The sequence below is a fragment of the Lolium rigidum genome, chromosome 3 (genome assembly GCF_022539505.1).
Source record: "Lolium rigidum isolate FL_2022 chromosome 3, APGP_CSIRO_Lrig_0.1, whole genome shotgun sequence".
In the NCBI taxonomy this organism is placed as follows: Eukaryota; Viridiplantae; Streptophyta; class Magnoliopsida; order Poales; family Poaceae; genus Lolium; species Lolium rigidum.
Window position 1 is genome coordinate 238,175,460 of NC_061510.1, and position 72,089 is coordinate 238,247,548.

Genomic DNA, 72,089 nt, shown 5'->3' on the forward strand with positions numbered 1-72,089 from the left:
CAACTATAGATCATTGCCTTGAGTCACTGAATTCATCTCATATGCTTTATAATAGTATGATCAAGAGTATGTAAGTAGAATGTCACTACAGAAATTACTCTTTTTATCGTTTACCTACTCGAGGGCGAGCAGGAACTAAGCTTGGGGATGCTGATACGTCTCCAACGTACCTATAATTTCTGATGTTCCATGCTTGTTTTATGACAATACTTACATGTTTTGCTTGCACTTTATAATATTTTTATGCATTTTCCGGAACTAACCTATTAACGAGATGCCGAAGGGCCAGTTGTTGTTTTTCGTTGTTTTTGGTTCCGGAAAGGCTGTTCGGGCAATATTCTCGGAATTCGACGAAACGAAGACCCAACATCTTATGTTTCCGGAACCTTCCGGAAAGTCGAGGGGGACCAGAGGGGTGCCCTGGGGGCCCCACACGTGTGGGCCGCGCAGGCTCCACCCTGGCCGCGCCGGCCTAGTGTGAGGAGCCCCCGTGGCCCCTCCGACTCCGCCTCTTCGCCTATTTAAGCCGTCCCGACCTAAAAATGCGACACCAAATTGACGAAACTTCAGAAAGACTCCAGGGGCGCTGCCACCATCGCGAAACTCCGTTTCGGGGGACAGAAGTCTCTGTTCCGGCACCCTGCCGGGACGGGGAAGTGCCCCCGGAAGCCATCTCCATCAACGCCATCGCCTCCATCATGCTCCGTGAGTAGTTCCCCCATGGACTACGGGTTCTAGCTGTAGCTAGTTGGTATTCTCTCCCCCATGTACTTCAATACAATGATCTCATGAGCTGCCTTACATGATTGAGATTCATCTGATGTAATCGGTGTTGTGTTTGTCGGGATCCGATGGATTATTACATTATGATTAGTCTATCTATAAAGTTTGTGAAGTTATTATTGCTGCAATCTTGTTGTGTTTAATGCTTGTCACTAGGGCCCGAGTGGCATGATCTTAGATTTAAGCTCTATACTTATTGCTTAGATTGTATCTACAAGTTGTTTGCACATGTCTATGTCCGGAACCAAAGGCCCCAAAGTGACAGAAATTGGGACAACTGGAGGGAAAGGTTTAGATATGAGGATCACATGTTTTCACGGCGTGTTAATGCTTTGCTCCGGTGCTCTATTAAAAGGAGTACCTTAATTTCCAGTAGATTCCCTAGAGGCCCGGCTGCCACCGACTGGTAGGACAAAAGATGTTGTACAAGTTTCTCATTGCGAGCACGTATGACTATATATGGAAAACATGCCTACATGATTAATGATCTTGATGTTCTGTCTTAATGCTATTTCAATCCTATCAATTGCCCGATCGTAATTTGTTCACCCAACACTTGTTATTGGAGAGTTACCACTAGTGTAGATAGTCTGGGAACCCCGGTCCATCTTTCATCATCATATACTCGTTCTACATGACATTGGAAGTAGTATCAACTATTTTCCGGTGTCATTGCTCTCATATTACTCGCTATCGCTGCCGTGTTATCGTTACTATTGCTCTCATATTACTCGCTACTTTCACATCACCCCTGTTGCTAGTGCTTTTCCAGGTGCAGCTGAATTGACAACTCAGTTGTTAAGGCTTATAAGTATTCTTTACCTCCCCTTGTGTCGAATCAATAAATTTGGGTTTCACTTCCCTCGAAGACTGTTGCGATCCCCTATACTTGTGGGTTATCAAGACTATTTTCTGGTGCCGTTGCCGGGGAGGCATAGCTCTACTCATAAGTTCACCTGGGGAGTACACTCTACCTTTCTCTCTGTTTTATTTTATTTTGTTTTGCTTAGTTTACTTTTTTTTAGTTTATTTGTGCTTAGTTTATTTCTGTCTAGTATTACCTTGCTTAGTTTACTTTTGCCTAGTTACTTTTTGTCTTGTTTTATTTTCCCTATATACCCGAAAATCCATAAAAATTTGAAAAACCTAAAAATTAAAAACTGTTGCTATGGGAGAACCTACAACCTATTTGGAGCTTATAGAATTATATAATAATTATAGAGAATCAAGAACGGGAAAAGTTATGAGTGCTGTGATAGAAAAATTGAATACAATTGCGAAAATCTTGCTTAAACGCCATGATATAAACCTGTTGCTCTAAACAGGATACTAAACATCTTAAATTTCAATGTGGCTTTAGTGAGGAAGTTTTAATTAAGAACTATAATTGGAATAGCTATATTCATCTTGGGTTCGAAGAGGTAGAACAATTTGTCATATTTATGGGAGCCTCTGAGAGAGAATCCTTCATTGCTAAAAATTATGAAACTTGTGTTGTTTGTAAGGACCTTAAAGATTATGTCTCTTCTATCCTTAATTTTTGCATAGAAAGCTACAGTGATAATCCTTATATCATTGATTATAAAGAGAGACTCATTAATGCACAAGAATGCACTCACAATTTGCAGGAACCAGTGGAAGAAGAAATTGATTAACATGAAAGCTCATTGGATGAAAAAGAGGAGGAAATTGATGAACCTGAAAGCTCATTGGATGAAAAAGAAGAGGAGAGTGATGAACAAAAGGAGGAAGAATGGATTAGCTACCCATGCCAACCTTCTAATGAGAGTAACTCTTTATCTCTTACACTATTTGATTGTCCTCCATGCTTACCAAAGAAGGATGAATGTTATGTTCCTGTGGATTCTCTTGAAATATTCCCTATGAGTAAAACTTGTGAGAATAATTATGCTCCTGTTATCTATGATAATCCATGCTACTTTGATAAATTTTATAATAATGCTTTGTTTGTGCCTGGATGTCGAAATGCATGGTACTAAAGAGTTTTGCTTGGCAAATGTTTATGATAAATCTCTAGATGATGGTCCTATGTTACTTGATACTATTAATTGTACTACTAATGAAAATGGGATTGGAGAGATCTTTACTTTATCTATGAGTCCCATATCTTTTGAGATTGATCAATCATCTTGTTACATTATTGATAAAAGTGGGTTTGAAAGTTTTAATCCTATTATTTCTGAGCTTGATAAAAATTATGTGTTTGTGAATCATGAAAAGCATGCTGTATGTGATAGTTATGTTGTTGAGTTTGTTCATGAAGCTACTGAAAATTATTATGAGAGAGGAAAATATGGTTGTAGAAATTTTCATTGTACTAAAACACCTCTCTATATACTTAAAATTTTGAAGTTACTCTTGTTTTATGTTCTTATGCTTGTCACTTTGTTCTTCATGAATTTATTTGTGTACAAGATTCCTATGCATAGGAAGTGGGTTAGACTTAAATGTGTTTTGAATTTGCTTCTTGATGCTCTCTTTTGCTTCAACTCTTATTTCTTGCGAGTGCATCATTAAAACTGCTGAGCCCATCTTAATGGCTATAAAGAAAGCACTTCTTGGGAGATAACCCATGTGTTTATTTTGCTACTGTTTTGTTGTGTTTTGGAAGTTGTTACTACTGTAGCAACCTCTCCTTATCTTTATTTTATTGCAATGTTGTGCCAAGTGAAGTCTCTAATAGAATGTTGATACTAGATTTGGATTTCTGCGCAGAAACAGATTTCTTGCTATCACGAATCTGGGTATGATTCTCTGTAGGTAACTCAGAAAAATCTGCCAATTTACGTGAGTGATCCTCAGATATGTACGCAACTTTCATTAGTTTTGAGTTTTCTGATTTGAGCAACAGAAGTACCTCTTAGAAATTCGTGTTTACTGGCTGTTCTGTTTTGACAGATTCTGTCTCTGTTTTTTGCATTGTCTCTTGTGGACTTTAATTGAGCCTTTCTAGACGTGGAGAGCTGTAGCTAATGTTTTATTGAGTTCTTGCAATGTTTCACTACAGGGCCAAGGTGGATTAAAAGTTTTTTGAGTACTAACCCCTCTAATGAAGTTTATGAGAAGTTTGGTGTGAAGGAAGTTTTCAAGGGTCAAGAGAGGAGGATGATATATGATCAAGAAGAGTGAAAAGTCTAAGCTTGGGGATGCCCCGTGGTTCATCCCTGCATATTTTAAGAAGACTCAAGCATCTAAGCTTGGGGATGCCCAAGGCATCCCCTTCTTCATCAACTTATCGAGTTCTTCTATTGAAACTATATTTTTATTCGGTCACATCTTATGTGCTTTACTTGGAGCGTCTGTGTGTTTTTATTTTTGTTTATGTTTGAATAAATTCGGATCCTAGCAATCCTTGTTTGGGAGAGAGACACGCTCTGCTTTTTCATATGAACACTTGTGTTCTTCGTTTTACTTTTAATGTTCAATGACAAAAGTTGGAAGCTATTGCACTTATTGATATTTGGTTGGAAACAGAAAATGCTTCATATTGTATTGAATAATTTGATACTTGGCAATTGTTTTGAGCTCTCAAGTAGATCATGTTTCTCTTGCATCATGTAGTTTAAACCTACTAGTGGAGAAATACCGTAGAGCTTGTTAAATTGGTTTGCATGATTGGTCTCTCTAAGGTCTAGATATTTTCTAGTAGAAGTGTTTGAGCAACAAGGAAGACAGTGTAGAGTTTTATAATGCTTGCAATATGTTCTTATGTAAGTTTTGCTGTACTGGTTCATACATGTGTTTGCTTCAAACAACCTTGCTAGCCAAAGCCTTGTACTGAGAGGAAATGCTTCTCGTGCATCCAAAACCTTGAGCCAAAACCTGTGCCATTTGTGTCCACCATAACTATCTACTATGTGGTATTTTCTGCCATTCCAAGTAAATACTTCATGAGCTACCTTTAAACAATATAAAACTTTATTATCTCTTATTTGTGTCAATGTTTTATAGCTCATGAGGAAGTATGTGGTGTTTTATCTTTCAATCTTGTTGGGCAGCTTTCACCAATGGACTAGTGGCTTCATCCGCTTATCCAATAATTTTGCAAAAAGAGGCGGCAGCGGGTTCCCGACCCCAATTAATTAACCTTCACTAATAATTCTCTTCACATGTTTTGCTCGATTCATCAGTAAGCAACTTAATTTTGCAAATAGACACTCCTTCATGGTATGTGAATGTTGGAAGGCACCCGAGGATTCGGTTAGCCATGGCTTGTGTAAGCAAAAGGTTGGGAGGAGTGTCAACCATAAATAATGAAACTAAAATACATGTGTAAACAAAAGAGAAGAGGGATGATCTACCCTGCTGGTAGAGATAACGTCCTTCATGGGAGCCGCTCTTTGAAAGTCTGTTTGATGAGGTAGTTAGAGTGCCCACTACCATTCGTTGACAACAACAAACACCTCTCAAAACTTTACTTTTATGCTCTCTATATGATTTCAAAACTTAAAAAGCTCTAGCACATGATTTAATCCCTGCTTCCCTCTCGCGAAGGGCCTTTCTTTTACTTTATGTTGAGTCGGTTTACCTACTTCCTTCCATCTTATAAGCAAACACTTGTGTCAAGTCGTGCATTGATTCTTACATACTTGCTTATTTGCATTCATTATATTACTCTGTATTGACCATTATTCATGAGATATACATGTTGAAAGTTGAAAGCAATTGCTGAAACTCAAATCTTCCTTTGTGTTGCTTCGATGCTTTTATTTTGAATCTATTGCTTTATGAGTTAACTCTTGTGCGAGACTTTTGATGCTTGTCTTGAAAGTACTATTCATGAAAAGTTTTGCTATATGTTATCTATTTGTTAGCAACTATAGATCATTGCCTTGAGTCACTGAATTCATCTCATATGCTTTATAATAGTATGATCAAGAGTATGTAAGTAGCATGTCACTACGAAATTACTCTTTTTATCGTTTACCTACTCGAGGGCGAGCAGGAACTAAGCTTGGGGATGCGATACGTCTCCAACGTACCTATAATTTCGATGTTCCATGCTTGTTTTATGACAATACTTACATGTTTTGCTTGCACTTTATAATGTTTTTATGCATTTTCCGGAACTAACCTACTAACGAGATGCCGAAGGGCCAGTTCGTTGTTTTTCGTTGTTTTTGGTTCCGAAAGGATGTTCGGGCAATATTCTCGGAATTCGACGAAACGAAGACCCAACATCTTATTTTTCCCGGAACCTTCCGAGAAAGTCGGAGGGGGACCGAGAGGGGTGCCCTGGGGGCCCCACACGTGTGGGCCGCGCGGGCTCCACCCTGGCCGCGCCGGCCTAGTGTGAGGAGCCCCCGTGGCCCCTCCGACTCCGCCTCTTCGCCTATTTAAGCCGTCCCGACCTAAAAACGCGACACCAAATTGACGAAACTTCAGAAAGACTCCAGGGGCGCCGCCACCATCGCGAAACTCCGTTTCGGGGACGAAGTCTCTGTTCCGGCACCCTGCCGGGACGGGGAAGTGCCCCCGGAAGCCATCTCCATCAACGCCATTGCCTCCATCATGCTCCGTGAGTAGTTCCCCCATGGACTACGGGTTCTAGCTGTAGCTAGTTGGTATTCTCTCCCCCATGTACTTCAATACAATGATCTAATGAGCTGCCTTACATGATTGAGATTCATCTGATGTAATCGGTGTTGTGTTTGTCGGGATCCGATGGATTGTTACATTATGATTAGTCAATCTATAAAGTTTGTGAAGTTATTGTTGCTGCAATCTTGTTGTGTTTAATGCTTGTCACTAGGGCCCGAGTGGCATGATCTTAGATTTAAGCTCTATACTTATTGCTTAGATTGTATCTACAAGTTGTTTGCACATGTCTATGTCCGGAACCAAAGGCCCCAAAGTGACGAAATTGGGACAAGCTGGAGGGAAAGGTTTAGATATGAGGATCACATGTTTTCACGGCGTGTTAATGCTTTGCTCCGGTGCTCTATTAAAAGGAGTACCTAAATTTCCGATAGATTCCCTAGAGGCCCGGCTGCCACCGACTGGTAGGACAAAAGATGTTGTACAAGTTTCTCATTGCGAGCACGTATGACTATATATGGAAAACATGCCTACATGATTAATGATCTTGATGTTCTGTCTTAATGCTATTTCAATCCTATCAATTGCCCGATCGTAATTTGTTCACCCAACACTTGTTATTGGAGAGTTACCACTAGTGTAGATAGTCAGGAACCCCGGTCCATCTTTCATCATCATATACTCGTTCTACATGACATTGGAAGTAGTATCAACTATTTTACGGTGCCATTGCTCTCATATTACTGCTCTACTGCTGTGCGTATTCTTGTTACTATTGCTCTCATATTACTGCTACTTTCACATCACCCCTGTTGCTAGTGCTTTTCCAGGTGCAGCTGAATTGACAACTCAGTTGTTAAGGCTTATAAGTATTCTTTACCTCCCCTTGTGTCGATTCAATAAATTTGGGTTTTACTTCCCTCGAAGACTGTTGCAATCCCCTATACTTGTGGGTTATCATGTCACCCTACGGTTCGTGAACTATGCAGACATGGTTGAGACCTGTCTCCGACCAATAACCAATAGCGGGATCTGGAGATCCATAATGGCTCCCACATATTCAATGATGACTTAGTGATCGATTGAACCATTTACATACGATACCGATTCCCTTTGTCACGCGACATTTTACTTGTCCGAGGTTTGATCATCGGTATCTCTATACCTCGTTCAACCTCGTCTCTCGACAAGTACTCTTTACTCGTACCGTGGTATGTCATCTCTTATGAACCATTCATATGCTTGCAAGCTAATTAGACGACATTCCACCGAGAGGGCCCAGAGTATATCTATCCGTCATCGGGATGGACAATATCCCACTCTTGATCCATATGCCTCAACTCATACTTTCCGAATACTTAATCCCACCTTTATAACCACCCATTTACGCAGCGGCGTTTGATGTAATCAAAGTTGTTGTGGGTATACTTTATGGGTATATCAACGGCATGGCCTAGATCCGGCAAGCCCGGGTGGCCCATAGATGGTGGTGAGGCATGTGGCCCATCGGGCGGCCCAGTTGCTGTAGATCCTGAAGGATGAAGTCCAGCCCGAGAACAGGAAGCCGGATCTCAACCGACCTACGAAGGAGGCCGGATCCGTGACGGCCCATGAAGTATCCGGATCCAGCACGTACTTAGAGGAAGGCGGATCCTTGACGTACACGGCAAGACATTGTACCGTAGTTAGGCAACTTGTATTCCGGCTAGGACTCTCCATGTAAACCCTAGATCCGTGCGCCTTTATAAGCCGGATCTCGGGAGCCCTAGAGGCACAACCACAACTCATTGTAACAACGCGAAAGCGCCCGGATAATTCCGGACAAGCGGCGGTAGGCCCTGTCATCGTGCGGGTGTTCCGAAGGCTGGGTAACTCGCGTACCACCGTCCCGTGTGCACTCCGCCCTATGGCCCCTACTTCTTCTCCCCTCGTGAGGATCCCTCCTCCGAGGTACCGTCGATTAGGCAACGACGGTTGGCGCCCACCGTGGGGCCTGCGACGTCCGGAGGCCGGAGCCGGGAGGGTTCCGCCATGGGAAGCTACGACGACACCATCGCCTGTGGGGCGTGTTCTTTACGCCGGAAATCTGCCGATCGTCCCTCCGGATGAGTGTTGGATTCCGGCTAAAACCGACCCCGTCAAGCTCTCCATCGTCCCAGTTGGCGGCATACACATCTTCATCGGGGAAACCGTCGATTCCGACGGAAACCCACTGGTAAGTAGCGCCGACGCGACCGCCGCCGAGCAGGACGCGGTCGCGAAGATCCGATCCGAGACGCGGAACTTCCTAGCGAAGATTCCGCCTTAGATCCGAAAAAATCAAAACCCACCCAATCCGCCCCTGAGCAGGAAATAACGGTGGAAGACCAATGCAGATCCGCCTGGGTCTCCCAGGTGTTAGAAAAGCAAAGGTGTCACTTCGTGCACTTCTTGGCCCATACCTCCGACATCATCCACGACTCACCGCGAGTTTCCGCCTATAATGAAGAAACAGCTGACGAGGCCAGACAGCTATCTGTGGACCTGATCGAAGAAGCTCGGAATTTAGCTGACCAGCGCTCCGCCATCTACCGGCGAAGCTCCAACGTTATCACGGTCGTCGAGTCCGGAATCGCTCGTTCATGGCCGGAGACTCGGTTCTCCGCCTTCGCCAGGTGAAAGATCACAAGTTGCAATCTCCATGGGAAGGACATTTCGTCATTAGCAAAGTGCTTCACAACGGATCGTACTACCTTGTCGATTTCCGAGAGCTAAAGGATAGACCTGCTAACTGGCACCGGAAACGAAAAAGGGAGGATCCGGGTGATATCTACGACGAAACAGAGCGTCCTTGGAACATTGCACAGCTACGTCCTTTCCACACTTAGCATAGGATTACATACTTTGTAACAATATTATGCATGATCAATGAAATAAATCTTTTGGTTCACTCTATGAGTCATTTACCTCCTTTACTTGTTCATTTTTAGATCGTGTATGTTTTCCGACTAAAACCGCAGAGCTGGATATTTCCGCCTAGGCGTGTATGAAAGTTGTGATTTTCAAAAATCGTCCCTCAGGACGTAAGCTTAAGTTTTCTGATTAAATTGTTATCTGTTGCGAACTCGTGGATTCCTAGCAGCGATTTCCGGCACCTACGCTTGGGGGCTTGTTTCCGCGGTTATTGACGGATTACCATTGGGTTTCGTCGCCGCTGGCAAGCGTTTCCGGCTAAGGTCTTCCGGCTCGCGGAAGGTCAAGCGAGCAAGCCGGAAAACAACGAAATCAGCACTTGCTTTCCGACATAAAACGAAACATGCAGAATAATATTAAAGGATAGCAGGATAAGTTGTTTCCGCCCATGCATAGTTGTTTCGTCCCTAGCTACTTAAGAATTTAAAGTCTTATTACAAACCCTCGCTGGGGTCAAAAGTGATGCATTGTTTTTTCCGCAGGAAGAAAGTTTTCACTCCCCCTTAGCAGGAGAAGCTTTGCCCTTCGGGTCATTTTTCTCGGCATCTTTTGCCGGAGACGACACGTCCTCGTCACTCTCTTCCGACGAAGCCGCAGCGCCGTCCTTGGGTTCCTCTTGGGGAGCATCCTTGGAGCTGGTCCAGGTAAACAGGGTGCCGGATTCCGCAGGACGTGCCTCCGCGTCATGCTTCTCCTGAAGTTCTGCTTCCAGGGGTTCGTCCGCGGGAAGCACGAACTTGTCGTAGAATTATTCGTGCCGGATCCTACGCGCGATGCGGGTGTCATAGCCGTTTACTGCGTCTAAGAGTGCATTGACATTCGCGTCCGGAGGAACTCCGGAGGTCACCTGGTCAAGATCAAGCTCCGGGCTATGCGCCAAGCACATGGTCAAGGCCATCGCAGCTGCACCTCGGGCTGATGATGCTTGAAGATTCGTCACCAGCTCCGGAAGAACGTCCATCTTTTGTATGAGCTTGCGAACATTGCAAGTACGACTCCTTTTGATGGATAAGTTGTAGCATATCTTCCGGGAGGCGGAGATGAGGTCTTTACAGTCATCACCTGCAAGTTGAAGGAGATCGTCCCGGGGAAACAAGTCCCGACGCTTTTCCGGATACCCAAGTGGTTCTGCACGAGATAATCGAAGATAAGCATGCAGTTTAAGCACACAAAAAGGTCGGAGCAAGCATTTACATAAGGTTCTAGCATAGTACCCAAGATGTTCTCACTGAGCACATCCCAGTGATGCTCCGCGGTTTCCATATATCTTTGGAGCCCAGTGAGTTCTTTTTGCTGCCTCTTGATGGTCTCGCTGTCAGCATTTCTTTTCAATACAAATTCGCCCTTTTCCCTGGCATGCTCGGAGTTTTTCTCCGCCAGCTGTTTCTCGGCCTGCTCTCTTTTCAGTTCCGCCTCCTTTAGTTTCATCTCCAATTCTTGGTACGAGGAGCGCAGGTTCTCAAGATCCGAAGAGGCTGTGGCAAGGGATGAGGATGCGCCTATAAAAACACGAGTTAAAATCGAAAATACGAATTAAGTGATAAGCACAAGGGCGGAAACCAACCTTGGGCTTACGCGGTTGCTTGTTCGGTTCGCATTCGCATCTTTCAAAGTCCGGATATTTTCCGCTCGGCTTAAGGTAACGCGGCGCTGAAGAGCAATGTTTTTGTGCAGCTCATAATGCGGCGCCTGCTGTTCCTGTAAAGTTAGACACAACAGGAGTAAAAATTCCGCTTCGCTTCGGTGGATTCCTTTAAAGCATTAATGCGGAACTTTTCCGCCATAATGCTTGGGGACTCTTGCATCAACTTAAAAATCTTTCCAGAAGTGATATTCGTCTAAGCATTTAAGCGCTAACGTACATCTACGTTTCCGCTTACATGCTTGGGGGCTACTGGGGAGTACCTTTTGCTTGCAAACGAGTTTATCGAGGAAATGGCCGACGTTCTTCTTGAAGTCCTGAATCTCCGTCGTGGCGACATCGGGTTTCCCCGGGCGTTGTCCAACATGGCGTTGAGCAAGTCTTGTTCAAGTTCCCATTTCTCCGCCTCAGTAAGTTTATTGAAAAACTTAGTTGTGTATGCCTTGGGGGTGGAAGTGAGGTCAGTCGGATCTCCAAAATTCTTCGGAAATACGACAACGTCGCCAGTACCGGCTCCGGTTCTTTCGGAAGAAGTAACCTCGGTTTCTCCTTGACCTTGTACTCCTGTCTCGTCTTGAGCAGGTCCTTTGTCTTTAGGATCTTCTCCGCCCACCTTTTCGCTGCTAATCGGAACAATTTCCGGTGGAGTATTGGCGGCAGGAGGGGAGAACGATCAGCTTGAGAAGGGGACGCTTGAGGAGCGGTATGAGACGTGCTTGGCGGAGGCTGGAGTGGGTGGACCTACAGCCGGAGACTTTTTCATGTATTTGGTGATGGGCTCTTGGTTGGTGGTCCGGGTGGCGGCGGTGCTTGGATTCCTACATGCAAGCGAAGGGGTTCACGTCATAAACAACTTTATCCAAGTAGAGATGTACCATACTCGGAAACTTACGGGCGCGCGGGATGATGGGGCGCGAGCGTTTGCCGACTGTTGCCGGCATTTTCAAACGTGCTTGCTCCGCTCTCTTCGAATTTAGCGGAGGGGGCTTCACGGTCTTTGGCTTCTTGGCGGAGGCCTCGCCGCCGGCTCCGGCTTCGGCCGGAAGCTTTGGCGTGGGGACGCTTCGAAGGTCGAGGGGCAGCCTTGCGGGGTGCCTGTTCCTCTTCCTCTTCTTCGTCGTCCGGAACCTCCTCCGCCCCGTCGCCGCTGACAGGAACACGAAGAATGGTGCGAAAGTTTTCCTCCGCCCGAGTATCGAGCTGGAAGAAATAAGCATATAAGCTAAGATCAATATCTAAAAATTTGTGAAGTTTGAAGTAACCAAGGAAACTGAGCTTACCGGAGGACACTGGTCGTTTGTGTAGATATCCTTGATCAGTTCCGGGACCGGTTGGCCCCGGCCTATCTTCACGAGCGTCTTGATTCTCCTTTTCAGAGAGTCAGCCGGAAGGTCGTGGCGGGTAGCCCGGAGCAGGTCGTCCGCCCCGGTGTATGCGCAGATTAACCGCGCGTTATGCCGCGATGGGCTGGATCCGCCGGGTAAACCAGCTAAGTGTGAGTTGAGCTCCGGTTAGCCCATCATGGACTAGCCAAGATATTCTCCGCGCCGCCTTCTCCAAGATCGGAGTTTGGGCGAGTGAGGAACGAAGCTCCGGCTCGCAAGTTCTTCCGGAGGCTCGTTGACGAATTTGGGCAGGCCGTCGTGGACGTTCGGAGCCGAGACGTTCTTTTCATAGAACCATCCGGCGTTCCGATGCCGGACGGATTCGTGCGAATCATGAGGTGGATACATGCGTCCAGGTCGGAGCATGAATGTCATGCTCCCACAGTTCACCATTACTTTTTCCTTCGTTTCTTTCTTTACTCGGAAGAAGAACTGCCATAACTTGACATCCGGACGGATTCCGAGATGCCCTTCGCAAAGTGTAACGAAGTTGGAGAGGAGGAGGTATGAGTTTGGGCAGATGTTGTGCGGCTGGAGCCCGTATGTGCTGAGGATGGAGAGGAAAAACTTTGAACAGGGGAGCGACAATCCGCGCTCCACCCAAGCTTTGGTCATGACCACTTCATCGGCTCCGGGCTTGGGGACGTCGGTGTCACGTATGAAACTCCAGTAGGCGGAGATCATACCCTCGTTACGAAGCTCTCTGAGCTCCACATCGGTGGTTTCACAGGGCCACCATTGACCCCGTTCTCCTTCGCGGATCCGAGCTTTAGAAGCCCTCTTGTTTTCCGCTTCCTGCACCTTGGTTGCCATCCTTGCTTGACCTTCGAGTTCTTCTTGGAGTTCTTTAAGGGAAGGGATCCGGCCTGGAGTGGTGCTGGAAGAGGCGGAAAATGGTTGAGCTAGCCGGATGTCGGAAACATATGGTGGTAGGAACGCAATGGGATCCGGGCAAATTGGTTCCACGGCACTGGGTTCCGGGTTATTCGGAGAACTACCAGTGCAGTGAGGAGAACCGTGAGGCATGCTTCCGGCTGCACCCATGCGAGCTAATTTGAGTAACCGGAAAATCTATACTACAGGTACTACTTCTTCTACAAGGCCGGCGCACGTACCGTCAATGGCGCGGTGGCTCGACGGAGCTCCGGTGGAGTCGAGGTCGCCGGACTTGCAGGGAATCGCCTCGCGTGACCACGAATCGGCTGCGGACAGGATTTCCCGTTCAACCGTGGGAATCTTGGCACGAGGGGAAGCTTGGGCCGGCGACGCGTGAAGCTCACCGTGGAAAAGCTCGCCGGAGATGAGATTTGACGGGCGGCGCGGCGCGAGGAAGAAGACGAAGTGGTGAGGTGCGGTGAAAGAATGAGGAATTACCGAGCCGCGGGGGTATTTATAGGCCACGCGCGGAGATTCGGGATTCGGATCCAACGGTGGAAACGGAACGGTCGCACCGTTGGATGGATGACACGTGTCTTAGGTCAATTGCGGTAAAACGACGTGGAGGTAACTTAACCATGCACTCCCGATATTTCCGGCTGAAGATTTGCATCTGCGAAAATTTAGCGCGGGAAAAAAGGAGGTTGTGCGCGGGAAAAAAGGAATCTCCGTTGCGATACCTAATCTGAAGACGAAGGATTTCCGAGTGAATGAACCCGGAATCAAGTAAAAGTTTTTTGAAGCTCTTCAAGATTCTCTTCGGATCCGAGTTGAATGAAGTCGGAGGAATGATGAATCTCGGAGAACTTCGGGGGCTACTGTTGTGGGTATACTTTATGGGTATATCAACGGCATGGCCTAGATCCGGCAAGCTCGGGTGGCCCATAGATGGTGGTGAGGCATGTGGCCCATCGGGCGGCCCGGTTGCTCGTAGATCCTGAAGGATGAAGTCCAGCCCAGGAACGAAGCCGGATCTCAACCGACCTACGAAGGAGGCCGGATCCGTGACGGCCCATGAAGTATCCGGATCCGGCACGTACTTAGAGGAAGGCGGATCCTTGACGTACACGGCAAGACATTGTACCGTAGTTAGGCAACTTGTATTCCGGCTAGGACTCTCCATGTAAACCCTAGATCCATGCGCCTTTATAAGCCGGATCACGGGAGCCCTAGAGGCACAACCACAACTCATTGTAACAACGCGAAAGCGCCCGGATAATTCCGGACAAGCGGCGGTAGGCCCCGTCATCGTGCGGGTGTTCCGAAGCTGGGTAACTCGCGTACCACCGTCCCGTGTGCACTCCGCCCTATGGCCCCTACTTCTTCTCCCCCTCGTGAGGATCCCTCCTCCGAGGTACCGTCGATTAGGCAACGACAAAAGTACCCTTCCGGCATAAGTGATTTACATGATCTCATGGTCGAAGGACTAGGTAACTATGTATCGAAAGCTTATAGCAAATGAACTTAATGACGTGATCTTATGCTACGCTTAATTGGGTGTGTCCATTACATCATTCATCAATGACATAACCTTGCTATTAATAACATCCAATGTTCATGATCACGAAACGATGATCATCTATTAATCAACAAGCTAGTTATACAAGAGGCTTACTAGGGACTCCTTGTTGTTCACATAACACACATGTATCAATGTTTCGGTTAATACAATTATAGCATGGTATGTAAACATTTATCATAAACATGAAGATATATAATAACCACTTTATTATTGCCTCTTGGGCATATCTCCAACAATCAACGGCCGATAAGTCGATAGTGAAATGACCGGGGAGCCCTTCTTCTTGATAAAACTCGACATTCTTTGTTGAGGGGTCTACACGGCGGTAATCGTCCTTGTTTGGCGGGGGTGGTCTATTGCGTGAAGGTATCGTCATCACTACGTTCCATCCCTGTAGACGTTTTGTCGGGTTTTTGCACGCGTACGGGAGATAGAATACTTGGAAGGCCTGGGTAGCCAAAATGTACACGTCATCTCCCTTATAAACAAAGCTTCTCTCAACTTCAACCAATACAATTTCAGGATCCCGTCTCACCCGACGTGGGTCGAACCAATGGCATTTGAATACGACGAGATTTAGCCCTTTGTCAAACCCGTAATTCAGCTCGTATATACCCTCGACTCTTCCATAGTAATGGAGTCCATCATCACCTTGACATACCACCCCGCTATTTATTGTCTTCTTGTTGGTACGGCTTGTTGTTTATTCATGGGTCTGGAAGCAATACCCGTTCACGTCATAAGAATTGAACGAGTCGACGAAATGGTTAAAACCCCTAGCAATTTTTCTTAGCAAGGGATTCATGTCTTTGTTAGTTCTTGCCTACAAGTTTAGCACGAGAAGTTTAGAACGAGAAATTATCGACAAATGTCGATAGTGCAAGCAAATTTGGATAGGATAGTACCAAACAACAGAACCAGCTACTAAAACCGTGACCATCGCCCTTATCGAAAATATCCTTGGATTCTTTCGGGGTAGGATCCCTGTGGGTATACCTCCAATATTTAGATGTGAATTGTCTATAACAATGAACGGAGGAAGAGTTAGCCCCGAACATACGAGTGAATATTTGCGAATAACTAAATGGTTAGCACTTATTTGATGTACGGCTTCACTTCCACCATGGTGTTCAAGACATACGAGTGGATCAACTCGCGCTCATGTATCTTCGTTGTGAATGGTTATGAAAATCAATTAATTTTAGTAAGAAATTAGGTTGATAAGAGAAGACACATGGTACACCGGAGAAAATAGCCTCCTCTAATTTTTATAAGGGATCATCCTTAGCTAGGAGGAGGAGACAACTTCTTTTTCCTTCATTCTCTTTGCTCTAACTAAGCAAAAACCCGATGTAGAGATTATAAGAGAAGTCCGGCGTCATCCCAACCTGATTGTAAGTATCCCATCCATTCTAAAATACTCCCTTCGCTCCATGAAACATATCTGATATTTGTTAAAATTTAGATGTGTTTATCTACTATTTAGTGTATGGATGCATCTGAATTTAGACAACCCGACATATTTCGTGGGACAGGGGGAGTAGTTTGAATTCTAGACCGTTAGTCTACATTCCACTAGCTTGTAGTTGACAATAACACTTAAACGAGATGGTTTTGCTCTCTTTACTGAACGGTTATTATTTTTAATGTTGATTGAATTGGTTGCTCATATATCTAAGCCGTACTAACAAGTGCAACATCACTTTATCTTATTTTTTATAAAATACAGATTAAATACGGAGAGAAGTACTTCCTCTGATTCTTTTTAATTGACTTAAATTTAATATAAAATTAAAACTAAATCTGAATTAATTAAAAAAGACCAGAGGGTTGTACTAGTAGTAAACAAAAGAAGACCAGGCCGACAAATTTTCTATGTGGGGACTGGGGAGGCCCAAACAGACAGCCCACGGATAGACTGGGAGCTTGGTTGGAGATGCTCTTATCAGTGGACTGATAAAAGCCGCCCCTTGTCCTCCTCTTCCGTCTCCACAACACCGCCGCTGCCTTCAGCTCGCCTAGGGTTTCTCCACTCCTCATCTAGGGTTTCCGCCTCCCCACCAGCCCCACCAAGCAATGGCGGACGCGGCGGAGAGGAAGCGCACCCTGCGGAGCTCCGACGGCGAGGAGTTCGAGGTGGAGGAGGTGCTGGTGCTGGAGTCGCAGACCATCAAGCACATGATCGAGGACGAGTGCGACGGCGTCATCCCGCTCCCCAACGTCAGCGCCAAGATCCTCTCCAAGGTCATCGAGTACTGCAGGAAGCACGTCCAGACGCGCGCCGCCCTCGCCCCCGACGGCGACATGAGCACCAACGCCGCCGGCACCGAGCTCAAGACCTTCGACGAGGACTTCGTCAAGGTCGACCAGGCCACCCTCTTCGACCTCATCCTGGTGAGCCTCTCCTCCAACCACTCCCTCCCAGTACGCGATTGCCCAGATCCGGTTGTGCTCTGTGGTTTTGAACGGCGATTGCCCAGATTCGTTGCCCGTTTTCTGAAAACTAGGGTTTCATTTTGGGATCTAGGGTCTTGTGGCGTTGTTTGGGGGAAGTAACCATTTTTATTCAGAAAGTGACCATTTTTATGTTCGTTCTGGGTTATTTGTGTCATGTACACATTATTACATGACCCAAACTGCTTAATTGAACTCTGTTATCATTATGATGGATCACCTGTCATCTGATGAGCGACTTGATGATATTACTGAAAGTGTCTACTGTGTTGCATAAGATTTAGTAGATGTCTGATGTTTTATTTAGTGACAGGTTTCTTTGTAATGAAAAGGGATCTGCTTGGCATGTGGTTGTGAAATTCTATGTAGTTGCAGGCCGTGACATTTGATTCTCACCAAGCTTCTTACAGAGCTGATTGCTGTTTCATGTTTTGTTTACAGATCATGATATGTGTTCGTATCCAAGCTTCTTACATAGCTGATTCTTTTTCCTGTTTTAGTTCTGAGCACTCACTTTATTTCTTCTGTGGAGTTCTTTGCAGAGGCTTCTTGCATCGCTTGTGTTTCCTGTTTTAGTTTGAAGCACATTTGTTTCCCTTGGGAACATTAATTAATCCAATAAAATTTGACTTGCTTTGCTTTTGTTAGATGTGTAGAAGCCTGTTGAAACTGCCAGCAAGCCAGTAAGATATGGTATGGTTTAGTAGCCACTAGGCTTGTGGGGGTTTAGTGCTGCATGCCCAGACAAGAAGGCTGTTGTAGATTATCTGTTTGTGTTCAACTTTTAATTATGCCTCCCATAAGGGAACAAGGTATGCCTCCCATAAGGGAGCAAGAGACCTGAGATTTATTTGTTGCTCTGTGGTAGTCTTTGATGGGGATATTATTATTCATTGCTTTGCTTGACTGCTTGTATCTATTGCTTCGCTTTGTCTTGGTCTTTGCTTTGCTTTCTTTTTGCACATAATATAGTATGTCATGCTTCTGCTCCTAGCTGGTAGGCTATATTGTTTTATCCCAAATTCTTGCGAGCGGGCGCGTGCCAGATGGAAGTCCTGGGCGCACACGCTATATGACAAAACGAGCTGTGCAGCGAGCGAAGTATGACCAGTCGAGCACATGCGCATAGAGACAAATTTATTTCTCTCTGTATCCCTTCGAGCTTCGGCTAGCTTCTGCCACGGATGCTCGCCGCCCATCTCCCCTCACCGGCGCATGTCTTCCGCCACCGTGAAACCCTCCACCGTTCTCCTCTGGCGCTGCTTCTCCTCCTGGTCTCCTTCATTTTTGGTGCTCCCGCGCCGCCATGGTGCTCCGGCGAGCGGCGACATCGCACTCCGCCACCGTTTATCGCCAGTTTCAGGCTCGCCTGACCGCCCACGACTCCCTTCGCCGGCGGACCACCCAAGCGCGCTGCACCGGCTCCAAGCGCCGGCGGGGAACACCACGAGCACGCCCGCGCCGGCTCCCCAACGGACCAGCCGGTTCCCTTCACCGGCGGACCAGCCCCGCGTGGCGCCTTTCCGCTGCGCCGGGCCGACAAACCCAACCGCGCCGCCTGTACCTACCCCGACCTCTTGCTACACCAGAATCCCCTCCATGTACCTCGTCTAATCGCGCCGCTGGCCTCTCGCTCCACCGGATACGGGCTGGTTGACTGAATTTTGCCGATGAGTTTCACTCCCGAAGCTACACAATCCCTGTTCGGTTTATGCATCGCTTCGGTTTGTTGTGTAATCTGTCTTTGTTGGTTCCCGGCTTAGATGCGAGGCCGGATCACGTCGCAGCTTCTTGCACCATCGTGGGCAAGCTCCAAAGCGAGAAAGGGATTTTTATGCCTAGCGCTAATGCAGAAAGGGAAGTTCGGTGCACGACAACGCCGCCCGACAAATCAACTTTCTGCGGCTACATATTTTTGATGTCGGATGACGCAACTTTGGTACTCAAAAGCGCAATTTTGGTGTCTAAAAGAGCAAATTTGGTGTTAGACGGTGTAACTTTGATATCTAACGGTGCAATTTATGTGTCTAAAAGAGCAAATTTAGTGTTAGACGATGGAACTTTGATATCTGACGGTGCAACTTTGGTGCCCGAAGGTGCAACTTTGGTGCCTAAAAGAGCAAGTTTGGTGTCCGACGACCCAAATTGGTGCTCGGTGCTACAAAGTTGTCTATTGATGTTATAGAGTTACTCCTCGAGTCGTCCCCGCGGCGACCTAGGGGGAAACCCTAGCCCCCAACCTCCTCTCCCCTCCCTCCCCTGCCGCCGCTAGTGGGCGCTGCCGGGCAAAGCCCGTGCGGTGCTGGCGGCGGCAGGCCTTCCCTTACCCAGCGCGAGGCGGGCTGTGCGGGCGGCGGTCTCCCTTGGCGGCGGTGCATCTCGGCGGAGGTCGGCAGGGCCTGGCGTGGCGACGGCCGACGTGCTGCGCCAGGGGCGTCCTCTCGCGTGTGGAGGCGGCCGGAAGTGGGCGGTGGTAGGTGGTTCGTGCCCTCGCGCGTTAGCCGCTGGCCTAGGCGACGGCGGCGGTTCTCGACAGCGCAGCAGCGTGCGGTGGCAGGGCAGAGAGGGCGTGTGGTGGTGGTGCGGATGGCATGTGCTCGAGGCAGCGGCGCGTGGTGATGCTCCGGTCGCGCATGGTGGCGGGGGCTCGATCTGGGCTCTGGCGGGCATGCGCGGGTTGTGGCTTCGGGGCATGGTCGCAGCACGTGGATCTCTGTCTTCGGGGCATGGTCGCAGCACGTGGATCTCTCACCAAGTTCAAAACATCCGTGAGCAACTTCGTAAGAGCATCTCCAGTCGCGTCCCTCAAAAACCGTCTGGCACAAATGATTTGGGGCACGCTTGGGACCGCGCCGGACAAAAAAAAACCAAAAATCTGTACAAAAAAGAGGCCCTTTCCAGCCGCGTCCCTCAAACAGCGTCCGGATGCATGCATTTTAATAGAGGAGACCACCCCATATGGGAAAAGTAGGTGAGAGAAAGTGTGGGGAAAGAGACTAGCATGTGGGGACTAGGGGCTGCATGCATGCATCCGGACGCTGTTTTTGTGTCCGGCGTCCCCGGTAGAGACTCTATGCATAGAGTCTCTACCGGGGACGCCGGACACAAAATGAGGCGCTAATTAGCTTTGGGGGACGCGACTGGATAATTTTTTCCCCCATTTCTTGTCCCCCAAACCTCATTTGGGGGACGCGACTGAAGATGCTCTAACATATGTACACAACTTCAGATTTTGGTGCCCGGCAACACAATATAGGTGCCCGACTGAGCAATTTTTGTGCCCGATGGAGCAATTTTTGTGCCCGACGGAGCAATTTCTATGTCTCATAGAGCAACTTTGGTGCCCGACAGAGCAATTTTGATGCCAATAGAGTAACTCAGGTGTGCGGCAGAGTAACTTTGACGTACGCGAGCCACGCAAGGGTGGGGGTGGAGGGATTGGTTGGCTTTGTTTCTGTCTTTTTTCGATGGATTGCTCGCTGGGAAGAAATGAACGGGAGAAACAACAAGTACGAGAGGAAAATAGAAAACATTGTCGGGTCGAGCACGAGAATTGCTCCGTTGGCACAAAAATTGCTCTATCGGACACAAAACTTGTTTAGTCGGCACTAAAGTTGTGCTGCCGGACACCAAAATTACTCTACCAGCACAAAAAAAAATTGTGTTGGGCATCAAAGTTGCGCCTTCGGGGCACCAAATTTGTGTCGTTGGACACCAAAGTTGCGTCTTCAGGCACCAAAATTGTGACGTCGGATATCAAAGTTGCCCTATTAGGCATTATAGCACACTAGAATTGCATCGTCGCACACCAAAATTTCTCTTTTGGACACCAAAGTTGCGCTTATACGCACGAAAGATGCCATGTAGGGCATTAAACGTTGATTTGTTGAGCAATAGAATAGCACTTTTTGGCACCGAAATTGCCTTGTCATGTACAAAACTTGCTTTGTCGGACACCAAGGGTGCACCGTTAGGCACCAAAGTTCCTCTAATGGACACTAAAATTGCTCTTTTCAAAGTTGCTTTGTCGGACATCAAAGTTCCGCCGTTAAGCACTAAAGTTGCTTTAGGGGCATTAAAGTTGCTTAGATGGGCACCAAAGTTGCTTTGATGCCAACGTAGCAATTGTGTTGCCTGATAAAACAACTTTGATGCCCGATGGTGCAATTGTAGTGCACAACTTTATAGCGGATGGATGAAGGGCACAACCCGACATTTATTTTACTCTTTTCCTATGTTCTTGTTTTCTCTCCTGTCCTTTTTCTTCTACAACGAGGAATCCTCCGTCTAAAAAAAATGAGGAACAAAGCCGACCAATCCTTTCAGTCCTGTCAGTTAGGTGTCTCGCGCCGGAGGAACTTTAGCCCGACGACGCAACATTTGTACCTGAGCAAATTTTTAGCAACTATTATGTGATTTTAGGCAATAAAATAGCACCTACATGTTATTTTAGGCAACAAACTACGGGTAGGCAAGAAACTAGCATTTTTAGCAACTATTATATGATTTTAGGCAATAAAATACTCCTTTATTTTTCACATGGTAAGTTTTCCGTACCAAACTTCTCTTTCACATGGGACCGACCACTCAATGTATGTGCACATCTCTCTCCATTATCTTCTTCCGAGTATCGCTCGATCCCTCCCGATTTCATCCAGTAAACGATGCCCTACTGCTAACTCCGGCTGCCGTGGGTTCCATTGAGAGCTTGAGGTCGGAAGATGGGTGTGCCACAGCGGGAGGTCGCTTGGGACCAAAGGCCATGTGCTGAAGTGGGAGTTGCGCCGAGTGGAGCGACATGGCCCCCTGCCCCCTGGGTTCTGCGAGCTGCAGGACTGAGACAGGCGCACGGTCTCGCGGGGAAGTTGGCGGCGGACGGGAGGAGGCAGGCAGCGGGGATCCAGGTCGGAGCTCGTGCAGTGGGAGCCCGGCGTCCTGCCCACGTTGGAGCGAAGCCGACGGCGGGAGCGCGTCTAGAGGGGAGGTCGGCGGCGGGGCCTCTAGATGGTTGGACGGCGGCGAGCACGGTTGGCCGGGGCGGTGCGCGTGGCCGGCGGGGGTGATGCTCCTGGCTGGAGCGGGGAATGGGGCGGGGACGATTCGGCATTGGAAAGTGGAGCCTGGTGGGCACTGATCGAGCGGAGACAGATGACAGATTATTTTATTTCCTTTTCTATCGAGGCGACAGAAACTTTCCTAAATCGGCGGGGCGCCAGGAACAACCATCGGGCACGCGGCCGCCCGCTAGACACGTCCTTGTTTTATATAGCTGCTGTGGGCATCTTGGTGGTGTATAATTCTCTGCACTGAAACATTATCCTCGGTCTAAGCTATAATATAATATTGGCAGTTGTTCAGTACCGAAAAGGTCAACTCAACCTGAAGATAGTACTCCAGGTTGGAGTACTATTTTTGTTGATAATAATGTCTTGCTCTTGTTCAAGTATGAACTTGTGCCCGAACAAGTGGATGATGCTCCAGTTTATTATATGTTTAATCTGTTTCGTGTCTCGTGTATGTACCTTATCAGTATGCTTGTATATCCCTGGACAGGCTGCAAACTACCTGAACATCAAGGGGCTGCTTGACCTGACCTGCCAGACGGTGGCTGACATGATCAAGGGCAAGACCCCAGAGGAGATCCGCGCGACCTTCAACATCAAGAACGACTTCACCCCAGAGGAAGAGGAGGAAGTGCGCAAGGAGAACGCGTGGGCGTTCGAGTGAAGGTCGCCGCCCTGACAAGTAACGCGAATAACCAGCAAGAAGAGGTAACGGTGGCGCTGGTAGTGCCTGGGAGCAGCTGTTAACCGTCTGTGGTTCGAAAAACTATGCTAGGGTGAAGTTGTAAGTAGGTTCTGGATCCGGTGGATCGGGAGGTCTTACCATTTGCTGAGCTGACTCCGTTCTTTTTTGGTGGTGATATTTGGTGCACTCTTGAACCTGGTTATGAGGAGATGCTGGTTGCTGGTTATTCTGCACTAATGCTAGTTGGATCTTATGCATGACTTTCTTGTGGTGAGCTTCATATGTTTTCCTGCTGTGTTTGTGCTGAATCGTTGGATTCTCTGCTTGTTTTCTTGTGGATGCACCCATCTGTTCCAGATGGTCCAGGGTGCAGGATGGCCCCTCGCTCTTCTGCTTCGTGCTGTGCTGCTGGTGATTAGCACTGTTCGGAAGCAGATCAAACCTGGTCCCTTAGCCTGCTTATTGCTCCTTGAATGTGGGATGATACTGACAACGTCTGTGCTGAACTTGTTTCTGTGTCCACCCATCCGTTCCAGATAGGTGCACTGCCCTCGACGCTAGAGGTTTGCCGATCAGTCAGTAACATTTATTTAGTTTTTCAAGGTTAGGCTTTGCCATTTGGTTAGTTAGCTCCTCTAATGACAAAGTAGAGTCTGTACTAGAGTGACCAAACGCAACTTATACTTGGCCAACTTGTTCAATAAAGTACCATATGGTGTTTTCGAGGCCAAGCTACATGTAGCTCTTTGTTTTTTAACACTTAAAATTCGTATTTTAAAGTTTCAAAAAATCTGAAACAAAATTCTACAGATAACCAACGATGAATGCTCCAGTGGTGTAAAATCTCAATATAAACTGATTTATATTTTAGGTTACATAGAGATAACAAATTCTAACAATTCTGAGTGTTTGAAAATAAAGAGCTACGTGTAGCTCAGCCTAAGTTTTCACGGCACATTCTGCCTATAAAGAGTACGAATCCTCGTTGATACCTCGTACACCTGCTGGCAAGAAATGTACAATTGTTGGAACATTTACTCAAGTTCAATGCAACCAATAACATCCATTCTATTAAGAGATGCCGGGGACGTTGAACATATCAACTTACGTAATATTTTAACAGAAGAAGCTCCAGACCTGGCACGTGTTGTGTCCTTTTGGATGCTCATGGATCAAGATCAAAATTCAGGCGAACAGAAAACAATAGCCCCCGGTATTTCAGATCATCACCTCTTAAACAAGGAATCAAATATACATAGGCGCCTCAACTACATCATGTGTTGTCTGTGAAACGGCACTTGCAACTCTGTAGAATATCCCTGTTCACTCTTGGTTGTACATTTACAGCCACTCAAGAAAATGTGTCCCTAAACCATGAACCTGGCTAGGCTGCGCCACTTGTACATCGACATCCACTGGAAAAGTGGGCTAGGCCAATCAGCGTCGGAGCACTATGTCGATCTCCTCGTCATCTGAGCTGCCTAGGTCCAGCTCGATTGTGTTCCCCGGAGGTTCATTCGCCTTTCTTCTCTTGGCGTCTTGTTCTTGCTTCTGCAGGCTCGGTTTGGGTGCTAACTTGGTGCCAGAAGATGTCGCTCTGCATGTAAATAAAGGTCACTTAGTTGAAATGAATTGCTCGATAGAGCGGTGAAGACTACGGGTAGGTGAACTGGGAATGTTGCGCCTCACCTTCTGCTTGCGCTCAGCTTTGCTGAAAGGCTGCTCCAGGTTGACATCGGCTTCTCCAGAACTGTAGCACCATTCCTCACGAGTTTCGGTTCAGTGCCGCCTGCTCAATGCAGAAAGAAAATCAATTGCGACTGCAAGATGACCGCAGAATTTTTTGCATCAAACAGGTGCAACTCCCATTGAAGTATGAGATGAAACAGATGAAGAGTGAGGTTTTTACCTGTGACATGGGAGAGGAACCTGATGCCCTGAGAGTTGTTCTTACTGGTCACTTTATCTGCATGACTGCAAGACAATATGAGAATTAAGAAATATCATGTTTAACATGGCAAGGAATTCAGTTCATGCTATTAAAAGGGCTGATGCATTTTCAATCATTAGTCTGTCGTCATATACTAGAGGATCCTTCAGAATTCACATTTGGACAATACAACGGTATACAGATTATCTGAAACACATATTTGTGTATTTCACAATTCACACCATCGTTTTGTTCGCTACAGAAGTTCATGTTTATCGTCGAATATAAGGAGAAACAATGAACACAGAAGTACTTAGAATACCTTAAAGCCCTTTTCAGTCCATCGACTGACATTACTTTCACTGGTCTTGATGGATTTCTTGGACCAGATTGCTCTGAGGGAGGCTTGACCATGTAAATCCCTCTGGAGCGTAAATTGGCAGCAAACTGAAAGTTTCTGAAGAAGAAGAAAGTGTACAGAATTATGTGGATATGACGAGGAACTATTGGGGAATACAAGGAAAGCTAGGACCATTCTCTTTGGGATTCACTTACCCACCCTTAAGCTCCGCTCTGCCAGTAAAGTGCTTCTGTGATGATGTGTTCTGTCCGTGGGAAGCAAGCATAATTAATCCACAATAAAAAACTGCATGCCTGTCTTGCCTCAGTTGCAAAATAGTGACAGCTATTATAACCTTACCGAGGAATGAAATTTGCAGTATGATCCCTTACGCCTGAAAAGGAACATTAGAAGTTCGGAATGAGAATATCATTTATCTAAACCAATGTACATTTGTTCTTGCAATTTAGCCATAATGTAAATGAAAAGATGTGAAATCAGCTCTACAACTAAACATAACAACTTTTGAAGGCAAAACCAGGATAAAGAAAAGATGTTCAATTACAATTTGCTTCCACCATTGAAAATTTCAGACTTAAAAGCAACACTCACCATGTAGGGACAACAACAATGCTATCTGAAATACCCATAAAATAACCCTCCCATAATTTCTTTAGGGGATTGTCTAATTTGGTGATTTCAAGGTCAACTAGCTACCCAAGCCACAGCTCAAATGCCAGACAATTATATTGTAAATCTAAATTCATACAAACAATCCGGCAAGACATGATTGGTGTGAATCGAACATGTTCATCAGCCAGGAAGACAATTTGCACACCGCTAAACTATACTATGGTTGTTTCTATGGTCTTCACACAGTGACCAGGGTCTGGTCATATCCAGAGGAAGGAGACCGTATGTCTAAATGGGCTTCATGTCATTTCAGTGCCAGCAGATAATGCTCTCCTGGTAAATGCTAATATCTCCGAGGCATGAGCACAAATTTTTCTCACTATTCTAGTAACATGTACTCTTTTGTCTCTACAACAACAATCTATGATTCAAATACTAGAAACTATAATCATTCCACCATTTGTTTTGGGGGTTGTCTAATCTAGTCATTTCAAGAAAGCAAACCATGTAATCACGAAGCCATGATTCAAATAGCAGAAACTATATAGGAAAATCCATACAAATAACCCACTAAACCCTTGATTAGTGTGATTTGATCATGGTCATCAACCAAAAATACAATGTGCTTATGAGCATACTGTTAAAGTATGCGATGGAGGGGCGGATCTAGCATCCCTCCTGCCCGGGCAACCGCCCAGGCTTCCGTCAGTCTACCTGCTTGCGTTTGTGATTTTCTATGGCGATTTTGTTCGAAAATAGACTTCGTAAGCATGTTTGCCCGAGCTTCGTAAATGTTCTGGGTCCGCCACTTGCCGATGGGTTGCCATGATCGTCATACCTTGACAAGGGTCTGATCATAGGAAGGCCAACATACGCCTAAATGGGCTTAATGTCATTTCGGTGCTACCACATATTGCATTCCTGGTAAGTGTTACTATCTCTAAGGCGATGAGCACAAAAATTCCTCGGTGTTCCTGAATCTTATTGACAATGTGCAACTACATTTTTTCAGAGATAAATCTCATCGTGCAGGAAGAAGTACTGCATACTTGTTTGTGGCCATGGTGCAAGCCATCCCATCTTTTCTCTTCCCTTTGCAGAGACTGAAATCCGCCGAGACGCCCATCTTCATCATCTGCCCCACTGAGCCAACACTCACCGAGAACCCTTTCCCCTGCACAAACATCACCACCAACAAAAATCAACTCACCATCACCCATCATGGCATTCAGCCCCAGGGCATGAATTTATCGAGACCAAGCATAGTACCGCCTTGTCCACTCGGACGTTGCCGTTGAAGAGCGCGAAGACGTCGCCGACGGCGCCGCCAGAGTAGTGGGTGTGGGCGTCCCCGAAGAGGAACACGGACACCTCGGAGTCGTCCAGCGCGCCCATCTTCCAGATGCTGTAGTCCTGCCCCTGGGCGCTCACTCGCGTCGTGCCCTTGTCCAGCACCACGCCGGCGGTCGCCCAGCAGCCCGAGAAGGTGTCGCCGCCGGCCAGGTTCCTGTTCCCCAAATACTACAGATGAGTACGCGACTCGGAATGTACAGTTATAGCAAGAGAAAAAAAGGTGATTCGGGGGGAAATCAGAAAAAGAACGTACTGGAAGGCGGAAATGCGGACGAATCGGACGTCGGCGAAGCGGTCGGCGATCTCGAGCGGCGAGATGGCCATGTTCTTGATGCGGAGGCCGGAGTAGTTGTCGACGAGGGTTTGGGTCGATTTGGGGAGCTTGGGGCGCTTGGGGCCGGATCCGGAGGTGGAGGCCGGGACGGCCTCGATGTAGTCCTTGACGGCGTCGCGGAAGACGGACATGTCGGTGCCGCCGGGGCGGGGCGCCGCCCTCGGAGGGGTGTAGGCGCCGTGGCCGCCGGCGGGGGGCGGGGAGGACGGAGGGGTCTCGAGGACGACCTGGGCGCCATCCTCGTCCAGGGACATGAGGAGGTCCAGATCGTCGCCGGCGTCCTCCATGACTGCGGCGGCCGGCGAGGTGTGGGAATCTGCGTGCGCGGCGGAGAGAGATGTAGTGGCGGCGAGGAGGGAAATGAAGAATTCGGAGGGGGGAGGGAAAATATGAGAGGGAAATGTGGCCACCAAGACAATTAAGGATAATCATCATATGATATCTCTTGATTAGCAGAAACTTCCATCAAAGGGCGTTTGGTCTAGTGGTATGATTCTCGCTTTGGGTGCGAGAGGTCGCGAGTTCGATTCTCGCAACGCCCCAATTTTTTTTCAAATGTCCAAATTTTCAAACATTTCTGGACATTTTCTTTTCAACATATTGTTTTCTGTATTAAAATAAAACTTAATGATCGTTGTCCCGTCTAGGAGATTTTGACTGAATTTGTATAAATTTTATGTATTTCTAAGCATCTACTTTTCAACATATTGTTTTCTAAGAAAAATATCGGTGTCCCATCCTAGGAGATTATGGTCAAGTTTGCCTAAATTTTACACATTTCTAGACATCTGTCCCACTGAGTTATTTCAAGAATATTTCAAGCAGAGGAGGAATATTTCAAGCACAGGAGAAATGCAACTAGAGAACTACTTGGCCATTGTACTTTGCATAAGATAACTTACGTATGAGAGCGAGTATGATTTTCCAACTGACCTCGCCAATGAATACAAAATACTTCCGCATTGGGGAGGATGTAACCATCAAGAATGTGAAGAATTGCATAGAGTCTATAACTGTATTTTTTGGAGGCGAGTATTTGAGAGCACCCAATGCAAAGGACACTTCAAGATGGATGTCTAGATTGCATGCATTGGCGAAGGAATAATTTTCGACCACATGTCATGAGCATGTCACTGGTCTTGTCATGATCCAACAATCATACTTGAAGTTGGGGATCTATGGTTTTGGCATTGTTACTCTGGGATGACCATGTCGAGCACATTTGACAATGTCATGGGCAAATAGTTCATTCATGTATAATCATGTTTTATTTGAATTACTTCCTTCATTAGGACCCTAATTTATGATTGAATTTTAATTTATAAATTACAAAACTTATGGATATGCAACTTTTGTACGGTTGAAACAACAAAATTTGAATTAACATGATGTCAAAACTTGATTTGGATGGTATTTATGTGCACAATAGGTGAGAAATAGCAAAAGAAATATTACTGAGAGTTAAGTTATTGGGGATCTGCCAAATGAGAACCTCCCAGTACCCATTCTTTTAGCCTCCCTAAAACTAGCTTTATGGAGTTAAATTTTGGGGGAATATGCGAGAGACGCTCTTACAACTTTTTAGAAAATTTGAAAACAACCCTGTAGACACAATTGTAAGTCCATTTAAACGATTAGTGGCTCTTCTAAATGGGAGCTGAAACTTCCAGCTCATTTTGAAGCACTAGCATATCACCTTTGATTATTTCTCAAAATAAAAGTTAACATGCCCCCTTGATTCTTCGGACTGAAAATGTAATGTGCAATTCAATTGTTTAAAAAGTACAACACTTTCCCAGTACAAAATAATATGTGTACTCCCATCTTGCAACAGAGATCTACTAGAAATTTGGCGATATAAACATCTTTCATTTACCTAGTTTCTTCTCAAGATGAGGCGTACAAATCAATTAGTAGCAGAAGGCTCGAGGATGCCCCACAAACATGATAAGGCAGTACATGACATATGCATTTAACTAGTCTATCCACTCCGCAAGCTCCCATGCTAAAGCGTACCCGAACTTTGAATCACGAAAATTGGCACAATGAACTTATAAATTTCGGTCTATTTCAAACCATGGATATGTTTTTTGCGCAAAAAAGAATCCAAACGGTGTCACTCTGTAGGGTGTCTAAGAACAACGCGGGTAGGCATGGAGGCGGCGGAACACCGAACATCATTTGGCTTGGTTATTTGCTAATTACACAATTAACACTAGATTAGATCCACTATAGCAGTTACATTTCATTCTTTTATGTTCTTTGAGGTTTACTCCCTCCTTTCTAAGAACTTGTGTGGTTCCCAGCCAAACTTTGCCAAGCCTAATTTTGGCAAGTGTGGCAGCCACAAAAGTGTGGCTTGGATTTTGAAAGCCACAAAGTGTTTTAGATATTGTAATGTGGATTGCATCTGAACTGAACATACATACTGAAGTGCGTCCAGATATGTACAATTCAAAAAAAAAAAAAACAAGAAGCTACTTGTACATCTTAGACTTCGAAATATGTAAGAAAGAAGATATGTTTGGTCGACAGTAGTAGAGTAGAGATAGGAACCTAGCAAAGAGCCACAGAAACAGTGGACATGTGTAATCCCAGATCCTCGAACGAAACATTCTCGTGGCTAATCTGTTGCATGGAGCCACCTGTGAAACGCATGAGCCGAAACGGCTTCTCTTCCCCGTTGTTGGCGACTGATGACCGGCAAAACGCGAAGAGTGCAGCGACGCTGCATTTGGCCCCGAACTCCTTGGTAAGCACCTGGCCATCGGGGAACCGAACCCTCAGTTTGCAGGCTTTCTCCCCGCCGGCCGCAGCCGCCGCCGCGACGGCCTCGCCTTGCTTCCTCGCCGTGATTGCCGGTTCTTTCTTCTCACCTGATGAACTTCCAGATGGGCTACTGCTCGGCGCGGCTGATGATACAGCAAGTAGATTGTTCTTTGCGGATCTGAGAGGCATGATGGGCGGCTTCCTGTCGGCGAAGCTCTCGGCCATGACGAGGATCTCGTTTGGGTCGGTGGCGGCGCGCAGCTTCCGCATCATCTGCCCGGTGACAGGGTCGACGACGAGCACGACGGGCATCTTGTCGTGGGCGAGCCTGTAGTAGCAGGAGACCTTGCCGCCCTCGCCCTCGTCGTCGCCGACGTCGACCTGCCAGAGCACGAAGTGGTCCCTGACGGCCTGCGCGACGAGGTCGTTGGCCCAGACGTCGCGGTTCTGCTGGTGCGACGCGAACTCGGCGGTGGCCTGCACGCTGACGAGCAGCCAGCGGGACGTCTCCGCCGCGTGCGACTTGGCGTCGTGGAAGCCGCCCTTGTAGGTGAGGTCGAGCGGCGGGCTGAAGAGCTCGGCCAGGGTCTTCTTCTTGGCCGCCGGTTCCGCGTTGTCGGCCGAGGCGCCTTCGTCATCACGGCGGCGGCGGCGGCGACGACGACGGCGGCGGTGGTCCGCTGGAGCTGCTACGAGGTTGCCGTGCTCGCTGTCGCTCTCCCATCCGGTAGGTCTGGCTGCAGGTGGTTGGCGGGAGGAGGTGGCGCCGTAGAGAGTGTCGGAGCGGGCAGGGATCGGAGCGCGCACTGCCTCCGACGATCCGGCGACGGTGGCGAAGTAGAGGTCTACGGCTTCGTCGAGGCGCCACCCGCAGGAGGCGAGGTGCTGGGCGGCGTCCGCGAGGGAGGAGCAGGCCGTGACGTGCATGAACTCGGCGACGAGGTCATCGTGATCGTCCTCCTGATGATCCATTGATCGATCTCAACAATTATTCCGTGCGCGCGGGTGCGGCGGCCGAGGGATCCGCGCGCGCCGCGATTTTGTAGGTTTGGTAATGTGCTCGATCGGTTCGTTGCGTAAACGGAGGCGCCTCTACCTTCTCTTTATATATAGACCTGTTGTGCGTTGTAAAGTTGATCAGAATCTGAGTCGTGCGCAAATTAATCATCTCCTCTATTATTCTTTTTTTTCTCTCTCGAGAACACACCTTGAATATGTATCGATTATATAGAGAAATGGCAAAGTTTGTGCTGCCACAGTAAATCTATAGGTTCACACCTTAAGAACATCTCCAACAGGCGCGCTATATAGGCCGCGCTGCAAAAAAACGGCCGGTATGCAACGCGCGGGAGGAATTCGGGCGCTCCAGCAGGCGCGGTAAACGGCGCGGCGCTGCAAAAAATTTGGGCGCGCGGTGTTTTGCACAATCCGGAGCGCCATATGTGACGCGTCGGCTACAGCGCGCGTCATCGCTCGTCCACGCGCGAAAAGCCAACGGCAGGAAATCCCCCCCCCCCGCGCCCGCGCCCTCATTTCCCCACCGACCGCCGCCGCGAAATCCAGCCGCCGCCGTGGCGTAGATCCGCTTCGCCCGCGCCCCCTCCCGGCAGCGGCGGGTGCTCCGCCGCTCTGTGACGCCCGCGCCGCCGCCAGCGACGGGCAGTAGTCGGCGCTCCTCCTCCGCCTCCTCCTTCCCGGCGCCGTCGCGTCGTCGTCGTTGTCCTCCGCACCACCGTCGCCATGTCGTCGTCGTCGTCTTCGAGCTTGCTAACAACATGGCGTGAGCATGGTGCTCGCCGATTTGCTCGCAAGGCATGCACCTCCGCCGGCCGGCCTCTATCCGCCAATTATCTATAATAGTTAGTTGTAGTTAAGTAATTTTATATGTATGTTTGTAGAGTTCATCATACGATTCATCGGATGACGAGTATGACCAAGAGGAAGAGGAGAACATATCGCTACTATTAGCATACCACGCCGTTAAGAAGCCAAAATTTGGTGGATCGGTGTTCGGTAGACGAAGTTGTGGAGAGAAAGGATTGAAGGGCATGAGAAGTTGATGCGGTCGTATTTCAATGAGAATCCGATATTTCCCGAAAGCTATTTTCGGCGGCGTTTCCGGATGAGTCTCAACTTGTTCAAGCACATCGCAACGGAGGTGACCAAATATGATCGCTTCTTTGAGCAAAGGAGGAATGCCGCCGGAGAACTTGGTCATAGCACATATCAAAAGGTGACCGCCGCCTTGCGTATGTTGGCATATGGTATACCGGCGGATCTTTTTGATGATCATTTGGCCATGGGAGAGAGCACTTCTATCTTGTGTGTGAAGCGCTTTGTCGTTGCAATTGTCAATGTCTTTGGCTCCACATACTTGAGAGCCCCCAATGCTCAAGACACGGCAAGGCTTTTGGAGATCAATGTAGGATAACGTTGCATAGAAAACAAAAATTTCCTACCGCGAACAAGCAATCCAAGCCAAGATGCAATCTAGAAGATGGTAGCAACGAGGGGGTATCGAGTCTCACCCTTGAAGAGATTCCAAAGCCTACAAGATGAGGCTCTTGTTGCTGCGGTAGACGTTCACTTGCCGCTTGCAAAAGCGCGTAGAAGATCTTGATCACGATCGCTTCCGGCGCCACGAACGGGCAGCACCTCCGTACTCGGTCACACGTTCGGTTGTTGATGAAGACGACGTCCACCTCCCCGTTCCAGCGGGCAGCGGAAGTAGTAGCTCCTCTTGAATCCGACAGCACGACGGCGTGGTGTCGGTGGTGGTGGAGAAATCCGGCGGAGCTTCGCTTAAGCGTGCGGGATATGGTGGAGGAGAGAGACCGCTAGGGTTTTGGGGAGAGGGGCGCCGGCTAGGGCACCCTTGAGGGGTGCGGCCATGGTGGTGGCTTGAGTTGCCGGCCAGCCCCTCTCTCCCCCTCTTTATATAGGTGGCCCCAAGGTTTAGGTCAAAGAGTCCGAATAAGACCCCAACAAAACCTTCCAAGTGTCCAAACCTAGGGGGAGTGGGACTCCCCCCTTTCCTTGGTGGGGTGGCCGGCCACCATGGTGGGGAGTCCACTTGGGACTCCTCCTCCCTTAGGTTGGCCGGCCAAGGTGGGTGGAGTCCCTCTGGGACTCCACCTTCCATCCTTCTTTCTTCCGGACTTTTCTAGAACCTTCTAGAACCTTCCGTATAACCTTCCGGATCATTTTAATCCACATAAAATGACATCCTATATATGAATCTTATTCTCCGGACCATTCCGGAACTCCTCGTGATGTCCGGGATCTCATCCGGGACTCCGAACAAATATTCGAACTCCATTCCATATTCAAGTACTACCATTTCAACATCCAACTTTAAGTGTGTCACCCTACGGTTCGTGAACTATGCGGACATGGTTGAGTACTCACTTCGACCAATAACCAATAGCGGGATCCGGAGATCCATAATGGCTCCCACATATTCAACGATGACTTTAGTGATCGAATGAACCATTCACATACGATACCAATTCCCTTTGTCACGCGATATTTTACTTGTCCGAGGTTTGATCTTCGGTATCACTCTATACCTTGTTCAACCTCGTCTCCGACAAGTACTCTTTACTCGTACCGTGGTATGTGGTCTCTTATGAACTTATTCATATGCTTGCAAGACATTAGACGACATTCCACCGAGAGGGCCCGGAGTATATCTATCCGTCATCGGGATGGACAAATCCCATCGTTGATCCATATGCCTCAACTCATACTTTCCGGATACTTAATCCCACCTTTATAACCACCCATTTACGCAGATGGCGTTTGATGTAATCAAAGTACCTTTCCGGTATAAGTGATTTACATGATCTCATGGTCATAAGGACTAGGTAACTATGTATCGAAAGCTTATAGCAAATAACTTAATGACGAGATCTTATGCTACGCTTAATTGGGTGTGTCCATTACATCATTCATATAATGATATAACCTTGTTATTAATAACATCCAATGTTCATGATTATGAAACTAATCATCCATTAATCAACAAGCTAGTTAAGAGGCATACTAGGGACTCTTTGTTTGTCTACATATCACACATGTACTAATGTTTCGGTTAATACAATTATAGCATGATATATAAACATTTATCATAAACATAAAGATATAAATAATAACCACTTTATTATTGCCTCTAGGGCATATCTCCTTCAGTCTCCCACTTGCACTAGAGTCAATAATCTAGTTTATATTTGTAAAGATATAACACCTTGGCCTTCTGGTGCTTTATCATGTTTTGCTCACAGGAGAGGTTTTTAGTCAACGGATCTGACATGCTCAGAACCGTATGTATTTTGTAATTCATTTGCGTCTCAACGCATCACTCGTTTCCAAATGAGTCGGCCTTTAAATATGTTTGGTCTTCTGGTGGAATCTTAATTCCGCGGTCTGAAATATGTTACTAATATTGTCACACAATATAGCTTCAAAGTTCTGACTCTGTCAGAAATACACCAAGTTCTCAAAGAACCTCTTGACTTAACATCCTTTGTCATTGTCAAAACAATGACATACTCTGCCTTCTTTTGTAGATTCCGTCACAATATTTAGAACTCTTTTAAATCTAGCATAGACAACTTCTAGCTCATTGTGCTACCTTTTAAACAACACTTAGTCTAATTTGAGATTGAAATTATATTTTATATGTGACAAAACCAATATCGGTGTAACACCTTACAGCGATTTGTTTGTCATTTCTTCATACAAAAATATATATATATATATATCCTTAGTTCTTCTAAAGTACTCAAGGATATTCTTACTGTTGTCCAATGATCATCATATGAATCATTCTGGTATATGCTCATAACACTTTATAGCACATGATATCTGATTGTGTACATATTATTCGTGATCTATAATCACTCATGTGTTTTTACTCATTGAGTGTCAGATACACTCAAGTCTTGTTAAAACTTAACATGACAAGAATATTTTCTTAATGTTTCTATATTGAACTATTTCAATATCCATTCTATGTACTTTGACTTAAACTTATTTTGTGTTTCAATCTATCTTCATAGATCTTGACACTAAATATGTTTCAGTACAAATCTTTTCATTGAAGTTAATTTTCAATGAAACCTTTTAATCAAGTATATAATTACATCATTTATAACTAACTATATGTCATCTACATAAGTATTATAAATATGTCTCATCGCTCCCACTTAATCTCTTGCAAATGCAAGCCTCTTCATCGTCTCTGATGAAATCAAAAACTCTTTGACTATTTCATCTGGTGAAGATTCCAACTCCGTGATACTTACTTCATCCAATTGAAGCTTGTATACCTATCTAGTATTCCACGGACCAGCAAAACTCTTGGTAGTATCTTGTATACATACTTCTGTTAAGTAGTGTATTTTGCCATCCTACTAGCATATCTCATAAAAGAAATATGTAGTGATTACTAGAATAATCCACATAGACTATAAGCATTGCTACGGAAGATCTAATCTTATCGTATTCAACTCCTTGAACTTTGTCGTAAACAATTTTTCGACAAGTCGAGCTTCTTTAAGGATATTTCATCCAAGTCTATAGATCCATTTACTTTCAAAAAGTATTCATCTATTATGGATTTCATGGCGCATGGCCATTTTAACGGAGTCAGGGCCCATCATAATTTCTTTGTTTTGTAGTTGGTTTATCATTATTCAAAAACAATCCTTTGTCCACAAATCATTTATTTGATCACAAAGTAAACCATACCTACAAGGTTCAATATGTACTTCGATCTCCATGGCTAAAACACTTTGTAGTCATGAGAGCCATGATCGTCGTGGTCGCTTCGAAACCAATTCCGATGCTGCGCTACTCGATCATTATGCTCAGGTTCATAAACCTTATCAAATTATATTGTCCTCCCACTCAAATACTTCACTCGAAACAATTTCTCGGAAATAAGAAACATTGACAAACACTTTTGTCTTTGTCTCGTGGGAAGAATTCCCAATTAAATCTCTGGGATAACCAACAAAGACATTCATCCGATTTTGGTTGACCATTAGGGTTTATACCCATGCCATAACTTGTATGGTGTCATTTCAACGGATCATGATGATGCTCTATTCAGTGTAAAAGCGGTAGTCACTAAAGCATAATCCACAAAAATATAATGGCATTAATATTTTATCTCATCATTGACCCAACTAGGTTTGGATACATCTCTCGGATACTTCATCATCACTATGATACTCCAAGAAATGTGAGTTGTAGAACAATTTCATAACTCTCTTAGATGTTCGCTAAAACTAGTAATTCAAATATTTCCACTATGATCCAATCATAGATATTTGACTTTTCTATTACGATGATTTCTACTTCATGCTGAAATTTATTTGAATCCATTCAAATGTTTCAAACTTCTTCCTTATAGAATATATCCACATATATATACTCAATTCATTGTTTGAAGTTTTCATGAAGTATAAGAATCTCCCGCACACAACTATGCCAAGTGATCCATATACATCATCATGTATGTTTCCACTAAGTTAGTTGCCCGTTCAAAACTTGGCCTATGAACGGTATTTTAGTCATTCTCTTTTAGAAAAGATTTGCAAGCGCCAAACGATTCAAAAAATCAAATGACTCCAAAAATCCATTTGCATGGAGTTTCTTCATGCATTCCTTTCCAACATGACCTAAATGGCGGTTCCACAAATAAGTGGAATTCAAATCATTTGCCTTATGGCATTTTAGCGTCAGTGTTATGTATGTGTGTTTCACCATTAAGATTTATAATAACTTATCCATCGTAAATGGAGTAATGTCATAATTTAAACAACTCATTGTTTTCATTTGACCGGAGCAAAATAACAATTATTAAATTCTTTATTATAAATTCTAAGGGCTAGATAGAATGCCAACGATGAACATAATAACACTTTATTTTTGTTCCAGGCGTGCATTCCTATCATATTCCTTGTCGATCACTTAGGCCATTGAATTCTTGTATTGCGTTGTTTTTGTATGACACTTCATACCAACCAATATAGTACTAATACCCAAGAATTTCATAGTGTGACCTAACTAGGAATACAATCATAACATGTATATCATTTATATACACCCGAGCTAGACTTTCTAGTCTTTTCTTTCTTTCCGCCAAAATATCTTTTGCAGCTTCTCTTTTAGCTTTCCTCATTATTCGGAAAAACACTTCAACATTAATAACTTCTAGGTTTGTTGGTCCGATACCAATAACCTTGAGGTTCTTATTTTGAAGTTGATCATCTTATGACAAGTGTTCCGGATTTCACTATTAGTAACCTTGTAATATGATGAACAATTTCACTCATAATTTTATCCATCATATCATGACGACTTTCCGAGACCATGTCTGTACATGCTAGGCTCGTAAAGTTTTAACCTTGGTATTTGCATGTGCAAATCTAGCTTGCATCCGTTGTATGCACACGTAGAATCTATCACACCCGATCATCACGTGATGCTTCGAAACGACGAGTCTTAGCAACGGTGCATATTAAGGATGGTCACTTCATGGATATGCGAATATCGTTAGTGCCCCAATAGTTGGAGGATTGTGACGCCTTGCGTCTTCAACCTTCGTACATTCTCATAAAACTTATGAGTTTATGTAGTCTCACCAAATTTATATTCTATCATCTTGCAATAAGGTCTTAGATATCACATATATCTCGTACCTTGATTATTTCTGAAAACTAAATTTTCAGCTCCTTACTTTTCAAACAAATTTGAACTTCAAGTTTCACGGAGACAAGATAACTTTAGGTACTAATTGAAACCATAGCTCTCTGAATCAACAAAGTGAGTTTCACTAAATGTTTGCAATAGGAATCAATCATTTCTTGATTCATTAACAATACGGTACCAATCCGTAAAGTTTCTAGTCAGATTTTAACAATATTTCTATCTCAATTATAAGACTAGCGCATAGTAGTAAACGGATGCCAATACTACAAAATTAATTCAAAATACTACTCAGACTATGTTTATGATAATTAGTTCATGTTCTAATCTTATTACTAATGAACTCCCACTTAATACAACATCCCTCATAGTTGTTAAGTGGTACACGATCCAAATCCACTACACCAAAACCGATCATCACGAGAGATGATGTAGCTTCAATAGTGAACATCAAAATGTTGATCATATCATCCATATGACTCGTGTTCAACCTTTCGGTTTCCGTTGTCCCGAGGCCATGTCTGTACATGCTAGGCTCGTCAAGCAAACCCAAGTATTCCGCGTGTGCAACATGGCTTACACCCGTTGTATGTGAACGTTGAATCTATCACATCCGATCATCACGAGATGCTTCGAAACGACGAACCGTACAACGGTGCATACGAGGGGAGAACACTTTATTATCTTGATATTAATGTGAGGGATCATCTTATAATGCTACCGTCGCGATCTAAGCAAAATAAGATGCATAAAAGGATTAACATCACATGCAGTTCATATGTGATATGATATGGCCCTTTTGTCTTTGCGCCTTCGATCTTCATCTCTAAAGCACGGACATGATCTCCATCATCAACGGGCATGATCTCCATCATCGTCGGCGTAGCGTCAAGGTTCATGGCGCCGTCTTCATGGTTGTTCACCTCATGTAGCAACTATTACAACTACTTTGAAATACTACACAACATGAAATTTAAAGACAACCATAAGGCTCCTGCCGGTTGCCACAATACAATAATGATCATCTCATACATATTCATCATCACATTATGGCCATATCACATCACCAAACCCTGCAAAACAAGTTAGACGTCTCTAATTTGGTTTGCATATTTTACGTGGTTTAGGGTTTTCGAGTAAGATCTAATCTACCTACGAACATGAACCACAACGGTGATACTAGTGTTGTCAATAGAAGAGTAAGTTGAATCTTCACTATAGTAGGAGAGACAGACACCCGCAAAGCCTCTTATGCAATACAAGTTGCATGTCGAACGAGGAACAAGTCTCATGAACGCGGTCATGTAAAGTTAGTCCGGGCCGCTTCATCCCACTATGCCACAAAGATACAAAGTACTCAAACTAAAGATAACAAGAGCATCAACGCCCACAAAACCATTGTGTTCTACTCGTGCAACCATCTATGCATAGACACGGCTCTGATACCACTGTAGGATAACGTTGCATAGAAAACAAAAATTTCCTACCGCGAACAAGCAATCCAAGCCAAGATGCAATCTAGAAGATGGTAGCAACGAGGGGGTATCGAGTCTCACCCTTGAAGAGATTCCAAAGCCTACAAGATGAGGCTCTTGTTGCTGCGGTAGACGTTCACTTGCCGCTTGCAAAAGCGCGTAGAAGATCTTGATCACGATCGCTTCCGGCGCCACGAACGGGCAGCACCTCCGTACTCGGTCACACGTTCGGTTGTTGATGAAGACGACGTCCACCTCCCCGTTCCAGCGGGCAGCGGAAGTAGTAGCTCCTTCTTGAATCCGACAAAGACGACGGCGTGGTGTCGGTGGTGGTGGAGAAATCCGGCGGAGCTTCGCTTAAGCGTGCGGGATATGGTGGAGGAGAGAGACCGCTAGGGTTTTGGGGAGAGGGGCGCCGGCTAGGGCACCCTTGAGGGGTTGATACGTCTCCGACGTATCGATAATTTCTTATGTTCTATGCCATATTATTGATGATACCTACATGTTTTATGCACACTTTATGTCATATTCGTGCATTTTCTGGAACTAACCTATTAACAAGATGCCGAAGTGCCGCTGTCGTTTTCTCGCTGTTTTTGGTTTCGTAAATCCTAGTAACGAAATATTCTCGGAATTGGACGAAATCAAAGCCCAGGGGCCTATTTTCTCACGAAGCTTCCGGAAGTCCGAAGGAGAGACGAAGAGGGGCCACGGAGGGGCCACACTATAGGGCGGCGCGGCCCCCTTGGCCGCGCGGCCCCGTGGTGTGGGGCCCCCGTGCCGCCTCTTGACCTGCCCTTCCGCCTATAAAAAGTCTCCGTGACGAAACCCCCGCACCGAGAGCCACGATACGGAAAACCTTACCGAGACGCCGCCGCCGCCGATCCCATCTCGGGGATCCAGAGATCGCCTCCGCACCCCGCCGGAGAGGGGAATCATCTCCCGGAGGACTCTACACCGCCATGGTCGCCTCCGGAGTGATGAGTGAGTAGTCTACCCCCGGACTATGGGTCCATAGCAGTAGCTAGATGGTTGTCTTCTCCTCATTGTGCTTCATTGTCGGATCTTGTGAGCTGCCTATCATGATCAAGATCATCTATCTGTAATTCTATATGTTGCGTTTGTCGGGATCCGATGGATAGAGAATATTATGTCATGTTAATTATCAAGTTATTATACATGTGTTGTTTATGATCTTGCATGCTCTCCGTTTCTAGTAGAGGCTCTGGCCAAGTTTTTACTTTTAACTCCAAGAGGGAGTACTTATGCTCGATAGTGGGTTCATGCCTGCATTGACACCTGGGACAAGTGATGTAAAGTTCTAAGGTTGTGTTGTGCCGTTGCCACTAGGGATAAAACATTGGCGCTATGTCCGAGGATGTAGTTGTTGATTACATTACGCACCATACTTAATGCAATTGTCTCGTTGCTTTGCAACTTAATACCGGAGGGGGTTCGGACGATAACCTCGAAGGTGGACTTTTTAGGCATAGATGCAGCTTGGATGGCGGTCTATGTACTTTGTCGTAATGCCCAATTAAATCTCACTATACTTATCATGTCATGTATGTGCATTGTTATGCTCTCTCTATTTGTCAATTGCCCGACCGTAATTTGTTCACCCAACATGCTTTTATCTTATGGGAGAGACACCTCTAGTGAACTCGTGGACCCCGGTCCATTCTTTAATACCGAAATACAAATCTGCTCGCAATACTTGTTTTACTATTTTCTCTCGCAAACAATCATCTTCCACACAATACGGTTAATCCTTTGTTACAAGCAAGCTCGGTGAGATTGACAACCTCACTCGTTTCGTTGGGGCAAAGTACTTTGGTTGTGTTGTGCAGGTTCCACGTTGGCGCCGAATCTCCGGTGTTGCGCCGCACTACATCCCGCCGCCATCAACCTTCAACGTGCTTCTTGGCTCCTCCCTGGTTCGATAAACCTTGGTTTCTTTCTCGAGGGAAAACTTGCTGCCGTGCGCATCATACCTTCCTCTTGGGGTTGCCCAACGAACGTGTGAAATACACGCCATCAAGCTCTTTTTCCGGCGCCGTTGTCGGGGAGATCAAGACACGCCGCAAGGGGAGTCTCCACTTCTCAATCTCTTTACTTTGTTTTTATCTTGCTTTATTTTATTTACTACTTTGTTTGCTGCATTATATCAAAACACAAAAAAATTAGTTGCTAGTTTTACTTTATTTACTCGTCTTGTTTGCTATATCAAAAACACAAAAAAAATTAGTTTACTTGCATTTACTTTATCTAGTTTGCTTTATTTACTATTGCTAAAATGGCCAACCCTGAAAATACTAAGTTGTGTGACTTCACTAGCACAAATAATAATGATTTCTTATGCACACCTATTGCTCCACCTCGCTACTACAGCAGAATTCTTTGAAATTAAACCTGCTTTACTTAATCTTGTTATGCGAGAGCAATTTTCTCGGTGTTAGTTCGATGATGTCGCTGCCCATCTCAATAATTTTGTTGAACTATGTGAAATGCAAAAGTATAAAGATGTAGATGGTGACATTATAAAATTAAAATTGTTCCCTTTCTCATTAAGAGGAAGAGCTAAAGATTGGTTGCTATCTCTCGCCTAAGAATAGTATTGATTCATGGACTAAATGCAAGGATGCTTTTATTGGTAGATATTATCCCCCTGCTAAAATTATATCTTTGAGGAGTAGCATAATGAATTTTAAACAATTAGATAATGAACATGTTGCTCAAGCTTGGGAAAGAATGAAATCTCTGGTTAAGAATTGCCCAACCCATGGATCGACTACTTGGATGATCATCCAAACCTTCTATGCAGGACTAAATTTTTCTTCACGGAATTTATTGGATTCAAATTTCATTGGAGGTACCTTTATGTCCATCACTCTTGGTGAAGCAACAAGGCTTCTTGATAATATGATGATCAACTACTCTGAATGGCACGCGGAAAGAGCTCCACAAGGTAAGAAGGTAAATTCTATTGAAGAATCCTCCTCCTTGAATGATAAGGTTGACGCACCACCCTTCGATAATACTTGAGTTACACTTTCTGCGCCTAGCTGAAAGGCGTTAAAGAAAAGCGCTTATGGGAGACAACCCATGTTTTTTACTACAGTATTTTTGTTTTATATTTGTGTCTTGGAAGTTGTTTACTACTGTAGCAACCTCTCCTTATCTTAGTTTTATGTTTTGTTGTGCCAAGTAAAGTCTTTGATAGAAAAGTAAGTACTAGATTTGGATTACTGCGCAGAAACAGATTTCTTTGCTGTCACGAATCTGGGTCTAATTCTCTGTAGGTAACTCAGAAAATTATGCCAATTTACGTGAGTGATCCTCAGATATGTGCGCAACTTTCATTCAATTTGAGCATTTTCGTTTGAGCAAGTCTGGTGGCCTAATAAAATCCATCTTTACGGATCTGTTCTGTTTTGACAGATTCTGTCTTTTATTTCGCATTGCCTCTTTTGCTATGTTGGATGAATTTCTTTGGTCCATTAATGTCCAAGTAGCTTTATGCAATGTCCGAAGTGTTAAGAATGATTGTGTCACCTCTGAACATGTGAATTTTTATTATGCACTAACCCTCTAATGAGTTGTTTCGAGTTTGGTGTGGAGGAAGTTTTCAAGGATCAAGAGAGGAGTATGATGCAATATGATCAAGGAGAGTGAAAGCTCTAAGCTTGGGGATGCCCCGGTGGTTCACCCCTGCATATATTAAGAAGACTCAAGCGTCTAAGCTTGGGGATGCCCAAGGCATCCCCTTCTTCATCGACAACATTATCAGAGTTCCTCCCCCGAAACTATATTTTTATTCGGCCACATCTTATGTACTTTGCTTGGAGCGTCGGTTTGTTTTTGTTTTTTGTTTTGTTTGAATAAAATGGATCCTAGCATTCACTTTATGGGAGAGAGACACGCTCCGCTGTTGCATATGGACAAATATGTCCTTAGGTTCTACTCATAGTATTCATGGCGAAGTTTCTTCTTCGTTAAATTGTTATATGGTTGGAATTGGAAAATGCTACATGTAGTAACTCTAAAATGTCTTGGATAATTTGATACTTGGGCAATTGTTGTGCTCATGTTTAAGCTCTTGCATCATATACTTTGCACCCATTAATGAAGAAATACTTAGAGCTTGCTAATTTGGTTTGCATATTTGGTTTCTCTAGAGTCTAGATAACATCTAGTATTGAGTTTTGAACAACAAGGAAGACGGTATGGAGTCTTATAATGTTTACCATATGTCTTTTATGTGAGTTTTGCTGTACCGTTCATCCTTGTGCTTGTTTCAAATAACCTTGCTAGCCTAAACCTTGTATCGAGAGGGAATACTTCTCATGCATCCAAAATCCTTGAGCCAACCACTATGCCATTTGTGTCCACCATACCTACCTACTACATGGTATTTATCCGCCATTCCAAAGTAAATTTCTTGAGTGCTACCTTTAAAATTCCATCATTCACCTTTGCAATATATAGCTCATGGGACAAATAGCTTAAAAACTATTGTAGTATTGAATATGTACTTATGCACTTTATCTCTTATTAAGTTGCTTGTTGAGCGATAATCATGTTTCTGGGGACGCCATCAACTATTCTTTGTTGGATATCATGTGAGTTGCTATGCATGTCCGTCTTGTCTGAAGCAAGAGAGATCTACCACCTTCATGGTTGGAGCATGCATGTTGTTAGAGAAGAACTTTGGGCCGCTAACTAAAGCCATGATTCATGGTGGAAGTTTCGGCCTTGGACATATATCCTCAATCTCATATGAGAATAATAATTGTTGCCACATGCTTATGCATTAAAGAGGAGTCCATTATCTCGTTGTCCATGTTGTCCCGGTATGGATGTCTAAGTTGAGAATAATCAAAAGCGAGAAATCCAAAATGCGAGCTTTCTCCTTAGACCTTTGTACGAGCGGCATGGAGGTACCCCATTGTGACACTTGGTCAAAACATGTGCATTGCAAAGATCCGGTAGTCCAAGTTAATTAGGACAAGGTGCGGGCACTATTAGCATACTATGCATGAGACTTGCAACTTGTAAGATATAACTTTCATAACTCATATGCTTTATTACTACCGTTGACAAAATTGTTTCATGTTTTCAAAATAAAAGCTCTAGCACAAATATAGCAATCGATGCTTTCCTCTTTGAAGGACCATTCTCTTTACTTTTATGTTGAGTCAGCTTCACCTATTTCTCTCCACCTCAAGAAGCAAACACTTGTGTGAACCGTGCATTGATTCTTACATATTTGCATATTGTACTTGTTATATTACTCTATGTTGACTATTATCCATGAGATATACATGTTACAAGTTGAAAGCAACCGCTGAAACTTAATCTTCCTTTGTGTTGCTTCAATACCTTTACTTTGATTTATTGCTTTATGAGTTAACTCTTATGCAAGACTTATTAATACTTGTCTTGAAGTACTATTCATGAAAAGTCTTTGCTATATGATTCACCTGTTTACTCATGTCATCACCATTGTTATGATCGCTGCATCCACTACATATGTTTACAAATAGTATGATCAAGGTTATGATGGCATATCACTTCAGAAATTATCTTTGTTATCGTTTTACCCGCTCGGGACGAGCGTAACTAAGCTTGGGGATGCTTGATACGTCTCCGACGTATCGATAATTTCTTATGTTCTATGCCATATTATTGATGATACCTACATGTTTTATGCACACTTTATGTCATATTCGTGCATTTTCCGGAACTAACCTATTAACAAGATGCCGAAGTGCCGCTTGCTGTTTTCTGCTGTTTTTGGTTTCAGTAAATCCTAGTAACGAAATATTCTCGGAATTGGACGAAATCAAAGCCCGGGGGCCTATTTTCTCACGAAGCTTCCGTAAGTCCGAAGGAGAGACGAAGAGGGGCCACGGAGGGGCCACACTATAGGGCGGCGCGGCCCCCCTTGGCCGCGCGGCCCCGTGGTGTGGGGCCCCCGTGCCGCCTCTTGACCTGCCCTTCCGCCTATAAAAAGTCTCCGTGACGAAACCCCCGCACCGAGAGCCACGATACGGAAAACCCACCGAGACGCCGCCGCCGCCGATCCCATCTCGGGGATCCAGGAGATCGCTCTCCGCACCCTGCCGGAGAGGGGAATCATCTCCCGGAGGACTCTACACCGCCATGGTCGCCTTCGGAGTGATGAGTGAGTAGTCTACCCCTGGACTATGGGTCCATAGCAGTAGCTAGATGGTTGTCTTCTCCTCATTGTGCTTCATTGTCGGATCTTGTGAGCTGCCTATCATGATCAAGATCATCTATCTGTAATTCTATATGTTGCGTTTGTCGGGATCCGATGGATAGAGAATACTATGTCATGTTAATTATCAAGTTATTATACATGTGTTGTTTATGATCTTGCATGCTCTCCGTTTCTAGTAGAGGCTCGGCCAAGTTTTTACTTTTAACTCCAAGAGGGAGTACTTATGCTCGATAGTGGGTTCATGCCCGCATTGACACCCGGGACGAGTGACGTAAAGTTCTAAGGTTGTGTTGTGCTGTTGCCACTAGGGATAAAACATTGGCGCTATGTCCGAGGATGTAGTTGTTGATTACATTACGCACCATACTTAATGCAATTGTCCGTTGCTTTGCAACTTAATACCGGAGGGGGTTCGGACGATAACCTCGAAGGTGGACTTTTTAGGCATAGATGCAGTTGGATGGCGGTCTATGTACTTTGTCGTAATGCCCAATTAAATCTCACTATACTTATCATGTCATGTATGTGCATTGTTATGCTCTCTCTATTTGTCAATTGCCCGACCGTAATTTGTTCACCCAACATGCTTTTATCTTATGGGAGAGACACCTCTAGTGAACCGTGGACCCCGGTCCATTCTTTAATACTGAAATACAAATCTGCCGCAATACTTGTTTTACTATTTTCTCTCGCAAACAATCATCTTCCACACAATACGGTTAATCCTTTGTTACAGCAAGCTCGGTGAGATTGACAACCTCACTCGTTTCGTTGGGGCAAAGTACTTTGGTTGTGTTGTGCGGGTTCCACGTTGGCGCCGGAATCTCTCGGTGTTGCGCCGCACTACATCCCGCCGCCATCAACCTTCAACGTGCTTCTTGGCTCCTCCTGGTTCGATAAACCTTGGTTTCTTTCTGAGGGAAAACTTGCTGCTGTGCGCATCATACCTTCCTCTTGGGGTTGCCCAACGAACGTGTGAAATACACGCCATCAGGGGTGCGGCCATGGTGGTGGCTTGAGTTGCCGGCCAGCCCCTCTCTCCCCCTCTTTATATAGGTGGAGGCCCCAAGGTTTAGGTCAAAGAGTCCGAATAAGACTCCAACAAAACCTTCCAAGTGTCCAAACCTAGGGGGAGTGGGCTCCCCCCTTCCTTGGTGGGGTGGCCGGCCACCATGGTGGGGAGTCCAGTTGGGACTCCTCCTCCCTTAGGTTGGCCGGCCAAGGTGGGTGGAGTCCCTCGGGGACTCCACCTTCCATCCTTCTTTCTTCCGGACTTTTCTAGAACCTTCTAGAACCTTCCGTAGAACCTTCCGGATCATTTTAATCCACATAAAATGACATCCTATATATGAATCTTATTCTCCGGACCATTACGGAACTCCTCGTGATGTCCGGGATCTCATCCGGGACTCCGAACAAATATTCGAACTCCATTCCATATTCAAGTACTACCATTTCAACATCCAACTTTAAGTGTGTCACCCTACGGTTCGTGAACTATGCGGACATGGTTGAGTACTCACTTCGACCAATAACCAATAGCGGGATCCGGAGATCCATAATGGCTCCCACATATTCAACGATGACTTTAGTGATCGAATGAACCATTCACATACGATACCAATTCCCTTTGTCACGCGATATTTTACTTGTCCGAGGTTTGATCTTCGGTATCACTCTATACCTTGTTCAACCTCGTCTCCAGACAAGTACTCTTTACTCGTACCGTGGTATGTGGTCTCTTATGAACTTATTCATATGCTTGCAAGACATTAGACGACATTCCACCGAGAGGGCCCGTAGTATATCTATCCGTCATCGGGATGGACAAATCCCACCGTTGATCCATATGCCTCAACTCATACTTTCTGGATACTTAATCCCACCTTTATAACCACCCATTTACGCGAGTGGCGTTTGATGTAATCAAAGTACCTTTCCGGTATAAGTGATTTACATGATCTCATGGTCATAAGGACTAGGTAACTATGTATCGAAAGCTTATAGCAAATAACTTAATGACGAGATCTTATGCTACGCTTAATTGGGTGTGTCCATTACATCATTCATATAATGATATAACCTTGTTATTAATAACATCCAATGTTCATGATTATGAAACTAATCATCCATTAATCAACAAGCTAGTTAAGAGGCATACTAGGGACTCTTTGTTTGTCTACATATCACACATGTACTAATGTTTCGGTTAATACAATTATAGCATGATATATAAACATTTATCATAAACATAAAGATATAAATAATAACCACTTTATTATTGCCTCTAGGGCATATCTCCTTCAATCAACGCCAACCGGGGGGTTTCCCGGCATGCTTGGTTCCATTGATTGTATGCATTGGAGTTGAAGAATTGTCCGGCGGCATGGCATGGACAATTCAAAGGGTACAAGAAGGATGCCACCATAGTCCTTGAAGCGGTGGCCAACCAAGAGACTTGGATATGGCATGCTTTTTTTTTGAATGCTCGGGTCTTGCAATGACATCAATGTTCTTCAACGGTCACCACTAATGACAAGACTTGCAATGCGGGAAGGTCTATTGGTGGAGTTTGAAGCAAATGGCCACAAGTACAACTATGGCTACTTCCTCGCCGACGGCATATATCCAAGGTGGCAAACATTTGTGAAGCCGATTATTCAACCAAGAGGTAAGAAGCAAACCCAATTCCATAATGCACAAGCGGCGGCTAGGAAAGATGTAGAGAGAGCTGATACGTCCCAAACGTATCTATAATTTCTTATGTTCCATGTTACTTTTATGATGATACTCACATGTTTTATACACACTTTATGTCATTATTATGCGTTTTCCGGAACTAACCTATTGACGAGATGCCGAAGTGCCAGTTCTCGTTTTCTGCCGTTTTTGGTTTCAGTAAATCCTAGTAAGGAAATATTCTCGGAATTGGACGAAATCAAGGCCCACGATCATATTTCCACGAAGCTTCCAGAACACCGAAGATGGACCAGAGAGGAGGCCCAGGGCCCCCACACATGGTGGCGGCGCGACCAGAGGGGGGCGGCGCCCCCTGGTGTGTGGGACCCTTCCGACTCCGTCTCTTCGCCTATTTAAGCCCTGGTGACCTAAAACCTCGACACCGATAAGCCACGATACGAGAAAAGTTCCAGAGCCGCCGCCATCGCGAAGCCAAGATTTGGGGGACAAAAGTCTCTGTTCCGGCACGCCGCCGGGACGGGGAAGTGCCCCCGGAAGGCATCTCCATCGACACCACCGCCATCTTCATCGCCGCCGCTCGTCTCCTACGATGAGGAGGGAGTAGTTCTCCCTCGAGGCTAAGGGCTGTACCGGTAGCTATGTGGTTCATCTCTCTCTCCCATGTGATCTTTATGTGATCATGAGCTTTGTGATCTAGTTGAATATCATCTATGTGCTACTCTAGTGATGTTATTAAAGTAGTCTATTCCTCCTCCATGATGTAATGTTGACGGTGTGTGCATCATGTAGTACTTGGTATAAGCTATGATTGTGATCTCTTGTAGATTATGAAGTTAACTATTACTATGATAGTATTGATGCGATCTATTCCCCCTTTCATAGTCTGAAGGTGACAGTGTGCATGCTATGTTAGTACTCGGTATAATTGCAATGGTCTATCATGCACTCTAAGGTTACTTAAATATGAACTCCGAATGTTGTGGAGCTTGTTAACTCCGGCTTGAGGGAGCTCTTGTAGCCCTACACAATGAATGGTGTTTGTCTTCCAACAAGAGAGTGTAGAGAAAGTAGTATTTGTTTATTCAAGCTATGTGATCATTGTTGAGAGTGTCCACTAGTGAAAGTAGGATCCCTAGGCCTTGTTTCCGAATATCGAAACTCCATTTATTTACTGTTCTATTGCATGTTTACTTGCTGCCATATTTATTTCAGATTGCTATTACCACTCATATTCATCCATATCACTTGCATCATACTATCTCTTCGCCGAACTAGTGCACCTATACATCTGACAAGTGTATTAGGTGTGTTGGGGACACAAGAGACTTCTTGTATCGTAATTGCAGGGTTGCTTGAGAGGGATATCTTTGTCCTCTACCTCCCTGAGTTCGATAAACCTTGGGTGATTCACTTAAGGGAAACTTGCCGCCGTTCTACAAACCTCTCGCTCTTGGAGGCCCAACACTGCCTACAGTGAATAGAAGCGTGCGTAGACATCAAGCTATTTTCCGGCACCGTTGCCGGGGAGGTAAGGTAAAAGGTATTCACATCCTCCGACTACTAAGCTATTTCCTAGCACTGTTGCCGGTGTGTGAGTGCTCGAAGCTATTTCCTTTAGATTCTGCAATTGCATCTTTTTGTTTCTTGTTTACACTAGTTAGGCATAATGGAAAACAACAGTGAGCTTTTTAACCTATTTCCTGAGTTAAGACATGGATGGTTTGATGCGAAAATTAAAAAACCTATGAAACCTTATTTGCATGCTAGTAGCAATGATATTAGTATGAACGCTTCGAACATCATTGTTGCTAATGCTATGGAAAATTCTAAGCTTGGGGAAGCTGGTTTTGATGAGCATGATATTTTTAGTCCCCCAAGTATTGAGGAGAAAATTTTCTTTGATGATACATTATCTCCTATTTATGATGATTATAATGATAGTGGTATTTTGGTGCCACCTACTATGGAGGATAAAGGTTATTATGATTATACTATGCCTCCTATATTTGATGATGAGAATAATAATGATAGCTACTTTGTTGAATTTGCTCTCACTACAATTAATAAGAATGACTATGCTTATGTTGGGAGTAGTAATTATTTTATGCATGAGACTCATGATAAGAATGCTTTATGTGACAGTTATATTGTTGAGTTTGCTCATGATGCTACTGAAATTTATTATGAGAGAGGGAAACATGGTTATATGCATCTTAATAATATTAAGTTTCCCCTCTTTGTGTTGAGAATCTTGAAGTTAATCGTGTTTTATCTTCCTATGCTTGTCACTTTGTTCTTCATGAATTTATTTGTGTACAAGATTCCTTTTCATAGGAAGTGGGTTAGGCTTAAATGTGTTTTGAATTTGCTTTTTGATGCTCTCTTTGCTTCAACTCTCATCCTTATGTTAGCATCATTGAAATTACCGAGCCCATCTTAATGGCTATAAAGAAAGCACTTCTTGGGAGATAACCCATGTTTTATTTTGCTACCGTTTTGTTGTGTCTTGGAAGTTGTTACTACTGTAGCAACCTCTCCTTATCTTTATTTTATTGCATTGTTGTGCCAAGTAAAGTCTTTGATAGTAAAGTTGATACTAGATTTGGATTACCGCACGTAAACAGATTTCTTGCTCGTCACGAATTTGGGTAGGATTCTCTCGTAGGTAACTCGGAAAAATCTGCCAATTTACCCGCATGATCCTCGGATATGTACGCAACTTTCATTCAATTTGAGCTTTTTCATCCGAGCAAGTTAAGTGCCCCATAAAAATTCGTCTTTACGGATCGTTCCGTTTTGACAGATTCTGCCTTTTATTTTGCATTGCCTCTTTTGCTATGTTGAATGGATTTCTTTGTTCCATTAACTTTCAGTAGCTTTGGGTAATGTCCGAAGTGTTAAGAATGATTGTGTCACCTCTGAATATGTGAATTTTTGATTATGCACTAACCCTCTAATGAGTTTGTTTTGAGTTTGGTGTGGAGGAAGTTTTCAAGGTCAAGAGAGGAGGATGATACAATATGATCAAGAAGAGTGAAAAGTCTAAGCTTGGGGATGCCCCCGTGGATCATCCCTGCATATTTCAAGAAGACTCAAGCATCTAAGCTTGGGGATGCCCAAGGCATCCCCTTCTTCATCGACAACTTATCAGGTCACCTCTAGTGAAACTATATTTTTATTCCATCACATCTTATGTACTTTACTTGGAGCGTCTGTGTGCTTTTATTTTATTTTCGTTTTGTTATTTTCATTCTCTGAATAAATTCATGCTCATGTGGGAGAGAGTGATGCGCGTAGTTGACACGTCCGTTGGGAACCCCAAGAGGAAGGTGTGATGCGAACAGCAGTGAAGTTTTCCCTCGCAAGAAACCAAGGTTTATCGAACCGAGTAGGAGCCAAGAAGCACGTTGAAGGTTGATGGCGGCGGAGTGTAGTGCGGCGCAACACCAGGGATTCCGGCGCCAACGTGGAACCCGCACAACACAATCACGTAACTTTGCCCCAACGTAACGAGTGAGGTTGTCAATCTCACCGGCTTGTCGTAAACAAAGGATTAGATGTATAGTGTGGATGATGATGGTTGTTTGCGAAGAACAAGTAAAGAACAATTGCAGCAGTTTGTATTTCAGATGTAAAGAATAGGACCGGGGTCCACAGATCACTAGTGGTGTCTCTCCCATAAGATAGCAGTATGTTGGGCGAACAAATTACAGCTTGGGCAATTGACAAATAAAGAAGGCATAACAATGCACATACATATATCATGATGAGTACTATGAGATTTAATCGAGGCATTACGACAAAGTACATAGACCGCTATCCAAAGATGCATCTATGCCTAAAAAGTCCACCTTCAGAGTTATCATCCGAACCCCTCCGACATTAAGTTGTAAACAACGTGACAATTGCATTAAGTATGGTGCGTAATGTAATCAACACAAATATCCTTAGAAAAAGCATCGATGTTTTATCCCTAGTGGCAACAAGACATCCACAACCTTAGAATTTTCTCGTCACTCGTCCCGCATTTAATGGAGGCATGAACCCACTATCGAGCATAAATACTCCCTCGTGGAGTCACAAGTATCAACTTGGCCAGAGCCTCTACTAGCAACGGAGAGCATGCAAGAACATAAATAACATATATGATAGATTGATAATCAACTTGACATAGTATTCAATATTCATCGGATCCCAACAAACACAACATGTAGGATTACAAATAGATGATCTTGATCATGATAGGCAGCTCACAAGATCTAACATGATAGCACAATGAGGAGAAGACAACCATCTAGCTACTGCTATGGACCCATAGTCCAGGGGTAGACTACTCACAGATCGATCCGGAGGCGATCATGGCGATGAAGAGACCTCCGGGAGATGATTCCCCTCTCCGGCAGGGTGCCGGAGGCGATCTCCTGAATCTCGAGAGACAAAATTTGCTAAGTGAGAGATTGTTGTATTTGATAAAAGGTTCCAACTTTGGATGAGCATAGAATTTAATCCAAGATGAATTTGACATGGTGGTCTTTACCAAAGTTGTTCTCCTTCATGTGCTCTTGGATGAGGTGCAAAGAATTGGGAGAGTTTAGTTTGAAAAACTTGAAATGCAAAGGCTCAAAGTAGGGACCAGATTATAAATGGCAGATTTGACCATTATCATATGTGATCCCAATTTGAGTTTGAATTTGATTTGATTTGTGTTTCTTTGATTCCAAAAGTTGTAATAAGTGTTCAGTAACATATTACACTAATGGTGAAGGCCAAATTGGTCTAGGTCAAAGATTTGATATTTTGGCTAAGTGCCACATATGCCTCTATGCATATGTTTTACTTAGTTTTGTTTCTCACTTGAATTGGTTGGTAAGCACTTGGTTGAGTGTGTTGAGGTATTTCCAAACCATCTACCAAGGTAGACAATCAAGGTTTTAGCATTTGCAAAAAGTAGCCATAGGCTTGCATATGCCTTTTTCTTAATTAAGATCATTTCTTTTTTATTTTGTTTTTTTCAAAGGTTGGTGACAAGAGGGATGAGGTTTAGGGTTTGGTAAGTTTTGCAATGGTTCACCACCATTTAGCAAAGTAAGAAAGGTAGGGTTCAAAATTTACATATTAGGGCTACATGCCCACATATGTCTTTTTCTTTATTTTGGGTTTCTCAAAATAGATCCACTTGGATTTGAGGAGGTTAGGGTTTAGGGTTTTGGAAATGTGTTCAAAGTAATAAACAAACAAACAGGGCAAAACACAAGGGTTATGGAGGAGTACTATGCATAGCACCCTATGTAAGAAAAGTTTTTGTTGGTTCTCATTTTTGGAAAAAGGAAATTCATTTTCTCTTTGTTTTGAAATTTGGGGTGTTACAAACCCTTCCCCCTTAAACAAATCTCGTCCCGAGATTTTAAGAAAAGTTAGGTTCCTAAGAGAGATTGGGCGATATGATTTAACAGGAACACATACTTGGCATGGCCTGAGGTGCTTCTTGGGCTTCTGTTGCAGTCATGTTGTAGAGGCGGCCGTTGTTGTTGTTGTTCTGGTTCCTTCTTGCGGCAAAGCGGCGCTGGTTCTGAGCAGGTGCAGCGGTGTTGGCGGCAATCTTGGCTAACCTTTTGGGGCACTCATTGGAGTAATGCCCAACCACTCCACACTCATAACAAGTGATGGTGGCCTTGTCCTTGGGGGCGATGGGGATGGCGTTGCTTCCAGTCCTAGGGCCAGTGTTGTTGTTGTTGTTGTTGTTCCCGTTGTTGTTGTTGCTGTTGGGGTTGTTGTTGCTGGTGTGATTGTTGTTGTTGTTGCCTCCGGGCTTCGGGGGTCCTCCTTGGTTGTTGGTGTAGTTTGGGCGGTAATTCTGAGCAGTGGGCTTGTTGTATTTTGGAGTAAATCCTCCAGATGAGTTGTTGCGGTACTTCTGGGTATTGCTGGACCCATGCTGGTTCATCATCCGGCGCTTGCGATTCTCGTTGGCTTGGTGAAGCTTCCCTTCCATCTGGATGGCGGAGTCCACCAGGGCTTCTAGGTCGAGCAAAGGGAATGTTGACCGATACGATACCGCATCTCGTCGTGGAGTCCGTTCAGAAATCTTTCCTTCCGCTTCTCATTGGTGTCGGTTTCGTCCGGGGCGTACCTTGACAGAGTAAGAAACCTGTCGCGGTATTCTACCACGGACATCCTGCCTTGTTTGAGTTCGCGGAACTCGTCTCTCATCTTCTTGATCAGTCCTTGGGGCACATGGTACTTGCTAAACTTCAGCTTGAAGTCTTCCCAGGTCATCATCTGTCCCGCATTCATTGCGCGGGCACTGGTCCACCGAGGCTCGTGCGAGTCCCGACGAGTAGTGGGTGGCAAATAGTACTTTCTCTGCGGCTTCCACTCCCGCAACTTCGAGGTTGTTCTCCATTGTCCGGAGCCGCTCATCGGCATCGAGGGGGTCTTCGGTCTTGCTGAAAATAGGTGGGTTGGTGTTTTGAAAGTTCTTCGGCTTTGACCCGGGGTGGTCGTGGTTTCCATGGCCGTTGTTGTTCCGAGCAATCCGCTGCAGTGCAGCAATGTTGGCTTGGCGTTCAGCTCTCTCGGCTTCTCGGTCGGCCGTCATCATCTCTAGCATCTGCATCATGGCGTCTTGGTTGGCGCTGCGGGTTGGTGGGGCCATCTGAACATCGGAGTGGATGATAAGATAAGAGGGAAATTTCTACGGTTTGTTTGAATTAAAGTTCACAAGTTCAAAACTTGAAAATTTGAGTAGTGTTGAGGGGTTAAAAACCAGCAACACTTTTTCATTCATACCAAACATCACACATTACAATCTAACACACCGTTGGTTTGAAGAACCATTCATTCGCTCTACGATACAAGGGGATCATGATACAACTCACACCTACTTAAGTGCTGGGGTGATACTACTCTTTAGGGTGGATACTTCGTCTTCACGGGTATTGTGCTTGGGAGAGGCGAGGGCGTTGTCCAACTCCTTGTGGGTCTTGTACAGCAGGAAGTCGAGGTGTGCTACATAGTGGTTCATCTCCGTGTGCGGGGGCATGGTCATTGGTCTTCCCATGGGGTCATGTCTTGGGTAGCAGATGAAGCGAGTGTTCTTGATCTTGTTCTCATTTTGTCCACACAGACGGGAAATTGCTTCTTGCATGGCTCTGACTAGTCCTTCCTTCCAGGTGTTTCCCGTTGTAGAAAACCATATGGTTTCCCATACCGGGGCTCCAAGCTTTCTTCGTAGATCTGCAGAAACTTCCCACCGAGGTGGTCCTCCGGAGTGATTGTTGAGGGGTGTTCCGAAGAACTCGGGATACGGGCATCCTAGATAATCCACTAGTTGCCTCAAATCCTTCTCGAACATTAGGTTTCCTCCGTGGCCAAGCTGATAGGTCTTGCAGGTGTACTCCATCTATGAGCAATTAGGATGAGTAAGTTAAAGAGTGGTCACGTGTGTAAAGTTTTATGTAGTTCTCAAAGGAAAAAAGTATGAACTTCCCATTTTGAAAAAGATCTCAAGGATAAGAGTGAGAATAAGTTTTTCACAAATATTTACTTATTTGTTTTTGAAAGTAAATTTTCCAGACGTCCATTCTAACTAGGGTCTCCTAAGGTCAAACAATGGCTCTGATACCAACTTGTCAACACCTGGATTTTTAAGTCCAGATGCCTGTCATGTCATACATCGCAATCCCAGGAATATTGTTGTTGCGAGACATAACAGTTGAATATCATAAGTCATCATTCATTACATACCATAGTCGTCTTACAAATAGAGATCACATGATCCAATATTACACAAATAGTTGATCTAAGGACCAACGGACACAAAGTTCATAGCGGAAGCGTAAATAGAAGGGACTCTCTAGTCCACAGGCCAACGTCTGACGTCAGAAGATTCCCTAGTTGTCGTAGACATCTTGGTTGCCGTCATCTTGATAGTTCTGCTCCTCTTCATAGTATGGCCATTTGAATAGCCAGGGACACAGCCGTGAGTACTTTAAAGTACTCGCAAACTAATAGTAATGTAAGTACTATCAATTCTAGTAAGGGGGTGCTAAGCTCTAGTTTATTTGCATAAAGCCAATTTTAATTCGCAAGTATTTGAGAAAAGACTTATTCAGGTGCTAACTAACTCAAGTGGGAACATTAGTGTCATTCCCACCACTCAAGTGGTGATTCACAACAAGTCACCATTCACCAATCATTTCACCAACATTTTCAAGAATCTAACACCGGAAACTGTATGGCCTTTCCAACCGTCCGTAACCGTGGACACGGCTATTCGAATAGGTTTACACTCTGCAGAGGTTGCACACTTGTGCCACAACATTTGATTTCATCCGTCGGGATTACCCCGAATCATCGTAACACAAGTACGCGGATCATCAACCATAACCTTTCACTTATAAATCCTAGTATGAGCACCTCTCCCCATGAGCTTGGCCTCCCAGTGAAGACCAACTCGTCAATCTGGGAACCGCACGAGGCTTGGCCGTACAATTCACCTCAATTCACATCATTTCTCAACAACGGAGGCAGCCTCAAGCATAACCCCTATGATGTGTGTTCAGAGGGAACCCATACTAAGATGCATAAATTTCCAGTTAAGCCCTACCCATAATCAGGTATTGTGGGGGTACTCAATATTGGAAAGGTATCGCATTCAAACCAATATCACTTTTATATCAAAAATCACCATCTTCTCTTGGTCATATTCACCTTCAAAAAGCATTCAATGGAATGACTCATCATTCCAAGGTTTCAAATTCAATTCAAGTCACATGTTCCCATCTAGAGTAGTCAAGTTTTAATATTTAGCACTAGCACTAATCATGAGGGGTGCTAATCTTGCTTGGCTAGCTTGAGACTAACTTTACTACTCTAGTAACCTTCTTTCACTTTGACCAAAGTTAACTATAAAAGTAACTCTTTGAATAAACAAGTAAAAACTTGTAAGGTAGAAACTTGGGATAGGCTTATAGTAAGAAAGGTAAGACCAAAGGTGCCTTGCCCCAAGGGGGCTTTGCACTTTGCAAGAATATTAGCTTGCAACAATGGAACTTGCAATGGTGTTAGCTTGCCTTGATGGTTGAGGTGATCAAAGTGCTCTTCTTCTTCTGGGTAGAATCCTTCCTCTTCCTGGTATTCTCCGGTACTAGCGTCTATACACGAATACGAGGATACAATCACCCAACAATTCATTGGCTATTCTAAACATCACATGTATTCACAAAAACTATTCTATTCACCCAATTAATACAAATTGGTGCATTGGTGGTCTTGCTTGAGGAAAAATAATTTCCTCCCATTACATATGTAAATGATAGTTTCCATATTGTTCTTGAGGAATAATTTCCTCTCATTGAATCTTCTTTAAGATTTAATTTCTCAACAATCACACATGAATTCATGTTGACCTAAGTCAACCATTCATCATCATCATTTGAGAAAATGATTTAAATGAGGTAGAGATACCTCATACTATTTAACAATTCTACAAATGATTTAAAATCTCCAAGTATTTCATATGAGAGCATTTGACCAGGGGTTCAAACTTCATATGAAATTACTTGGGACAAGATTTAAATGAAGTAAAATACTTCATAAGATTTCCATAATAGTTTTGGACAATATCACTTAAGTAAACTAGCCATATTGTCCATTATTTAAACTAGGGCATGATCATTCAAAGTGACCCTGCCATTTTGTTGCAGAAACAATTAGTGTAAGTTAAAAGTGAGCTATTGGAGTTGGAATTAACTAAATAGCTATTTTGGTTGATTTTTAAGATTTATTTGAAGTCACAAAAGTCCCTGCCTTGTTATTTTTGTCACATTAATTCTACACAAGAATTCAAGGTGGGACCAGTGGGGTTGGATAGATCTTTTCTCTAGCTTTCCAACAACATAAAATTCATCAAATTTGGTTGGGTAGAATTGAAACCATTCAATTTCTAAGACAGGATCAGTATTTGAATTTCTCTGAATCAATTTAAATAGAAAAGGGAATAATGGGCTTGGCGGGAAATAAACGGGCCGAAAGTTTAAAAAAATGCCAGACAGGCCAGCCCAGTAACTCTTCACACGCCACGGGCCGCCTGACAGAGGGGCCCGCACGTCAGCGACTGAACTTCGCCGAAGCGGTACCGTTTGATGATGGCCGTGCGATTAGATGCAGATCCGACGGCTGGCAGTCGTCATCGTCGTCGACGAGAGGGAGGCTCTGGCGCGGCGGAGGTAGGAGGTCGGCGGCGCTTCTGGACTCCGGCGAGGGGTGGCGACGGTGCTAGGCGACGTTGTCGTCGACGGCGAGTCGAATGGTACTGGTGGCGTTGCCGATGGTGCCCGAATTCGTCGGCGGCGATCTCAGCACCTCTGCGGGCTCCGGTGAAGAAATTGCACAGCTCCGGCGCCTAATCGTGGGAGAGGCGTGGACGAGGAGCTTGAGAGGAGAGAGGGGAGTAAGTTTGCTGTGGAGGTGAAGGCGCGGGGACGGCTCCTTTTATAGGGTTCAAGTTGGCCGTGAGGTGGGCGGCAGGGTTGACAGCAGAGCGGCGGCTCCGGCGAGGGAAGGGGGTCGGCGAGGTAGGCGCGAGGTAGACGGCGTCTAGGCGATGCTAGGAATCTAGAGGGCGAGGTGGGGGACGGCCTGGCGTGCGCGCGAGATGGCGATGTTCTGGCAGCAAGTTCACGGAAATCCGGCGAGGTGGTCGTCGGCGACAAGGCTCGCGCGAGCAGGGGAGCGTGTCCGGAGGGATCCTGGCATGGTGGAGAAGCTCAACGCGCAGCATGGTGGTCCAGGGGAGGCGTGGTTCGTCGGCGCGGCACGTGCTCTGGGCTGCCCGTGTGCGTGCTGGTGCGACGTCCACGGCATGCTTTGGGCAGCTCTGGACGCGCGTTCTCCGGCAAGGCTACGGCGTCTACCTTGATGCTGTCGGTGCTAGGTGAGGTAGAGGAGTGCGGTAGCGAGCTAGGGCACCAGGGCCAGAGGTGGAGAGCAAGGGGAGAGGAAGGATAAGAACATGGCCGGCATGGTGTGTGCATGGCCATGTCTTGGTCTCCCTAGGGTTCTCCTTAGGGGTGTTGTGCTGCATTGAGTGAGAGAGGGAGCCAGGGGACCAAGTTGAGTGAAATGGGGCAGGTTAGGGTTGAGTAGAACACTATTTGAAATAGTGTTGGAATTAATGCATATTTGCAATTTGCCAAATTTCACCAAATTTGGTTGAGCTCAAAAGGATTCAAAATTTGAAAATGTTTGGTTTGGTTGAGTTGCAAAATACCAGAGACAACCATGTGTGGTGGTGGAAATTTAAAAATCAAAGAGAGGCAAAATTTGCTAAGTGAGAGATTGTTGTATTTGATAAAAAGTTCCAACTTTGGATGAGCATAGAATTTAATCCAAGATGAATTTGACATGGTGGTCTTTACCAAAGTTGTTCTCCTTCATGTGCTCTTGGATGAGGTGCAAAGAATTGGGAGAGTTTAGTTTGAAAAACTTGAAATGCAAAGGCTAAAAGTAGGGACCAGATTATAAATGGCAGATTTGACCATTATCATATGTGATCCAAATTTGAGTTTGAATTTGATTTGATTTGTGTTTCTTTGATTCCAAAAGTTGTAATAAGTGTTTAGTAACATATTACACTAATGGTGAAGGCCAAATTGGTCTAGGTCAAAGATTTGATATTTTGGCTAAGTGCCACATATGCCTCTATGCATATGTTTTACTTAGTTTTGTTTCTCACTTGAATTGGTTGGTAAGCACTTGGTTGAGTGTGTTGAGGTATTTCCAAACCATCTACCAAGGTAGAAAATCAAGGTTTTAGCATTTGCAAAAAGTAGCCATAGTCTTGCATATGCCTTTTTCTTAATTAAGATCATTTCTTTTTATTTTGTTTTTTTCAAAGGTTGGTGACAAGAGGGATGAGGTTTAGGGTTTGGTAAGTTTTGCAATGGTTCACCACCATTTAGCAAAGTAAGAGTGGTAGGGTTCAAAATTTACACATTAGGGCTACATGCCCACATATGTCTTTTTCTTTATTTTGGGTTTCTCAAAATAGATCCACTTGGATTTGAGGAGGTTAGGGTTTAGGGTTTTGGAAATGTGTTCAAAGTAATAAACAAACAAACAGGGCAAAACACAAGGGTTATGGAGGAGTACTATGCATAGCACCCTATGTAAGAAAAGTTTTTGTTGGTTCTCATTTTTGGAAAAAGGAAATTCATTTTCTCTTTGTTTTGAAATTTGGGGTGTTACACACACCTTCCTCTTGGGGTTCCCAACGGACGTGTGTTAACTACTACCACGCCAACAGCATAGCTCATGGGAAAATAGCCTTAAAAACTATTGTGGTATTTAATATGTTGCTATGTATCTTATTTCTTATAAGTTGCTTGTTGAGCGGTAACCATGTTTCTGGGGATGCCATCAACTTTTACACCTTTGTTGAATATCATGTGAGTTGCTATGCATGTTCGTCTTGTCTGAAGTAAGGGCGATTTTCATGATCAAATGGTTTGAGTATGCATATTGTTAGAGAAGAACATTGGGCCACTAACTAAAGCCATGAATCATGGTGGAAGTTTCAGTTTGGACATCAATCCTCAATCTCTTATGAGAATTTTATCTGTTGTTGAATGCTTATGCATTAAAGAGGAGTCCATTATATGTTGTCTATGTTGTCCCGGTATGGATGTCTAAGTTGAGAATAATCAAAAGCGAGAAATCCAATGCGAACTTTCTCCTTAGACCTCTGTACAGGCGGCATAGAGGTACCCCTTTGTGACACTTGGTTGAAACATATGTTATGCAATGATAATCCATGTTAATCCAAACTAATTAGGACAAGGTGCGAGCACTATTGGTAATCTATGCATGAGGCTTGAAACTTATAGGATATCTTATACATAACACATATGATTTATTACTACCGTTGACAAAATTGTTTCTATGTTTTCAAAATAAAAGCTCTAGCACAAAAATAGTAATCCATGCTTCCCTCTGCGAAGGACCTTTCTTTTACTTTATGTTGAGTCAGTTCACCTACTTCTTTCTATCTTAGAAGCAAACACTTGTGTCAACTGTGTGCATTGATTCTTACATGTTTACCTATTGCACTTGTTATATTACTTTGTGTTGACAATTATCCATGAGATAAATATGTTGAAGTTGGAAGCAATTGCTGAGACTTATATCTTCCTTTGTGTTGCTTCAAAGCTTTCTACTTTGAATTTATTGCTTTATGAGTTAACTCCGATGCAAGACTTATTGATGCTTGTCTTGAAAGTACTATTCATGAAAAGTCTTTGCTATATGATTCAGTTGTTTAGTCATTGTCTTTACCATTGCTTTGAATCACTTCATTCATCTCATATGCTTTACAATAGTATTGATCAAGATCATGTTGGTAGCATGTCACTTAAGAAATTATTCTTGTTATCGTTTACCTACTCGAGGGCGAGCAGGAACTAAGCTTGGGGATGCTTGATACGTCCCAAACGTATCTATAATTTCTTATGTTCCATGCTACTTTTATGATGATACTCACATGTTTTATACACACTTTATGTCATTATTATGCGTTTTCCGGAACTAACCTATTGACGAGATGCCGAAGTGCCAGTTCCTGTTTTCTGCTGTTTTTGGTTTCAAAAATCCTAGTAAGCAAATATTCTCGGAATTGGACAAAATCAAGGCCCACGATCTTATATTTCCACGAAGCTTCCAGAACACCGAAGATCGACCAGAGAGGAGGCCCAGGGCCCCCACACATGGTGGCGGCGCGGCCAGAGGGGGGGGGCGCCCTGATGGCGTGTAATGCACACGTCCGTTGGGAACCCCAAGAGGAAGGTGTGATGCGCACAGCTGCAAGTTTTCCCTCAGTAAGAAACCAAGGTTATCGAACAAGTAGGAGCCAAGAAGCACGTTGAAGGTTGATGGTGGCGGAGTGTAGTGCGGCGCAACACTAGGGATTCCGGCGCCAACGTGGAACCTGCACAACACAATCACAGTACTTTGCCCCAACGTAACGAAGTGAGGTTGTCAATCTCACCGGCTTGCCGTAAACAAAGGATTAGATGTATAGTGTGGATGATGATGTTTGTTTGCAAAGAACAAGTAAAGAACAATTGCGATAAATTGTATTTCGGATGTAAAGAATAGGACCGGGGTCCATAGTTCACTAGTGGTGTCTCTCCCATAAGATAAACAGATGTTGGGTGAACAAATTACAGTTGGGCAATTGACAAATAAAGAAGGCATAACAATGCACATACATATATCATGATGAGTACTATGAGATTTAATCGGGGCATTACGACAAAGTACATAGACCGCTATCCAGACATGCATCTATGCCTAAAAAGTCCACCTTCAGAGTTATCATCCGAACCCCCTCCAGTATTAAGTTGTAAACAACAGTACAATTGCATTAAGTATGGTGCGTAATGTAATCAACACAAATATCCTTAGAAAAAGCATCGATGTTTTATCCCTAGTGGCAACAAGACATCCACAACCTTAGAATTTTCTCGTCATCGTCCCAGATTTAATGGAGGCATGAACCCACTATCGAGCATAAATACTCCCTCGTGGAGTCACAAGTATCAACTTGGCCGCAGCCTCTACTAGCAACGGAGAGCATGCAAGAACATAAATAACATATATGATAGATTGATAATCAACTTGACATAGTATTCAATATTCATCGGATCCCAACAAACACAACATGTAGGATTACAAATAGATGATCTTGATCATGATAGGCAGCTCACAAGATCTAACATGATAGCACAATGAGGAGAAGACAACCATCTAGCTACTGCTATGGACCCATAGTCCAGGGGTAGACTACTCACAGATCGATCCGGAGGCGATCATGGCGATGAAGAGACCTCCGGGAGATGATTCCCCTCTCCGGCAGGGTGCCGGAGGCGATCTCCTGAATCCCCCGAGATGGGATTGGCGGCGGCGGCGTCTCTGGAAGGTTTTCCGTATCGTGGCTCTCGGTACTGGGGTTTTCGCGACGAAGACTTTAAGTAGGCAGAAGGGCAGGTCAGGGGGCGTCACGAGGGGCCCACACAACAGGCCGGCGCGGCCAGCACCTGGGCCGCGCCGCCCTAGTGTGGCGCCGCCTCGTGGCCCCACTTCGTTACTTCTCCGGTCTTCTGGAAGCTTCGTGGAAAAATAGGACCCTGGGCGTTGATTTCGTCCAATTCCGAGAATATTTCCTTACTAGGATTTCTGAAACCAAAAACAGCGAGAAAACAGACAATCGACTCTTCGGCATCTCGTCAATAGGTTAGTGCCGGAAAATGCATAATAATGACATATAATGTGTATAAAACATGTGCGTATCATCAATAAAGTAGCATGGAACATAAGAAATTATAGATACGTTTGAGACGTATCAAGCATCCCCAAGCTTAGTTCCTACTCGCCCTCGAGTAGGTAAACGATAACAAAGATAATTTCTGAAGTGACATGCTATCATAATCTTGATCATACTATTGTAAGCATATGAGATGAATGCAGCGATTCGAAGCAATGATGGAGATAATGAGTAAACAAATGAATCATATAGCAAAGACTTTTCATGAATAATACTTTCAAGACAAGCATCAATAAGACTTGCATAAGAGTTACTCATAAAGCAATAAATTCAAAGTAAAGGCATTGAAGCAACACAAAGGAAGATATAAGTTTCAGCGGTTGCTTTCAACTTCAACATGTATTATCTCATGGATAATTGTCAACATAAAGCAATATAACAGGTGCAATAAGTAAACATGTAAGAATTAATGCACACAGTTGACACAAGTGTTTGCTTCTGGGATAGAAAGAATAGGCAAACTGACTCAACAATAAAGTAGAAGATAGGCCCTTCGCAGAGGGAAGCATTGATTACTATTTTTGTGCTAGAGCTTTTCATTTTGAAAACAAGAAACAATTTTGTCAACGGTAGTAATATAAAGCATATGTGTTATGTATAAGACATCTTATAAGTTGCAAGCCTCATGCATAGTATACTAATAGTGCTCGCACCTTGTCCTAATTAGCTTGGATTAACACTGATTATCATTGCATAGCATATGTTTCAACCAAATGTCACAAAGGGGTACCTCTATGCCGCCTGTACAAAGGTCTAAGGAGAAAGCTCGCATTGGATTTCTCGCTTTTGATTATTCTCAACTTAGACATCCATACCGGGACAACATTGACAACAGATAATGGACTCCTCTTTAATGCATAAGCATTCAACAACAGTTAATATTCTCATAACAGATTGAGGATTAATTGTCCACACTGAAACTTCCACCATGAATCATGGCTTTAGTTAGCGGCCCAATGTTCCTCTCTAACAGTACGCATACTCAAACCATTTGATTGTGAGAACCGCCCTTACTTCAGACAAGACGAACATGCATAGCAACTCACATGGTATTCAACAAAGGTAAAAGAGTTGATGGCGTCCCCGTAAACATGGTTACCGCTCAACAAGCAACTTATTAAGAAATAAGACACATAAGTACATATTCTTCACCACAATAGTTTTTAAGGCTATTTGTCCCATGAGCTATATATTGCAAAGGCAAAGAATAGAAGTTTTAAAGGTAGCACTCAAGTAATGTACTTTGGAATGGCGGAGAAATACCATGTGGTAGGTAGGTATGGTGGACACAAATGGCATGGTTATTGGCTCAAGGATTTGGATGCACGAGAAGAATTCCTCTCAATACAAGGCTAGGCTAGCAAGGTTGTTTGAAGCAAACTCAAGTATAAAAGGTGCAGCAAAGCTCACATATGAACATATTGTAGCTGTTATAAGACTTTACATTGTCTCCTTGTTGTTCAAACACCTCAACCAGAAAATATCTAGACTCTAGAGATCAATCATGCAAACCAAATTTTAACAAGCTCTATGTAGTTATTCATTAATGAGTACAAGGTACATGATGCAAGAGCTTAAACAAGATCTATATGAGCACAACAATTGCCAAGTATCACATTATTCAAGACATTAAACCATTTACCACATGCGGCATTTTCCGTTTCCAACCATATAACAATGAATGAAATAGTCCAACTTTCGCAATGAACATTAAAGATAAAGCTTAAGAACATATTTGTTTATACGAAACAGCGGAGCGTGTCTCTCTCCCAAACAAAGAATGGTAGGATCCGATTTTATTCAAACAAAACAAAATAAAAACAAATAGACGCTCCAAATAAAGCACATAAGATGTGACGGAATAAAAATATAGTTTCACTAGAGGAACCTGATAAGTTGTCGATGAAGAAGGGATCCCTGTTCTTATGGCCTATATATATTTCAAATTCTTTTTGTTTTGTTTATGATATGCGTTTTGATCTGAACAGGGGTTAGCACCAGCATGGCCATCGACTCCTGTCATCCTTTGTCTCACTGGCATCTCTGCCCGTTGGCCTCCTGGTACTGGTGAGGACACTCAGGAGATGGCAGAACGTGATTCAGCAAATGGTCTTTGTGTTCTTAATGTGCAGAAGCGCTCTCATATAGTCAGTGTCAAATGATCAAAACCTCGCTTCAGCCACCGGATCTATTTGTATTTGGTAGTTGTAACTTGCTTTTTTTGTGATTTCCCATTCCTTACTAATTATGCCAACTCACTAAGTGTGTACAATCTTTGCCATGTAATATCGACCTTAATTTTATACTGAGACGAGTGTTCGTAATAGGTTTCCTTCCGTTTTGATGCCTTGAGTTTATTCATATTTCTGAAAACCTGGAGTTACGGTAGTGGAGTGCCTCAACTGGCAGTGTTGTTGAGTGTACTTAAACAGTCATCCAGGCCTTGTGAGCATTCAGGAGGTACTACTACCTTGGATAATAAAGGGAAGAAACAGTCAAATGTATCCATAAAGTCAGCTTGTGGTTTATGATTTATTTTAGAGTTTGCAAGAGGTGATTTCTCTGTTCCGCTTCTTGGCAAACATTCTTTGGTCTACTTAATACGTGGTTCGCTTGCACAAAATAGATGATTATTGCATTTATACCTATTACAATACCATTTGTGTTTTCCTGGACCAAGCTCAAAGACAAAGATAGAGCTGAAGTATGGTTTTCTTCACATATTACCTGGGCTTCTGCTTTCTACTGTATCACAACATTGTTCTCTAATTTAGATCTCTCACAGAGTGTCTTCATACCTGCTTGCTCGCCGTTAGGCGGCAAGCGCGGCAAGCCGCGCTCTCCTATCTAGTTCTTATTGATTGTGTTCTACTTTTGGCATTGATTGTCAAATTGAATGCATGCTTTGGACACAAGAGGAGAACCAAATGATTTTAAATAGATTAATTTATATTAATGTTTTTTACTTTCTCAGTTGATACATCCTTAGGTAATCAATATACTACAGCTTCATATCGGTTATAACTAGCACGATACATTGAAAAAAAATGTGAAAAATATTTTTTCATATAATTATAGTGCTAAACTGCAGTTGTATTTTCTACGAATTATTTTTATTTACTTTGTTTTTTCAAGAAATCTGTTTACAATGGAATTCAACATAAACATGGTAAGACACCATTTTCATATTATTTAACCAGTTAACTTATGCCCTAAGTGTATTATAATGTGTTTTAGGTATCCCTTTCTATACTGCTAGTAAATATGTACGTAACTTGGTCTATTATTTTTTGAGTATGCAAGCAGATATACTGAGTAGAAGACGTAAGCCCATGGTATACTATATTTTGAGAAGTAACCTTTGGTGAGATATATTGATAGAATAATTAAGAGTTAAGTTTAGTAAACTACGAATAGATAATTCTAGAGCCTATAAAGTGCCAACTAATACAATATTTGTACAAACGATTGAAGTGAATCCATTTTCAGTAGTCCAATCATTCCCATCTTTGGAGTTCGTCAAATTTCAGCATGCAAAGTGTCAACTAGAGTTATGTATTGCGGCTCCCCATTTTTCTCAATGCCGAACTTTTTGTATAATAAGAAGCACATGATTTTAATGTTTATTATGGTTGTACTATTTAATAGGCTGTCAATGTTGTTTCACATTAACTAATAAATTTGGAGGGCATAAAAAACATAAATAAAAATATGAAACTTGCCCCTATCAGAAACTCGAGACATATTTTACTCCTCCTATGAAATTTAACTAAGAGCATCTCCAAAGGGATTTGGGGCGCGCCGGATAGAAAAACGTTTCCAGTCGCGTGCCCCAAAGCCTCTTTTTGTTCGGCGCGGCAAAATACGGTGTCCGGCGCCCCGAGCCCATCCCCGCTACATAGGGGACACTCCAGGCACGCCGGACACAACGAAAAGCGAGGCGAGGCGGGCGGGACCGATGCGTCAGCGGGTCATTCAAGTTTAAACCTAACTGTTGTCTACCTCGCGACGGAAGTTATTGGCGCGCAGTGACACACGGACGAAGCGTCGCAGCTATACCTTAATGGCGACGGAGGGCCAGGCGAGATGTCTCGTCGGTGCTGCACAGCCTCCATGCATTGCCGGCGTTCGCATGCCACCGCGCGTTCCCGCGCTTTCTTCCCGCCGTCTGGCCTCTTCTCGTTCTATCTTCCCGCCTCTTCTCGTTCTATCTTCCCGCCTCTTCTGGCGACACCGGCGTCTATAAAAGATCCCCCCGCTCAATGGAAGTCACCACAGCCGCCGACACCCCTTTCTCCACCGCAAGCACAACCCTCGTCGCATAAACACCACTGCGTAATGATGAACCGCCCTGGCGCCGGTGAAAGTGCATGGAGCCCCCTTGTGTGGTTTTGGTAATTAATGACAATCCCTATGGACTAATGTTTGCATTGAGTTATATTTGTAGGAGTTGTCCATAGGCAATGTTTGAACCATATGTTGGCTTCAAGGTTGCAATAAGAAGAAATTGATGAAGGATATCAAGTATCAAGTATGTCTTTAAGATGAATATGAAGTGAGTCCTCAAGTTACTTCAAGACATCAACATGATGAAGAATGAAGAAATGAAGTGCAAGTTCAAGATGAGCCAACTCGAAGAGATCATATGCTTGAAGCTTGCCATCCATATGGTGATCATGGATATGTGAAGATGCGCCGAAGAAGTAGCTCTCCCATAGTGGAGTATGGGGGAGCATTTCGCATGACTTCATCAAGCAAGCACAATCAAGAAAGGCGTTCCATCTTGTTGCGGTCAAGACCGTCATCATCAAGCTCAATTGAAATGCGCAAGGTTAAGGTTTTCTCTTGATAGGATTTCTTTCTCACCGGTCTCATGGTGTAGTTGGAGACCGATTTATAGTTTAGTTGCCGTACTATCAAGAGGGCTCTCGAGTGAGTAACTCGATCGTATCCTTCGGAGAGCTCAAACATTTGCATCCTTGCATCATCTTTCTTGGTTGTTATTTGGATCTTATCCATATGGTGTTTTAGATCTTGTGCTTATTCTCATGACAAGCTCTAGTTCATCGAAAACGGATTCCGCATGAATCACTTGTTGCATTTTTTATATTGGAGTTTTTCTCGGTTTCTCATATTGAGAGGTTTCACTCTAAAATACATAGAAAACCTACCCCACTTGTTCTTAAGATTTTCACTCTTTGTGGGGTAGCTCTTGTCATCTTATTTACAACAAAATTGGTTTCACCTAAATCCGAGTTTCCTAACTCAAGTTGTTGCATTTTCCATATTGGAGGTTTTACCGGTTTGCCTTTTATAGATAGGTATAACCTTTATTCATTTGTTTCTATCTTACTTTGCTGGACTATGATGTTTCTTTGCATATTGTTGTAGAGCTCGTTGTTGTGATTTCAACGAGCCCAAGATCATTGAAATCAGAGTCCGGATGCAAAAGTTCTTAAGGTTTTCGTATCGAGTGTTTAGGTAAAAACAGGGGGGCGGAACTGCCGCCGGGAGCACCCCGGCACTGCCGGTGGCCAAGGCCGGCACTGCCGGTGGCACTAGGCTGGCACTGCCGGCCTGTCGCGATTTTGGCCCCAACGGGCAGAAATATAAGACCCCTATTTAAGGCCTTCTTCCTCCTCTTTCTCCTCACTTCTTCTTCTTCCTCCTTTGGCTCTCCGCCATTGTTTACCTTGAGAGCTTGCCACATCCCTCTACTCCTCCAATGGTTCTTGAATCCATTTGAGGGAAAAGGAAGAGGATATCTAGATCTACATTTCTACCAATCAAATCCATCTCTTTGTGAGTGGAACTCTCTAGATCTTGATCTTGGTGTTCTTTGTGAATTCCTTTGTTCTTCCTCTCTTATTCCCCCAATAGCTTTTGTAGCTTTGTTGGAATTTGAGAGAGAAAGACTTGAGCATCTTTGTGGTGTTCTTGCCATTGCATTTGGTGCATCGGTTTGAGTTCTCCACGGTGATTCATGGAGGTGAAAGCAAGATAGTTGTTTCTCTTGGGTTCTTGGAACCCTAGAAGGATTCTAGACCTTTGTGGTGATTTGTTGGGAGCCTCCAATTAAGTTGTGGATGTGTGCCCCAACCTTTATGTAAGGCCCGGTTTCCGCTTCGAAGGAAATCCCTTAGTGGAACCGTGACCTAGGCCTTTGTGGCGAGGGTCACCGGAGAATAAGGTGAAGCGCCTTCGTGGCGTTCGGTGTGTGGTGTGAGTACCGCATCTTGGGGTGAGGCCTTTGTGGCGTTGGTGTGCATCGAGCAACCACACCTCAAGGTGAGCCTCTTGTGGCGTTCGGGAGCACTAAGCAACCGCACCTCTCCACCGGAGATTAGCACTCGCAAGAGTGTGAACTCCGGGATAAATCATCGTCTCCCGCGTGCCTCGGTTATCTCTATACCCGAGCTCTTTACTTATGCACTTTACCTTGTGATAGCCATCGTGCTTGAAGTTATATATGTCTTGCTATCACATACTTGCTTGTATTGCTTAGCATAAGTTGTTGGTATACATAGGTGAACCATTGCTTAGAATAAGTTGTTGGTGCACATAGGTGAACCATAGTTTATAGGCTTTGGGCTTGACAAAGTAAACGCTAGTTTTATTCCGCATTTGTTAAGCCCATCTCGTAAAAGTTTTAAATCGCCTATTCACCCCCCTCTAGGCGACATCCGTATCCTTTCAATTGGTATCGAGCAAGGTCTCTCATTCTTAGGCTTCACCGCCTTGAGAGTAAAGATGTCGGTTAGGGGATTAGATCACAATAACTTGTTTATATTTGATGGCACAAATTATGATCTTTGGAAAATTTATGTGCTTAATATTTTGAGGGGTATTTCCCCGAACATGGAGCAATTTCTTGACATGGGTTTTTCTTCTCCTAAGGATCCCCAAAATTTATCTTATGAGGAGAAGAAAAACTCTTGTCTCGATGCTCTTGCTTCTCATGTGTTTTCCTTTGTTGTGAGCAATGTAGTTACTTCTTCAATCATGCCTTTTGGGAGCGCTCATGAATTATGGACAAAGCTTCAAGATAAATATGATGTGTCCAATATCATTGAGGATGATTGTTTTGCTTCCACTTCCGGCCGTGTTGAGTTCTCATCTTCATCCACTTCACCAAAGTGTGGTAAGACACAAGGTAATGATATGGTGAGTGGTGATGAAAATTGCAATGTTGATATTGAGCTTACTATTGATGATTCTTCATCTCTATCTCATTGCAATGCTTCATCTTTGGACTTAAACACATCTAGCACTAGAAATGATTTACATGCTTGTGTTGGTAGTCCTTGCATATCATGTGTAAGTTGCTTGAATAAATCTCATGATGATATGCTTGATTTGTCTTGTGGCCATGATAAAAATGCTTCTATTTCCTCTAGTTGTTGTGTGGCTAACAATGTAGAGGAAACCAAAGATTCTATTGGTCAAGACAAGATCTTGAAAGGAGCCTCAAGTAACTCCTCATCTTTATCTCACGGTCCTCATATATGCCTTATGGCCAAGGGTTCCACGGTACCTCCTACCATGGAACCTAATATTTCTCGTGGTGATAAGGATGAGGATGAATATGAAGAAGAGGATTGGGTTGTCAACGGAGATTAGCACTCGCAAGAGTGTGAACTTCGGGATAAATCTTCGTCTCCCGCATGCCTCGGTTATCTCTATACCCGAGCTCTTTACTTATGCACTTTACCTTATGATAGCCATCGTGCTTGAAGTTATATATCTTGCTATCACATAGTTGCTTGTATTGCTTAGCATAAGTTGTTGGTGCACATAGGTGAACCATAGTATATAGGCTTTGGGCTTGACAAAATAAACGCTAGTTTTATTCCGCATTTGTTAAGCCCATCTCGTAAAAGTTTTAAACCGCCTATTCACCCCCCCCTCTAGGCGACATCCGTGTCCTTTCAGCCGGCCAATTCCCTCCACCACCGTCTCCACCACCACCTCCACCACCGGAAGCACTGCAGTTCGACATCGACCCGGAAGCTGCGGAGAACGAGGCGTGGGAGGAGGCGGCGCTGACGAACACCATAGCGTAGTTCGACGCCGCCATGGAGGAAGAGTCGCGGCAGCGTCGGGCAGAGCGGTGGCGTGCAGAGTGGCGGCACCTGCACATGGAGCGGGATCTCCAGAACCGTGAACGGCGGGAGGCAATCGAGCAGCGGCGGCGGGAGCGTCAGTAGCGGGAGGTGGCGCAGGACCGTCAAC

At 44.4% G+C, this 72,089-nt stretch overlaps 2 protein-coding genes and 1 non-coding gene across 3 annotated transcripts; 2 read left to right on the top strand and 1 right to left on the bottom strand.

Moving 5' to 3' along the window:
• The first annotated feature begins 16,794 nt into the window (after positions 1 to 16,794).
• On the top strand, positions 16,795 to 23,238 carry LOC124699170 (SKP1-like protein 1). Its single transcript, XM_047231513.1, has 2 exons — positions 16,795 to 17,173; positions 22,787 to 23,238. The coding sequence occupies exons 1-2, from the start codon at positions 16,856 to 16,858 to the stop codon at positions 22,958 to 22,960; spliced, it is 492 nt and encodes a 163-aa protein (XP_047087469.1). The 5' UTR covers positions 16,795 to 16,855; the 3' UTR covers positions 22,961 to 23,238.
• A 959-nt stretch (positions 23,239 to 24,197) lies between these two features.
• Positions 24,198 to 27,861, bottom strand: LOC124699171 (protein MCM10 homolog). The gene is made up of 9 exons (XM_047231514.1): positions 27,491 to 27,861; positions 27,154 to 27,391; positions 26,934 to 27,058; positions 25,612 to 25,645; positions 25,467 to 25,516; positions 25,234 to 25,368; positions 24,891 to 24,955; positions 24,671 to 24,770; positions 24,198 to 24,578 (listed from the first exon to the last, which is right to left on the bottom strand). The coding sequence occupies exons 1-9, from the start codon at positions 27,856 to 27,858 to the stop codon at positions 24,419 to 24,421; spliced, it is 1,275 nt and encodes a 424-aa protein (XP_047087470.1). The 5' UTR covers positions 27,859 to 27,861; the 3' UTR covers positions 24,198 to 24,418.
• Positions 27,862 to 28,041: 180 nt separating this feature from the next.
• TRNAP-UGG lies at positions 28,042 to 28,113 on the top strand. The gene has a single exon. It is a non-coding gene; the product is annotated as a tRNA-Pro (tRNA).
• Positions 28,114 to 72,089: the final 43,976 nt, after the last annotated feature.

Bases quoted from the DNA above. Each gene is read 5' to 3' on its own strand.
- LOC124699170 (XM_047231513.1), top strand. From the start codon at position 16,856: ATGGCGGACGCGGCGGAGAGGAAGCGCACCCTGCGGAGCTCCGACGGC. The intron at 17,174-22,786 runs GTGAGCCTCTCC...ATCCCTGGACAG, and splicing joins CCCTCTTCGACCTCATCCTG to GCTGCAAACTACCTGAACAT.
- LOC124699171 (XM_047231514.1), bottom strand. From the start codon at position 27,858: ATGGAGGACGCCGGCGACGATCTGGACCTCCTCATGTCCCTGGACGAG. The intron at 25,646-26,933 runs GTATGCAGTACT...GTTCCTTTTCAG, and splicing joins TGCACCATGGCCACAAACAA to GCGTAAGGGATCATACTGCA. The intron at 24,771-24,890 runs GTAAAAACCTCA...TGCATTGAGCAG, and splicing joins GTTCCTCTCCCATGTCACAG to GCGGCACTGAACCGAAACTC.